We start from the raw sequence: 72,089 nt of genomic DNA, 5'->3' as shown, positions 1-72,089 counted from the left end.
TTCTCCAGATGCTTAACCAACTGCCTATGTTACCTAATCTTGTCCTGGTTACACTTGATGTAAAAGCGCTTTATACATCCATTAATCATCAGCAAGCAATCAGCAGTATAGACTTTATCTTTCGTGCTCATTCAGCTTCGTTTTTCGAACATATCGAAATGATCAAAGATTTACTATCTGTTGCCCTTACCAATAATGTATTTCTTTTCAATAACACTTACTACAGACAGTTGATCGGAGTTGCAATGGGGGCAAGTTATGCCCCAGCGTTAGCTAACATTTTCATGCATAACTATGAACAACAACTCGTTTTCTCTAACCAGCTTTTCACGCCACATATTCACATGTGGAAAAGTTATATCGATGATGTGCTTTTGGTTTGGAATGGTTCTATTGAGCTTTTAAATGAATTTGTTGCTTATCTCAATTCCAACAATTGGGGCATTCAATTTACACACACGTATAGCCCCATATGTGTTAATTTCTTAGACCTTACTATCAGTATCTCAGATAATCAGTTTGTAACTAAAACTTTTAGAAAATCTACATCCGTGAATGCAGTTCTGCATGCTACTAGCTGTCATAGGAAAACTGTAGTTTCCAATATACCCAAAGGCGAATTCATTCGGGCAAGACGGAATTGTCTGCTTACGAAAGACTTCAACCAGGAATGTTCATTGATACGCCAAAGGTTTATAGCTAGAGGCTATGACGTACGCTCAGTAGTAAAAGCAGAACATGATGTACGGACCATGAAGAGATGCGATCTACTCACTCCGAAAATAAGGAACGAGACTGTTCATTCTCAGAAACTCAAATTTATTACTAGATTTAATTCGGATAGTTCGCTGCTTTACAATATAATCAAACGGCATTGGCACATCCTACAACTTGATCGTGATATTACTCCTTGGGTGGACAACTCACCAAGTTTTATCTATACTAAGGCAAACAACCTCAAGAACATACTTTCTCCTTCATTCATGTCAATCCCACCCAAGCAACATACTTGGTTACACCAGCCCCCACGCCCTGGTTTTTACAAGTGTGGGGGCTGCTCCACGTGTTCACATGCACTGGAGACTACCTCCATCGACTTCGGACACTTAGGTACACATAAGATTTTGTCTTTTATTAATTGTAATTCGAAATTCTGCATTTACTGTATTAAATGTGTCTGCGGCCTATTCTATATTGGCAGTACAATACGCCCGCTGAAAATTCGTATCAGGGAACATCTGTACTCAATTACTCAATCTGACTCCAAATATCCCCTAGCTTTGCATTGGCAAAGATCCCATCAAATGGATAACAAGACAATGATCAAATTTGCTGGGATGATGAAGGTGTCACTTCCACAACGTGGAGGCAACCAGATACTCAAACTTAGACAATTGGAAGCCCGATTGATTTGTCAATACCGTACTGTAGAGTTTGGCCTGAACACAGACCATGAACTATCTGTCTTTTTGTGATTACATGTTGTTTAAAAGTTATGGTACACGTGTGTTTTTTAAGGTCTTCGCACATGTCATGCCAATAGGTACCGATTATTTGTATGGATGTCAATGGTAATCAGCCGCTATCTACATGTCATTACTCAACTATCATGCTATCTACCCGGGTGCAGCGCCCCCCCCCCTTTTTTTTTTTTTTTTTTTTTTTTTAATGAATACACTTGCTAGCATGGGCGCAACCGTTTTAACACAATCCTTGCATATCCAGTCAGGTCGAGGCGCACTTCCTTTATTTAGCATCTTTTTCAGCACATGCAACACTCTTTATTATAGATGCAGGCACAGGTGTTTTAAAATACACTACTGCCATCCGTGGACAGCTCAAGTGACTTCATACTCCAATTAATTAACTAATGTCTTCCGGATCTATGTCCTTCTGTCTCGCAATTTTTTTTTAAAATTTTTTTATTTATTTATTTATTTTTTATTTATTTTTTTGTAATTCCAATTCTATTTGTGCATTTACCATGCGCAATTTATTTCCGGCATACGCACACCTCAAACATATCCTTGTCTATATGGAGTAGCCTTAATGATTTCCTTTACATGATATCTACACTAGTCCATCATGGCGCTCTTGTTTTCCCATTAACTCTGTGGTGACTCGCCTGTGCACGGGCGTTTTCACTGTTGCTTCCCTCACATCTCCGAGTTATACTCGGCACACAGAGGGTTTCCGTTTGGCTCCAGTTCCCCACATAGCAGTGAAAGTACTGGTGAGTCAACGTTGACAATTTGTACACGGACCCTTCCAGCAAGAATTCTTGCTGTTTCAGATGTCCACAGAGATAAACCACTCAATTAGCTAATTGACCTCTTGTTGCTTTGTTTTCTTTGGCTCTTGCCGCACCTGCATTCTTCGTTTCCTGCCCGTGCTGCAGCAAGATAATAATTTACTGAAAATTCATTCGTGCAACTGCAAAATAATGGTATGTCATTTCTTTATTTTCAAATGACTGCTAGGTGGAAATCTAGTCAGTCAGATTCCTACATAAATAGCCATCCCGTCTTTTGCTTTATAGGGAGCCCACGCCTAACTTTGTCAGATTACTCAACTTCTACCTTTGGTAAGTGGGATAAAACTATATATATAATATTAAAACAATTTTCTATGACGCAACATATTTGCAACCCCTCTTTTTATCGTATTCGATTCATTAAGTTGCCACTTGATAAAACATTTTTTAATTTTGCATTTTTCTCTAGTATTCAAAATACACACTAGCCAAGATTAAGGTACAATTTTAACAGTCAGTGGCCTTATACATGTATTTCTGGCTGATTACCATGAGCATCTTCTCTCACTGAATAATTTTGTTGTTCTTTTGTCTTTTTTCTCTCTCCTCCCTCTTTTCATTGTTTTATAATGTGTTATGTTTTTTCCACCGAATTACGCACTTTTTGTGTTTTTAATTTCCTTTCTTTGAATTGGGTTGATTTGATATGTGCATTCGTTGCAACTGTCTGTTACTTTAAACCATATACTCAATGTGTTGGTTTGGCAAACCCTAACTGCCTCCTTGCCCTGGGTCTGGGGACTGGTTTGTTTTGCTATTGAATTATGCTTAACAAATGTTTTCGTTGTACATCAATGTTTTATAATTTTGCACAAGCAGCCTCAGTAGAAGAGCGGGAAGCTCGAAACACGTGTCAGGCTGCACCAATTCTGATTAAAACCACTCATTTAATTTGCAATTGCTTATTATTCTATGTGTGTGCGCAGTTTGAGAGCAAACCCTTTCTTTCTCTAATTCCAATTTCCAGTGGGAATTTGGCAGGCTCCTACTCAAGCTCTCAGCCGCAGCCCTATCACAGCCACATAAGTTACCGTTCTATGCGCTGTATCCTGCTGGCCTTTTCTGCCACTTTTTCTTCGAGACTGTCAGAAGGCAGAGATGTATAGCCATGAAGGGCGCAGGCAAAGGGCATGGGAGCAGAAATGTGAATCCAAGATCTTCATGGTGTCCCAAATATCAGGGTGTTTTAGGCTGCTTTTGAACCTAAAGAGAGTAAAATAATGTTTTTTAAATGTGTCTTTCTGGCTGGAAAAGACACAGAAGATTATCCTTTTAATCACAAAATGTGAGTGGTTGGCTTCATTCAATTTCAGCGATGTCTATCTTCATGTACCAATACATCCTACTTGCCAGAGGTTCTTCCAGTTTTCAGTGGAAGGCGTTCATTTCTAATTTGTGGTTCTACCATTCAGGCTCCTCTCAGCTTGCAGGGCTTTTATGAAGTCTTTGGCTTCATTGATGGGTTTGTTGATGAGAGGTGTCAAAGAGTCTATGCTTACTTGGACAGTCTTCTCATTCAGGCAGCTTCTTCTCCAGAGAGGCAGCAGGCTCTCCTGAACGTCTAGGGTTCCTGTCAGAGTTTGACTTTCAAATCAATGGGAAGAAATCTCAAATGAATCCGGTACAGGATATTCGGTTCTTGGGGCACTATTTCATGCTATGGCATCACAGTGTGGACAGGACTTCATATTTGACCCCTGTTACGGCATCTGCATTGCTTTTGCCAGCCAATGTCCCAGGAATTTGAGATACTAATCCCAGTGTCCGACAAGATAGTGCAGACCTTGTAATGGTGGCTGGATAAACAAAATATGCTCAGGGGGGTTTATATCGACCCTCTTTTGAAGTCCTTGGAAACCTGGCTGTGCAAATATGATGGTCATCACAGGGGTCCAGTTGTTCTTCCAATTGAAGGGAGCTGGAGGCGATTTGATGGTCTCTGCTGGGGTTTACCACCAGATTGTGGCACATCCTATTGTAGGAGTGGGCTTCTGATCCCCTTAGCCCAAGGAATGCCCACTACTTAAAGAGAAAATGTCTGTTTGTCCATAAAACAAGTTTCTTGCATAAATGGGTGGGAGGGGCTAGATGACATCAAATAGTCAAAATATCCAGAGTCTCCTCAAACCCCACAAATAGCACACATTTGATACACTTTGCAACAATTAAAACACTTGCACATGTTGCGTTACAAAATAAACCCCCACAAATGATTGGTCAAACCTATACCATGTAATCATATCCACTTCAGTTCCGACACTTCTCAATGGATAAATGTATTAAAGCTCCATCCTATTTAAGCTTGTGACTCGCACAAACTTCCCACAATGAGGGGACACGAGGCACACATAATAATCTATTCACAATATACCCCATATCTCCCAACCATCCCAAAATGCTTCCTATATATTTATGTTCATGCATGTGTGTGTTATAGACAACTGTGTCCCCTCATTACAATCAAAAACGAAGAGGTGATGGCTGGAAGGTTTAGAATGAATCTTAACCACTGGCGTTGCTCTGGGCAACACTCCAGACCATCGTTCTTCGCCTCACAAGCCATTACAGAAGGGGAAAGACCATATGCAAATCAGGCTTGGTCCCACCCCAAAAGGGGCAGTCCAGCCTGAACTGCTAGGTCACATCCCTTCTGCACGAGACCACAAGCATCCCCAAACATGTTTCGGCCTTGTTGGGCCTCATCAGTGAGGAGTAGCTTGGGTCTGTAGGCCCAGCAGGCAAGGGACACACGTCTGGGCATACCCGTCCCACTCGGGGTAACAAAGCAAAAACAAAGGGGTGATGGCTGGAAGGTTTAGAATGAATCTTAACCACTGGCATTGCTCTGGGCAACCCTCCAGACCATCGTTCTTCGCCTGCCAAGCCATTACAGAAGGGGAAAGACCATATGCAAATCAGGCTTGGTCCCACCCCAAAAGGGGCAGTCCAGCCCGAGCTGCTAGGTCACATCCCTTCTGCACGAGACCACAAGCATCCCCAAACATGATTCGGCCTTGTTGGGACTCAACAGTGAGGAGTAGCTTGGGTCGCTAGGCCCAGCAGGCACGGGACCCACGTCTGGGCATTCCCGTCCCACTCGGGGTGACAAAGCAAAAACAAAGAGGTGATGGCTGGAAGGTTTAAAATGAATCTTAACCACTGGCGTTGCTCTGGGCAACCCTCCAGACCATCGTTCTTCGCCTGCCAAGCCATTACAGAAGGGGAAAGACCATATGCAAAACAGGCTTGGTCCCACCCCAAAAGGGGCAGTCCAGCCCAAACTGCGAGGTCACATCCCTTCTGCACGAGACCGCAAGCATCCCCAAACATGTTTCAGCCTTGTTGGGCCTCATCAGTGAGGAGTAGCTTGGGTCTCTAGGCCCAGCAGGCACAGGGCTCACGTCTGGGCATACCCGTCCTACTCGGGGTGACAAAGCAAAAACATAGAGGTGATGGCTGGAAGGTTTAGAATGAATCTTAACCACTGGCGTTGCTCTGGGCAACCCTCCAGACCATCGTTCTTCGCCTGCCAAGCCATTACAGAAGGGGAAAGACCATATGCAAATCAGGCTTGGTCCCACCCCAAAAGGGGCAGTCCAGCCCGAACTGCTAGGTCACATCCCTTCTGCACGAGACCACAAGCATCCCCAAACATGTTTCGGCCTTGTTGGGCCTCATCAGTGAGGAGTAGCTTGGGTCTCTAGGCCCAGCAGGCACGGGACCCACGTCTGGGCATACCCATCCCACTCGGGGTGACAAAGCAAAAACAAAGAGGTGATGGCTGGAAGGTTTAGAATGAATCTTAACCACTGGCGTTGCTCTGGGCAACCCTCCAGTCCATCGTTCTTCGCCTGCCAAGCCATTAAAGAAGGGGAAGACCATATGCAAATCAGGCTTGGTCCCACCCCAAAAGGGGCAGTCCAGCCCGAACTGCTAGGTCACATCCCTTCTGCACGAGACCACAAGCATCCCCAAACATGTTTCGGCCTTGTTGGGCCTTGTGGTCTCGTGCAGAAGGGATAGGACCTAGCAGTTCGGGCTGGACTGCCCTTTTGGGGTGGGACCAAGCCTGATTTGCATATGGTCTTTCCCCTTCTGTAATGGCTTGGCAGGTGAAGAACGATGGTCTGGAGGGTTGCCCAGAGAAACGCCAGTGGTTAAGATTCATTCTAAACCTTCCAGCCATCACCTCTTTTGTTTTCCCCTCATTACAATCTCCATTTGCAACCTTACAACTTGCGTCTGCATGTTTAACTCCTTGCTTCTCATTAAGGTTGAGTAGCTCTCCACACATTTACATAGAATGTAAACGAAATTTGTCATTATATTGCTACACACGCACAGATCTTAGATATCTTAGCATTTATCAACTTACACAAATAGCAATACAATGAAAATGTATCCTATTCACATTAAGTACTCTATATTTCTGCCGATTTTGAACATTGCCTTAACATTGCTGTCAACCCAGTTCCCAATAGGGTGAGCGCATTCAAACTTCTCTCTACCCATATGACCTCCATCAACTACCCCAACATTCCCCCTTTAGTTAATACATCAACTAACAAACCACTTTCAACCTCACCCCTCTCACCATCTCGGTAGAATGAAACCTCACAGCCATTTCTCATACTGGTCCCGCCATAACCATACTCCTCCGCTAGATAATCCCACTACACCCTTCTACCAGTTCCACAATCTACCCATTGTTCTACACCTACACCCCAACCTGGTGGAGGACACAAGACCACCCCACAACTTATTTCAGAATCAGTTTGAGTACCCATGTGAGATGAAATTGCAGGGGCCATATCCTTAGACAGGGTCACAATCATCATGGTAGTGGTTCTAGGCATTTGGCAAATGTGGTAACATAAACATAGGAAAAAACAAGCAATCTTTAGCAGCTTCTATCCTTCCAGTCGATTGTGAAGAACAGAATGATGCCTGTTGCATCCAAAGAGTGCAGCTCAATCGTGAAGGACTTGTCATTGTGAACAATAAACAGGAGCAAGGGGTGACGAGTTGCAAAGCAGGAGGGTTGATGAACCTGGGTTTCCCAAAACGGAGGATACTCCGAGCACCTGTCAAATTCAGCATGGAGCAGCCACCAACCCATACCCTGCTCTGCGGGCCACCCACAGGTGCCCAACAACATACACTAGGGGCACAGGGTTGTACCCCGACCCATGGGTGCCATAAGGGTATCCCACAGGTCCGTTCACCAAACCAAAAGAGAGAGAGCTGCACCGCCAGGAGTCTCACATGAACCCCTGCACAGAAAACACGACAGAACACACGATAAAAAGCAGTAAAGGACAAGGATACGGAGGCCCTGTCCCTCCGATACATTTCCAGCATCACAGTCGCCCCCCCCCAGACTGAGGTGGAGGGTGCCTAATCTCCCACGGGATAGACACCCTCATCCAGACGGTCAACATACCTTCTGGAAAGGCCATCTGCATTATCGTGACTCTTCCCTGGTCTGTGCTCTATGGTGAAGTCTAGCCCTCGCAGGCTAATGGACCACCTGAGCAGTTTTGGGTTTTCACCCTTCATCTGCATAAACCACTTCAGGGGCTTATGATCTGTTTGGACCTTGAAGGTAGACCCTGTAAGGTAGGGCCTAAAACGCCTAAGGCTCCAAACTATACTAAAACATTCCTTTTCAACAGTAGCCCACCTAAGTTCTCTACCCTTGAGTTGTCTACTGATAAATATGATAGGATGTTCTCTCCCTTTATCATCTAACTGGGACAAGACAGCTCCAATTCCGGTGTCGCAGGCATCCGTCTGGACGATAAAGGGTCAGCTGTAGTCAGGCGCACACAACACGGGTGCCCGACACAGACTTTCTTTCAAGCCATGAAAGGCCCTCTGACAGTCTTCAGTCCAATTAACCTTCCTCGGCTGTTTGGGTAAAGTCAGAGCTGTCAGTGGTGCAGATATGGTTCCATAGTCCGCCATGAAATTGCGATAATACCCGGTGAGGCCCAAAAAGGCTCTCACCTGGGTTTGAGTAGTGGGAGTCTCCCAGTCGTGTACATCCTGTACCTTACTGGGGAGAGGTTCCATTTTACCCCCTCCTACCTCATGACCAAGATACGTGACTTTCCCCTGAGCTATCTGGCACTTGGTGGCCTTGATAGTGAGGTTAGCCCTCTTTAAGGCCTGCAACACTGTACCCAGATGTGTCAAGTGCTCTTCCCAAGTGGAACTGTAGATGGCAATGTCGTCTAAATAAGCCACGCAAAAGGCTTCCAGCCCACTGAGAGCATGATTGACAATCTCAGGAAGGTGGCAGGGGCATTCTTCAACCCAAAGGGCATGACCCTAAACTGGTAGAGTCCCTCTGGTGTTGAGAACGCCATCTTTTCCTTGCCAATAGCCTGAGGTGAGGTCAAAGGTGCTCCCAAATTTGGCAGCAGCTATAGTGTCCACGAGCTCATCAGCACTGGGCAATGGGTGCGCGTCAGTTTTGGTGACGGCATTGACTCCTCGGTAGTCCACACAGAACCTCCAATCCTTGGTACCTGCCTGGGAACTTGCCTTGGGGACAAGGACCACAGGACTGGACCAGGGACTGGTTGAGGGTTCAATAACACCCAGATCCAACATCTTGGCAACTTCAGCCTGGATGTGGTTCTTAACCGTATCTGACATTCGGTAGCTCCTGCTCTTGACAGGCACGCTGTCACCAGTTTCAATCTCGTGCTTACACCACAGTGTAATGCCTGGCGTCAGCAAAAACAGAGAGGCATACTGCTGGAGCAAAGTTCTGCAGGCCCTCTGCTGCTCGGTTGTCAAATCTGGAGAGAGCTGCACTCCCTCCACTGATCCATCCTGAGGGTTGCTATGCAGCAAATCAGGAAGGGGCTCACTCTCATCCTCTTCTGCTCTGAAGCTAGCAAGAGACATGAGACTTCTGCTCGCCTGTGGAAAGGCTTGAGCCTATTAACATGGAATACCTGAGGGGCCACCCCCAGGATTCCCATGTCAACCAGATAATTGACCTCACCCATCTTGGAGATTATCCTTAAGGGTTCAGTCCATTTATCTGCCAATGCTCTAGGCTTGGGAGGCTCCATCACGAGGACCTCCTGTCCCGGAGTCCAATCCACTTGCAACGCTTTAAGGTCATGCCAGTATTTGTTCAATTCCTGGCTGGCCTTGAGATTCGCCGTTGCTTGACCCATCATCTATGTCATCCTCCGTCTGAGGCCTAACACATAGTCCCCAACTTGCTTGGCGGGACCGGGAGGGGTGGCTTCCAAACCTTCTCTGATCAAGGCAAGGGGACCCCTCACGGGATGTCCAAAGAGTAACTCAAAGGGGCTGAAACCAACACCTTATTGAGGTACCTCTCTGTAAGAAAACAGCAGGCACGGCAGGAGGAGATCCCATTTCCTCCTTAGGGGCTCTTCCAAATCACCTAGCATGCCCTTGAGAGTTTTATTAAATCTCTCAACCAGACTGTTGATCTGGGGGTGGTAAGAGGTGGAGAACTTGTAGGTTACCCCACACTCTTTCCACATGGTTTTCATGTAACTAGACATGAAGTTGGATCCTCGGTCAGAGACAACCTCCTTGGGGAATCCAACATGGGTGAAAATGCCCAGGAGGGCCCGGGCAACCACCTTGGCAGTAACAGTCCAAAGGGGTATAGCCTCAGGGTACCTGGGCGCATGATCGACCAAAACCAGGATGAACTGATCTCCACCTGACGTGGGAGAGTCAAAGGTACCGATGATGTTGATGCCCACCCTCTCAAATGATGTGCCAAACACTGGCAATGGCTGCAGTGGGGTGATGACACTGCCTCCAGTTTTGCCAGACAACTGACAAGTTGGGCAGGTCCTGCAGTGGAACTCCACTTCTACTCCCATCCGAGGCCAGTAGAAATGGGCAGAGAGCCTCTGCTTAGTCTTCTTGGTACCAAGATGACCAGCCAAGGGCACCTCATGTGCCAACTGCAGTAGGAAGGGCCTGTAAACCTGGGGTACCACCAACCTCTCTCCAATGAGAAAGGGGATGTCAAAACATGAGAATGACTGTAGCATTTTACATTTGAAATGTGACTGGGAGTCATGGGCGTCATACTACCTGGAGGGAGAGGCTTGTTCCGTTGTCTGCCACAGAAGTGTTTTGCAGGACCACAGCATGGCTTGTTTTGCCCAAAAACATCATCATATGCAGAGAAGATCAATTAATATTGTGAATGGGTGGTACCTGAGGGAAAGGTCAATGAAGGTTTATGTTTTAAGACTCATACTTACGGCGGCAAAACACTGGTCATGTGTCAGTTGTCTATCAGCCAGAAAAAATGAAACTTGGGCAGTGGGGTGATGGACATAGAACATCTCTGTTCTATGAGTGGGGGAGCTGCATGCCCTGTTGTTAATTGAAGACGATCCTGTACAGATGCCTACTATAGGCTGGGAGGGTTGCTCAGTAGCAAAACGTTTCTTTTGGAAGAAGGGCAACAAATAGCAGCAACACATGTTTGAATCCCGGTCTCGCTCAGAAACGGGTCCCTTTATAAAATAACAATTATTAGTACCCAGCGAGGGCGCAATCAAAATGAAACAACCATTCTTATTGGCCCTCGCCGAGGCATTACCCGGCTGGGAATCCACGGCCATTGTACCCGGCAGGGTGCGCTGCAGCCCCTCGGCCAATGAGGAGGCTCGAAGCAGGGCCATCCCCGCTCCGAGCCTCCCCACGGCTGAGAGGCTGCCTTCGGCCCCCGTTGGGGACTCAGGTAAGGCTTCTTTTTTGTTTGTTTTCCCTTTCCTTCATCTCCCCTTCACTACCCACGCCACCTACCGTCTGCCTCCTTTGTCTCAGGTGGGGGACGATGGCAGTCTCCAGCCGTTTTTTGGCTCGGAGTGTGCCCATCCCCACTCCATGCCTCCACGCAGCTGGAGGCTTCCATCGCCCCCCAGCGGGGAAGTTTTTTTTTTTCCTCCCTTCCTCCTTCCCAGCCCCAATTACCTTCTTCTCCTTTTTTTTAAGGTTTGGACGCACTGGGAACACTTCTGTTTCCAGCACGTCCGCTCCCGATGGCCGCCATGGAAAGGGAAAACAGACTCCATTTTCCCTTTTCCGGCGGCCATTTTCTTGGTTGTTTTTCGGGCCTGTAACTATGGGCTCCGGGGCATTACCTGAGTCAGTAATGCCCCCGCCGCTCGGGTCATATTGCTTAATAATTACTAGATCCAATTGCAATATTTGTGTTTTTGGACATTGCACTATAAAAGCACCAGAACGAAAATATTGGTTTCATAAAAATTTCAACTGAAATCAGTTGACATCTTTATACACCAAAAGTCCTTTCAAAGATGCAACTGGAATCAACTGGATTTTGTTGTACTACATGTCAGGTGCAATAATGCTGATGTCATGTACTGGATCTAGCAGAACTCATTTGTAACTGTACAAGTGCAATGTCCACAAGGCCTTAGAGAAAAAGACACAAACAAAAAAAAAATAATTGGTCTCTGTAAATATGGCAATCACCCACGCAATAGGGGGAAGACATGGCCGGAACAGCCTGCCAGCCTAAGTTGCGAGAGTCTCTGTGCGGGCTGTGGGCCATTACTGGCCATGTCCCCCCTTGACAAGTGGGTAATAGCCATTTGCACCCCAGGGTTCATCCAGGGTGCAAATGGTTTCATTACATTTTTTTGGGAGATGGGCTCCATGTGTAGCCATTCATCCGAAACACAAAAGATGTCCAACGCCATAGGAAAAGGGAGTTAGTCCCTTTTCTTTTTCTATGACAGCCACGGGCGGGAGGAGTGCTAGGACTGGTCCAGCAGGTAAGTGGTGAGGCAGGAAGGGGGGTGGTTAACAGATAAGTTTTGTTTTGGGGTTGTGTAGAGGGTGGGGAGGCAACAGGGAGAGGCTCTCTGTTGCCTCCCCAAAATCAAGATGGTGCCACGCGGGGAAGGGCCTCAGGTGACTGGAAACAGCAGGCGGTACACAATGTATTCTCGCCCTCTCTTCCAACCACCTGATTGGCTGAGTGCCCTTCCCCAGGGGCAAATTAGGTTTCTCACTCCTACAACTGTCTGCCCTCTGCACTTGTACTCACCAAAATCCACTACTCTTTCATCCTCTCCATACTTGCTCCTTTTTTCTTCAGCCCAGACCTCGGGACATCCGTAGAGAGACAAGTGATCAGATAACGTATGACAAGCTCTCAACTTTCATTCTCTTCATTTCATGATGCTCGTCATTTTGCATGCCATGACACGTCGCTATAACGCAATATATATCAGAGCACGGACACGACTATAGCGGCCCTTGGTCCAGAACACCACCCAGCAATATCTTCTTGACAGCAATATCACATTGATGATGTGCTCATGGCTGAAATGCATAAAATAAAACAACTTCTCCACAATAAAAAAAAAAATAATAATAATTAAATAAATATATAAATGCATACATACATAAACACATGTTTTTTAAGTGGAATATTTGGAATGTGAATCCAGAAGAAGCAATGCATTCGACATATATGAATACTGCCAAAAGAAATCATGCAAACATAATGCTACACTAAAAGTGTAATCCACACATAAACTAATGTGCCAGAAAATCTTATGAAATCGGATGTGTTAAGAAATGTCACACAGTCACACCATGCGAGTATTCTAATAAGCTACACTATGACAAACATTTCCCGACAGAGGACACCCACGCCACGTGAGTACACAGTGAATGGATCTGTTGTATACAGTAATCAACATGAGCAGTAGCTTCCAATTAAAGAAACTCCACTATACAAAGATCATTGATAATAACTGAGCTAAAAATGAAGAAAGCAAAATACCCCGTATTTTCTTTTTTTTAATGCAAAGAAAATCATTGTGGGCCATGAGTAGTATCATTTAAAGCTGTTGTGGTGGATGGAACGGGGTGTGACGGGTACCAGGGTTTATGGGTGCGCGCTCACCTACCTCGTTTTCAAACCTTCAGGGATGGAAATAATTAATTGCAACACACACGGTGCAAAATGAAGGAATTAAACAATTGTACTTGCCTGGTTCAAATACATTTACGTTCACTGTTTACATGTATTTATTTTATGTATTTATTGTGCATTTGTAAGGTGCTTATACATCAAGTAAACTGTGTTTCAAAGCACCCGCAGGGCAACAGGGAGGGAACATGGGAATGAGAGGCAAATATAACAATGAAAAAAAAGGCGGTCCTACTAGGCCTTGAGAGCATTCAGAATGTGCAAGTGCAGAGGCGAAGAGATGAAGCAGAAGGGAGAGGAGGGATGTTAGTAACACAGGGGAGTACAAAGTAAAAGTAGTTAACCATTTTTATTTTATTTACATTTTGTCCAGCACTGACCATAATGAGACGGTCTTACAGTACCTTACAAAGTTCAAAAGAGAGGTGATCACAGAGAAATTACAATATTTTCAGGACAGCATAAGAAGGTCAGGATAGTGTGAGGTTGGCAAGGGATGTAGTATGGCTGGATTTAGTCTGGGAAAAGAGGTATGGTTTGAGGCTTTTTTCGGATAGTGATGATGGAAGGTGTGATACAGTTGTGGAGTGGTAATGCATTACATGCTCTTTGTGCCCACTGGGTGTATGCTTATTGCTGTATGCCAGTATATTTGCAGGGGGAAATTGATGTTTTGGTGATCACAGCTATGCGTGAGGGATAGGTGGGTCAATGTTTAAGCATAGGGACTTCATAGGTATGGGGAGGGATATGTATGTGTTGTCTGTGGTGAGATTTTTCATCCAAGGTTAAGACTGGGTTGTGCGTGGGGAGGTAAATGAGGTCTTCCCCTATGGGTGGGTTGAGTTTGAGGAAGTGTTTAGCCATCCATTTGGTGATTGTGGAGAGACAGCTTCTGGGGGTGTGCAGTTGAGAGTGGGAGGATTTGGACCTATCTTTATGTGTCATTTGTGTATTGGTGAAAATGCAAATTGTGTTTGATAAGGGTCTTACCGAGGGATTCAACATACAGGTTAAAGAGAAGGGGAGATAGGGAAGATCCTTGTGAACCCTTGTAGAATCCCATCCTTGAATGGGGTTGGAAAGTATGGCAAGATGGTGATGAGATTTGAGTTTTTAGGGAGGGTGATGTTGAGGTATGTTTTCTGAGGGTGGACATGTGTCCTTTTTTGAGTGCAAAGGGGCTAATAAATACCCTGTGAGAGAAATGAGTTGATGATGTTGACCCAGTGTGGAGTTAGGATGGTGATGCTATTTGATGTAGCTTTACATGGGCATGCATCATCCAGGAATTATGCTGGTTAAGTCTTGGCTGAGAGGGTGAGGAGGCTATCCTGCTTTATGGGGTTGAATGTGTCCCGTGTGATAAACGTTTTGGGAGTAAAAGGTGAAAGTGTGATTGCAGAGGAGAGGGCTCTATTGATATGTATTTTAAAGTGGAAGTAGCCCATGAGGGAGATGCAAACAGACTTGGAAGGACGGATGGTATGGCTGGATGGTGGTTTGGAGAGTGTTTTGAATTTTTTTGAAAAGTTTCTATGTGCGATTGGTGGTAGACTGGATTTCTGGGAGGAAGTGGGTGGCATTGGCATTGTGTCTTGTATTTGGAGCAGCAATGCTTGAGTCGTGCCATGGTGGATGAGCATGGTGTATTTTGACAGGCTCTTTCAAGGCATCTGGAATTGTTGGAGATGGGGTCATTGGTGAACCATGGTTTCTGATGGTGGTTGTGATGATTTTGTGTTTTGAATGAGGGGAAGATTTGTGCGAGATGAGCTGTGCTAGTGCTGTGCCGGTTTTGTATTTCATGTGTTAGGCTGTTGATTTTTTGGAATTGTGCAAATGGCACAGATGGCAATTGAGATAAATATTAACTCCTTCCCTTAGTTCTGTCTTTCCTTAACCGGGACGAACAGATGGCAAAGATTAAAACAGAGCGAAATATTTACTCCTGCCCTTAGATCCCTCTGCCCTTTGCTCTGGATGCTCGAGCAATTGGACACAGACATGAAAATGCATCAATTCCCAAAGTAACCGAGGCATAAGTCAACAAGAAAGACATATAAAAGGGGAATAGCAAAGCAGTTCTAGAAGGAGAGTTTTAGAGTGGGTTTCCAAACTGCAAGGCAGTGTCTTATAAGGGGGAGGCTTAAAATCTAATCTTACCTGAAACAAGAACAAAGAGAAAAGGAAGTCACTCTCGGCCCAGATGTGGGTTTAAAAAGGGCTTCTGGCACAGGTTTTTTGGGGCTTCATCATATAATATCATAGACATGGTCAATGCAAGCCTTCAATGTTTTAAGATTTCGAGTACCTACTCAGGCCCCTTGCACAGACAACACTACAATCATTATTCAGATTATGCTAACCCTCAAAGCTGCTAAGTGGCTCAATGCACCATGCATATCTAGAAGGGTGAACTAAATTTTCACCCGCAAAGCGAAAAGTGTGGAATCTGCTTTGGATTCCGCTTCTGCATGTTCTGCAAAATTAGCATTCTTGTTCCACCGCCACTGAAATGTTGTCAATTTTTGTGTGGTTTCACACAGAGAATGGTGTTTTGAACCATGCATGTTTTGTGCTTCAGCGCATTCAAAATTTCAAGCTGGTTTGTTCAATTCCTGGAAGGTTTGTGGCACGAGAAACTTCATGCTGCTCTACTTGATTCATACTAGGTTTGCGCAGTGGCACCATACACTTTGTGCAGCTTTTTCTTTGATTTGTGCTTGGTTTGCGCAGCAGCACGAGAAACTGTGTGCCACTCTTTTCTATTCATGCTAGGTTCGCACAGAAGTAGGAGAAACATTGCACAGCTTGTTTTGGTTCAGAAGATGGCACAAGAAAATTATTGCTGCTCTTTTTGATATGCAGGGGGGGGGGCAAAACAATGCATTTGTTGGTTGTCTCCATGACCATCAGTCTGGCTTCAGAGCTGCCAGTAGCACGGAAACTGCTATCCTGAACATCCGTGAAGACCTTCTCTCTAACGTCAATTCCAAAACCGCCTGTGTCCTCATCTTAGTTGATCTCTCTTCTGCCTTTGACACAGTCAACCATGTCATGCTACTACACTGTCTACGTGATAACCTGGGTATCACTGATCAGGCCCTGTATTGGCTGACCTCTTTCCTCTCCAATCGACCCTCCCAGGTCCAACTTGGGTCCTTGCTCTCCTCTATCGGTATATGTGTGGTGTTCCCCAGGGCTCCAACCTCTCTCCCAGGCTGTTCAATCAATACCTTCCACTTCTTGCCCACTGCATTGACGCTCTCTGACCCAACTTTCAGTGCTATGCGGATGACACTCAACTCATTTTTAGACTCCATTCCCCCACTTCTTCTCCTTCTCTCATCTCTGACTGTCTGTCTGCTATCCAGGAGTGGTGTGCCGCCAATGATCTCTGCCTTAATGCCAGTAAGACTGAGTTTCATCTCATTGGCACACCTTCTCCCTCCTTTCCTGTCACTATTTGGCCGGCCTCCCTTAGCCCTCTTAGTGATCCCACCTGTGAGGCTAAGAACCTCGAGGTCATCTTCGACTCCACACTCTCCTTTTCTCCTCATATCTCTGACGTCTCTGAGAAGTCAAACTACCAACTGCACCTACTCAGAGGTATTCTTCCTTTGCTCTCCTTCCCACAGAAGATGACTGTCTCTAGAGCTATGGTTCTCTCTAGGCTGGACTACTGCAACAGCATCTTTCTAAATCTGCCTGCTTCTACTCTCCGCCCTCTGCAACTCATCCAGAACAGGACTGCAAGACTTGTCCTTGGCCTCAAGCCCAGGGATCGAATCTCTCCAACACTGAAATCTCTGCATTGGCACCCAGTGCCTGCAAGGATTAAGTTCATTACCCTGTGCATTGTCCACTAGGCCTTCTGGGTACTGGGGCCTCAATACCTCCAACTTTCTCTTTGCAAATACCTTCCCACTCAAGCTTTCGCCCCTCCACCTCCAACTCCCTCAGGGTCAGTCGCTTCTCCAAGCAACAAGTTGGTGGTAGATCTCTTTCTTCAGCTGGTACCTCCCTCTGGAACAGACTCCCTGCCTCTCTGAAATTTGAGGAGAACCATCTCCACTTCCGGAAGCACCTCAAGACCTTCCTCTTTGCTTCTGCCTTCTCTGTTCCTCACACCTGCTGATTTCCTGTCTGATACTGCACTGGTCACTTGGCTACCTTCTGATTTCAGGCCAGGGTCACTGCCCAGCCAGTTTCACACCCGCACTGTCTCCCGGCAACCCTTGCATTTGGGTCTGTATCTTTAAGCATGCAGTCTCCCTGCCTGCACTTTTGGAAATCTGCTGTCTGCACTTACCCTTGCACCTGCCACCTGCTGGCCGCACTTCTCGTTACTGTTTTGATCCCATGTACAGCACTGCCCGTCTCCCTTTCCCCCTTTCACTTTTTCCCTACCCCCTCCCTGCACTTGCGCAATGTCATTGTTACTTGGCCTGGAAAGATCATTGTCTCTGTCCTCCTTCTGTTCCCCCTTCCTTGCCTTGTCGCACCTTGAAACACTTCTTTATAGGCGCTTTACAAATGTCATATCATATCATATCATAAAAAGTCAACAAATATTCAGATTAGACAGTCCTGATTTAGGACATAAAATTGTGGGGAAATGCATGTTGAGAAAAAAATAGTGTCTAAAAGCAGCTATCACAATGTATGGATTGTGAGTGGAACTAAGGACACATTCTGTCTGGGGAAATGGTATCATGCACAGAATGAGCACAGTTTTAGATTTAATAAATTAAAAGGTTTGGTTTAAACTGGGTGGAGCAGCACAGTAATTTGGGAATAAAAGGCAAGCATATTGTTGTGCACAAATAATGCAATATACAGTGGAACTACAAGTGAAAAAAGGATGTTACCATTCCTTCATTCAGAAGACAGTTAACAGTAGCTTTGAAATATAGAAAGGGACATATAATTACGGAAAATGACCCATTTGTGTGTATCAATGAAACCATGAGACAGCAGGAGATAGAATGTGAATACACAACATTTGTAGAATTTTGGGATAGTGCCGTCCGGATACTAGTGGATAACAACAGATGTCAGAAGATTCATCTGGAGGAAGGTACACCATTAGAGATGGCAAAATCATATTACACTGTAGGCTTGAACAACAGAGTTATTGTACATTTTCCAGAAAGTTATGTCACTTTACGAGATTAATTGCTGGTTATTTAGTCTACAAACCAAAAGAGGTTTTCCAAATTCAGTAAATGTATCCTTTTGAAACAAAATATGTGATTTGTCATCACCAGGTTTATTACATTCTCTTCCAGGTGGATGACAATGAAACAGAAGAAAAACAGCAAATTCAGGTGCATGCTGAAATGCTATGATACCTGAGAGTGGCGTCTGTCCAAAAAGATATTGCCACACAATTAGAGGAAAGCACAGAGATTCCTCCTCTGGAAAACTTTCCAGAATGTTCTCAAATGGAAGTTGAACAAATCCAAACTGTGGATGCATGAACAAATGAGTTGGAGAGAGACCAATTGAGGAAAGGTTTTTTAGAATTCAAGCATGTATTTGTCAGAGATGCATATGATTGTGAGCATACTGAACTGCATGTCGCTACATTGCTAGAAGGTTATAGTAGGGAACTTGTCTTTGTGCAACAATATAGGCTAACAATATAGGCTTTTTTGGAGTTGTTGGTTGGAATAATCAAAGACTTAGAGCCCAGAGGGATCATTAGACCTATTAACAGTCCCTTAAACATGCCTACATTAGGTGTGTTGAAGCCCAATGGTCAGTGTGCAGACTTGAGAGAACTTAACAAGAGGGTACGTGTATCAAGGTGGCCACTTCCATTCATTGACCAAGGCCTTGCACAGATCCGAGGGTCAAAGGTTTTTAACACTTTAGATTTGACAACAGTGTATTGGTGCGTGTCTTTAGCAAAGGACATACAAAATGTATTTGCTTTCATTACCTTCCAACCAAACCATTGCAATGGAAAGAGATCCCTTTGGCTATATCAACAGTGGGAACGAGTTTGTAATCTTTCTGAATAAGGCACTTCAGGATGCAGTCGAGAGAGGAACTATCGTTTATGTGGATGATATCCTGGTTAAGAATGAGGACATAAAAAGCCATTTCAGTGAAATAATACATGTAATCACCCAACTACAAAAGGCTGGGGCAAAGGTATCATTGCAGAACGCACAGTGGTGTAGAACAATGGTAAAATTCTTGTTTCAGAAAATTAGATGAAAATTAATTGAAGGAAGATAAGGGCACATTGCAAAACCCCTGGAGAAGATAAGGAAGGGAATGATGCGACTGATCAGTTGAACAGAATGAGGGCAAGTGTTCAATGGGAAACAGTTCTCCCATTGAACACGTGCACAGTGAGATACAGGTAGATATATTGACGTGTTCCAAATCTCAAGCGACAGAAAATCGACCTGTAGTTCAATGGAGTTTTTTACACTACAGATAATTATTTGATTAAGGCACAAAAAGAAGACCCAATGGTAGGTATGTTTTACAATCATGGCAAATGCTGAAAATAATCCCACTACAGAGGAGCTCTGCAAGTGAAGAGAGGAGTTGAGGGTGATGAAGAAGAGCAAAAAACATTTTCAGCTACAAGACAGACTGTTGGTCTGAAAATAAGTTTTAGGTCATATTCATTGAGCAGTCCCTAATTTGTTTTTTGAGCTAATCTTACATCATGCCCAGGAAGCAGTAACAGTGGTGCACTGTGGTTCTCAGAAAACATTTGAAATATTGAAGGCTTTGCTGATTGCCCGCATATGTTCCACTATGTGGACATATACATAATGGGGCGTGTGGTGTGTGCACAGTTTCAGCATACTTCCCCAACACATAGAGCACCATTGATAAATAGAAGATTGACCCATCATGCTTTCATGGTCAGATATACAAATAGATTTCATTGGCCCAGTCCAAAGATCATCGCAAGGAAACAAGTGCATGCTGACAGCTGTTTAATGTCAAAATGGTTGGAATGTATACATACGCTGATTGCAGTGGACAGACCGCAGCTACCTTGTTGGTGAATCAAATATTTTCCAGGTTTGGGTTGCACCAGCGAATAGAGTCAAACTGCAGAAGCCTTTTTACCAGTGGGGTGATGACCAATATTTGATACATTTTATAGGCAAAGAGGAAGTTACATATTTTGTACCACCTATCCTCCAGTGGTGGAGCGGAGAGATGCAATAGATCAATAACCTTTGATTGTGGCTGAAGCAAGGTCTAGTTGAGATTTAAGACTTCCTTTAGTCCTCATGGCCATTAGAGAAAATTCATCAAAATCTTATTTATTGTACAGAACCAATGAGCGAGTCTTGGTAAATGCATCCAAAATTCACAAATATGTGGAAGAGCTGAGAAAGAATTTGCAACATGCATTTGTATTCACATAGTAAAATCGAGAAAAAGCAGCGGAGGGTGACAAGTCATACTAAGACAGGAAGTTATCTATTAGGGAGTATGAGATAGGTGACCAGGTAAAAGAAATAATTCTAAGTTCATGGCGTCCTGGCATGCCCCATTCAAAATTGTGCAAATGTTGTCTGTGGTGTATAGAATACGTATGAAGGAAGGTGATCTGTCTGTGGAACTGTTTGTCCATGTAAATCAAATCAATCAAGCCAATCAATCAAGTAAATCAAATCAAATCAAGCCATTGCACCCAAAACATGAAATAAAACAAATAAAACATCTGGGAGAAACCAACAAGGATAGAAAAGTGCAATTGTGGGAGCATCAGAGACAAGGATGCACCAGGATAGCTAGGTGATTAAATCAGTTGCAATGGTCCAGAGGAAAAAGCATTAATTTTAAGAGGTAATAAGGTGTCTTAAGTGTACCTGGATGAATGAATGAATGGTTGAGGTATTAATAAAAACAAAGGGAAAAACCTTGGATACATTTATTGTTTCTTTGTATTTATCAGGTCTGTATCTCTTCTCTGTTATAGAATGTGGTTTTCTTGTTTCCCTCAAAACGTTTTGCTGGGACCCGATGCCCAAAGAGTAGGCCCCCAGATGAGGGAAGACGAAGTCCCTCGGGCAAAAGAAGACCAGTGGTCGCAGAGGAGAAGACCAGATGTCAAGACAGCAGTTCACGCTTCTGGAAGGAATAATAGGGCCAATAATTTCTTGAATTATTTTTTAATGTTTTACCTATGAAATGCCTAGTTACATGGGCAGAGGCCACACTGGCATAGGGACAGGTTTTGATTGAGGCAGGGCCAGCATCAGGCATTGTGATGGAGTATGCTCCTGGATTCATATTAGGGCATACACATATTTATATTAGTATATACCCGGATTTGATTTTAGAAAGAAGTTTTAATTTTTATAGAGATTAAATCCACTCAAGTGAAACAGTGTATTCAAATACATAGGGAATGAGTTAAAAAAAAAGCAGTAAAAGAGGTATTGGCGCAGATGGACAAGACTTCCATGAACCATCAAGTACTAAGAAGAAAAGGGACCATAGAATGACAGGATTCCTGGTATCGGTGATTGTGGTCACAATGATTGTGGCTACTGCGTGGACAACTGTTTCAACAGCAAATCTGGTGTCAGTAAACACATTGGTTGACAAGACCTGAGAGTTGGGCTAATATTGAAAAATAATACAACAAAGACTTGGCAAGGTCAGAGTGGAACAGAAGGAACTGGTTCATTGTGTGAATCAAACTATTGTACCCCTGAATGCCTCAGTCCACGGTATTAGAGCATAGTATACATGTAATGGTCAAGCAGAATGGAATATTGCAAGATATGATGAATTTTGTGAACCCGATGGAAATTTAATTAACCAAATGTGTGTGGGAGGTTCAAGACAGGGTATCTCTGTTGATAAAGGGTCACATTGTTTTCATCCGGCAAATTATGGCATGGATAACCCAAACATGTAAAACTAGTAGGAAACTGGTTACCCCTCGTTATGCAATGAACACCTGTGTGTGAGCTCAGGAGTATATCTCAGTGGCAACGTGCTTGCCTTGTAAAGCAAGACAACACAGAGCAACACAGGTTCAATCCCCAGGTCAGCGCTTAGAATCCTCTGGGTATTGAGCACATTATACATAACCAATCATATCATATGATATCATACACAACCAAATATCTTGGAGTGACACAATTTTTTGTTTGGTCATTTGGTCAACATAAACATAAAGTGACACATCTATATGAAAACATATACTATTTTAATCCACATTGATCTTAGAAGAATAATTATAACCAAACACACACTCATGAGACAAAACTAGAACAAATTATACACCCTACAATATACTCATCAATGTGACTGGGGGTTAGTAGTAGATGACTTATACATCAATAATCTGACATCACATTAATATTGTCAGTACTCCGGTATTCAGGTTTGTTGGTATAATAATTGATATTCAGAGATGTATCTGATATAAGTAAAGTGGTCCCTCCACTTCTAATAAGTTTTTAATATTTAAAGATGAAAAAGAAAAAACAAGACTTATGATACAGTCTTGTAATTGTCGTCGACATGTGTTTCAGCGTTAGGCAGGCAGCACTTTTTCCCTCACGCTCGCGTCACTTGTCAGTAGGGCCTCATCAGAACGTGGGCTCAGTTTGAGAAACAAGAACCCCGAATTTGAGTTATGAGACACTAAAAGACACAAACCAAAACCAAATGGACTGTCACGTTTGTCCATGCCCCATTATCATGTAAGCATATAGACTGAAAGGTGAAAGAAGTGTGCTGACCTGAATTGTTAGTCCAGAACGTGTTAGGATCTACTGATTGCAAATGCTGAAGCACCTTCACCATGTAAACATACTAATAGGGCAGGATGAGTGTTACTATCTGTGTTTTACCCTTATTGATATATTGCTACCATATTCAGCAATTTGACACAAACCAAACCAGGGGAAAGTCAGTTTGTCCATGCCCCACTAACATGTAAGCATATAAACTGAAAAATGGAAAATATGCTGACCTGAGTTAAAGGTCCTGCACATGCTTGGATGCATGTATTCCCAACATATTACTATTTATTGCTTTAGAGCAATGCTGGAAAGTCTTCACTCTATAAGAGCAACAAGACAGTATGAGTATTACTATCTTCATGTTTTATCTTGTTACCATGATTATCTGATTTAACAGTGGTATTCAAACAGTCAAACGAACTAAAACCACTAACCTGCACCAGTGATGTCTTTATATATTTCTCTTTGTTGGGGTAGCAGACAGTGCTTCAGAATTATTTCATTGTATCATGGCCTGCAGAGAGCCAGAAGGGGGGAACACCAAAAGAATAAGTGCACCATACTGCATCACCTGGACGGAAACAGGCATGGGTCTCATTTTCGCCTGCTACCTTGATGTTTACATTGGGTCAAAACCGAACCAGGGATGTCTTTACTGACATACCATTTTGGTGCATATTGAACATAATTATACAACATTAAAGTCCAATCCCATGATAGAACTGGAACAGACGGTGAAATCATTCCTTGACAGATGGGAACAAAGAGGCATCATATCCGAAGAAACTACAAAATTTCTGTGGATCAGTCATGCCATAACACCTACTATTTATTTCTTACCCAAAGTTCACATAAATCTGAAAAAACCACCTGGGAGACCCATAGTCTGTCTCATAGGGTCAGCTTTTGAAAATGTGTCCAAATATTCAGATGAAGTACTATTTCTGTTTGTTTCTGCTCTTCCGTCATACATCAAAGATACTACAGATTTTTTGTGCAAAATTGAAGATATCCCTTGGGAAGCGGAATATCTAATGGCTACGATGGATGTTGTTTCTTTATACACATCCATTGGACATGAGGATGGAAAAAGAGCATGCCAACATTATTTGAACACTAAATCATTGAATTGTTTGGAACATACTCAAATGGTGATGCAAATGGTCAATCTAACAACAATGTCTTCCTCTAACTAACAATGTCTTCCTCTTCAACGATGAATATTTTAAACAGGTTGAAGGAACCACAATGGGCACAACATTTGCGCCCTCGTATGCCAACCTCATGATGGGAGCATGGGAGGAACTAGAGGTCTGGGTAGAGACAAACTATGAATTTACACAAAATGTTGTCTTGTGGCTCAGATATATCGATGAAAAATTGAATCAAAATTCCAAAAATCTAAGATTCACCGAAACTCACAGCACAACTTTAATCACCTTAATAGATGTAAATGTAAGAAAAGTGAACAACAAAATCATGTGCGAATTACACAGAAAAAAGGTGGGCTCAAATACACCACTGCATGCACACAGCAGACACCCGAAGAGTCTGATTTGGAGTGTCCCCTACGGTGAATTTGTAAGACTCAGAGGGAACAACACCACCTTAGAAGCATATGATAAAGAGAGCAAGATCACAGCCGTTGGCTTTCAACGGATGTATCCTAAACGAGTCATTGAAAGGGCTTTTCTGAAAGCTAGACAGCTAGAAAGATAGACCCTATTGACAAGCTGTCATAACAAAAAAGGGGAACCCGAGGAAGAAGGAAACAACACTACGGTTATCCTCACGTTCGACAGAGAAGCCAAAACAATTCGACACATTTTACAAAAACATTGGAACATACTTTTAGCAGACCCAGACCTCGCTAAAAGTCTCAAAGTCACCCACAGATAAGTTTTAGAAAGACATCCTGGTCCAGAGTTTCATGCTCAAAGAAGAATCTAAGGCACAAATAAACTGGTTGACTACGAAAAAGAAGGGGTTCCACAAGTGCACTAGGTGTAATATTTGCAAATATACAACAAAATTGTGAAGCATTTACACATCCGGTGTCAGGCCAAAAAGTTGGGATCCCACAATGGATCACATGTGGAACAGATCATGTGGTATATGCCCTTACCTGTCCTTGCCAGAAATGGTATGTTGGCAGCATGAAGTGCAAACTAAAAATTTGTATCCAACAGCACGTGCATGCAATTCTTCACAACGATGCAAACTACCCTGTGGCTAAACACTTCTTTGATTGTCACAAAAGTAACATCGATAATTTTAGTTTCTTTGGACTACACAAAATAGAAATGGGCCAGAGGGAAGGAAACAAGGAGAAAATGTTAAGACAAAAAGAAACCCGTTGTATCCTGGACCTTGAAAGTAAATAACCCAATGGACACAAAAATCGACAAAGAGTTGTATACTTTTCTGAGGTGCTAACAAATTCCCATGTTCCCTGTCATAGATACATATAAGCAACTTAGAGGGTTAATAGGCGGATAGCTATAAGAGTCCCTTACCTAATCTGAAAGAGAAGTCTCTCCTTAGTATCCTGAAAGCTCTCTAATAATCGGACTAAACGGTTGCACAGAAAAGTTGTGATTATAGTGAATCGTAACAGTACAAATACCAACAATGTTTTAAATTAAGGTTTTAAATTGTTTAATGTGTTTTTTAGGTGATTGTTTCTCTTTGCACTTATGTCTATGCTAAATATTGAATGAATTGATGATGGAAGAAGAGGTGTAGCAGGTGTCACAAAAGGTGGCTGTAATTCCCATGCTAAACTATTTAGTGATTATGCTGATCAGCATTAAGTGAATGCAAGTACAAAATTGATTTGTTGGGGTACTTCCAAGATAAGTGCGGCATAAAGAATAACTGTGACTTGCACTATGCACTTTACTTGTATTTGAAAAACTGATGAGCTGGCATAAAAGTTGACATTGTGGAATGATGGCAATACGCTGCTGGAGCATGAAACACTTTAAAATGCAATCTATGAAACTATTGGTGATGTTTGAATGTGATGTAGGTAATTATGCTTTTTTGCACTATGCACTTTATGTTCTGCAAGAGATGCTGGGTATGCACTAGGCACTTGTGATGCATTTAGGTATGTGATTCAATCACAACATTGAATAGAAGCTGGAATGACCAAATGTCAAATGTTTCGTGGCACTTTGCACCTTATCGCTTTAAGAACATGCTGCTAATGCACTAAGCATTTCACTTTTACAAATAGATTGCCTGAACACATGGCACTTCTATTTAGAATTTCCATGTATAATGTTTCTTAAACCACTGCAATACTAAAAGTACTTTTGAAACCGTCCTCCAGCTAGATATATAGAATATGCCATATCATCAGCCAAAACAGAAAGATAAATGTTAACATTACAAAGCACCTAAACTCGATATGCACTGTGCAACTATGCAATTTTTGCAAACACATCATTGTGCACACAATAGAACGTAACTCACAGTCAGTTTTCTGTTAATCACCAAATATACTAGGCTAACAAGGCCGAAATGTAATTTTGGGTTTTCAGCATTCTAGGAGAACTAGTCCTTTGATTGTGTTTACACCCACATTTCTCTGGCTGCCTCTCTTTCATGTTTTTTTTAAATGTTTGTTTGACAATGAGGCAAACCGTTGTGAACAAGTGGCCGTGGAACGCATGACTGTCTCAGCAAACTGATTGCTACACTTGGGAGGACCCCTGTATTTTGGTCGCTTTTTAATTTTAAAGGATTTCCATGTTTTTGGATTTTACGATTTTCCCTGAAAGAAAAATAAAGGAAGGTAATTTTTGGCAAACAAGGTGTGGACCTGGCAGTATTTGTTTCAACTGGGATTAATTTTGCCTTCTAACCTCTGCGGAAAGTGCAGCTCGAATCTTCTGCATGCAATGGCAGCATTTTGAACATATATTTACTCCCATTGTTATGTTACACCCACTGTAAGGGCAGCACGAGATCTAACTAACCACTCCGGACTGGCTTGTGGCACTGGCTAACAATAGCTACTTCTTAACACAAGTTCACTGGCGGCGTTGCTCTCCTTTTGTTACTAGGTGGGAAGGAAATGCTGATGTGCCGTCGTCTATCTCATAGCCTCGTTCTGAGAATGAGGCTTGGGAGCCACAATCTATGGAACCACGCTGCGATTTCATGCGCCACACTAAAGTCAATCAATTAAACGTGGCACCCATCTCTATTGCAAAAACGAGGATTGGCTATCTTAGTGCCAGAAACCATGCCTTACTTTCATGCTAATCCTAGACAATAATTGTATCATGAAAGGATTGCACCAAATTCATTCGTAGTACAAGAAGTATTAATGAGAACAGTGGATAAAATGTATTACTCTGTCCACCCTGCACATTCACACCAGAAAGTACAGAAGACCTGATATTTCTCCTTCTAAATTGCAACAATAAAATCCTCAAAAAATAAGGAGGGTCATTTTGGTCACAGCATATTTCACCTTCTTGCTGCACAGAAATGTATTAGCAGGAGAATCCCTTTCTTTATATGAAAAAGGTTGTATAAAAGGACATGTATGCACCCCAGATGAAGCATTGAAAACGCTTGGGGACATATCCCAAGCTGATCCTGAAATACGTGTAGAAATAGTGCTTACACTCCTGCTTGTCCCAAAAACCTGCTTTAATCTCAGAACTAGAGCACTTCTTACTAATGCATAAAGAGGCCTCATTCAATACTGTTGTTCAAACCATTGAAGTGGGAGAATGGAAGACCAGGCTCCCGCCCTTCCCCTCTCGCGCTTGGCCTAGAGGATCACGGCCCAGACACCCGCCACGAGAGGAGTTTGCCTATCTACCGGACGACCAAATACCCTGGTACAGGAACATACGGATGTGTCCATCTACCTGCCCAGCAGCCCGCCCTGTCCACGCCGACACCTGCGGCACGGATCAACTCGACTAAACCTACACGTCGTTAGAGATGCCATGATGACCTAGCCAACGGTCAGCACACCTGTGCAAATATACACACCGGACACTCCCGCACCAATCTACACGAAGAATATACTCAGTGCTATGACGTAGGTGACAGACATACTCACGGACGTACATCTTTATTATTTTCCACATAGGCTCTCAAAATGCGGGAACGCAAGACGCATCATGAACTTATATAAAAAGGCTTGCTCACGCTTCTTCTAAGAGCCATGTACCATAATGAAGAATATAACGGGGACACGATACTGAGGATAAAGCAATATGATACCGTAACCTAAAGCGCCCTGCATCAAACGGTTACACCTATGCACCAGGCCCAAGTAGGCCGCAGGCAAAAGCTTCCATGAACATTGAATGAGCAAGAACTGGGTTGCTGACCCTGCAAAATGAGCCCGGCGAAGGCACACCGCCAAGGGCACGATGTTGCAATCTCGCACGCTGCAAGCCAACGCCAAGGTCACACCTGCAAGATAAACCAGGCACACAGTAGGAAAAACAATATTAATTGTGTTGAATTTTGCCTCAAACACGGTCCCACCTCACGTGACAAAGCCAAACCTGACAAGATGCCAAGCCCAGGAGGAAGGAGACGCCTGAATCCCACGTTTCAAGACACAGGCAGATACAATTAAAAGACTCATTGGACATCTGCAGCAGTGGGAGTATTCGACCTCCCAACATATGAATAAATCCTCACATTGTTTACACCTACCCATATTAAAACATTGTTGCAAATGACAGGTGCACCACGAGCTGGGAACAGCGATAGTCCCAGACTGGGAGGCTCGCGAGCGGACCAATTAGAACATGGGGTTCTTATCACTGACGCCATTCACATTGACCAATCCTCAGAGGTCTTCATGTAACAATTTTCATGTATCAAATTGAAGGGACAGCCCAGGTATACCACCTGACTAACCCTCAGCCACAAACACCGTTCTCTATATGTGCGCTATACTAACCCTACCACTCGAGTAACCAATCCAGAGTGGAGATAGGTTTTTTGCTAAACTTTCCAAGTGATGCATGTAGCGCGTCATACTAAGGTAAAAAGGGCCTGCGAGCCCCACGATTGTGTGTGTGTCAGGACGGACGCGTACGCTCCTTGACCCATCCCTGCCGTTTTGTCTAATAAACAGCAGAGTCACCTTGATTCTTGCGTGTGTCTCATACTCTATCTCTTTTGGGATATACGGGAGGAGTTGGGGCCTCCCTGCCCGGAGGTCTGCGGACGGCTCGGCCGACCCCGGCAGAATTTCCCCCCGACAAGTTGGAGGTACTGCTGAGATCTGTTTAAGATCTGCTTTTTTATTTTTTTTTTTACTTTTTCCAGGTAATCGCGTTGCGAGGAGGCCCGGCGGCGCGGCCCCCTCTGCCGTTGCCCCCTTCTGAGGACTACAGGACCATCAGGGAGCTGCGAGAAGACCGGACAGCGAAATCCGGATATTGGCCCTCGGGAGCCGGTTGAGAAGTATCCCGCCCGCGGTTGGCGAGTGTCCAGATGTGGTCCAGACGAGGGGAGGTGGCGAGCCGCTTGGAGGGGTGCACGCAGTCGAGCGGCCCGCATCAAGAGAACTTGGTGAGCATGCCACGCACAACAAGCAATGTGAAATTGTGAGGGAGGGGGAGGAATTAAATACGGGAGGTGGGAGGTGTTGCACAGGTGCGCGGCGAAGGTTTGGCAATTTAATGTTGGCAATGGAATGAATGGTAGCCGAACGAGTGCGAGAGCAGTCGGCTACGTTGCGCGAGAGAGGGGGGTGGAGCACGAAAACATCACGTGCGGCCGCTCATAGACACTGATTGGCCTAGGTCGCGACTACGTGTAAGGCTGTGTGTGTGTGTGGTTTCCTACGATTTGGCATTTATTGATCAATGAGTAGATGAGGATCCCTATTGTTCGAGCAAGAAACTCGATAGGTAGATGACATTTCCCTGTAGGCGGTAGCTAGTTAGTTGCCCAATATGGAAGATAATTGGCTGGTTAAGCCCTCCTGTCGAGGGGCGTATCACACGCGAGGCGACGCAGTGTGCGCAGTCCGATTATATTATTGATTACCTTGTTCCAGGAGTGACAGGAAGACAGCTGTGAGGTTAACGGGGGTAGATTGCAAGTGTATTTTGAACTTACCAGTAGCTCGAAGAGATCGGTGACGTCACCAGTAGGGCTTTCATAGGATATCCCGAGCACAAGGCATCTTTCTTTCTGAGAGTGGTGGGGAAGAGAACTGTGGTAAGGGAGTGGAAACGGAGATAAACGGTAATGAGTTGATCGGGGAAAGGTGAAATGGGGGACGTGGCTGCGCACGGAGAACGCCGGCCACGGCAAGAGGAGCCAGTGAAAATAGGACGACTGTATAAGAACGTCATAAGGGGTACGCAGCCGCAGGGGGATACGTGCGCCTCAGCCGCAGGGGGCCGTAAGGGTGTCGTGTAAAGGAAGAAAGACAGAAGAAAATATACAAATATAAATACTATATTTTTATAATTTTCCTTAGCGGACTATCGCAAGTCCCCAAACTTATTGGGCCAGGTAACGATATAAGGCTGTATATTGTAAACTGCTAGTGAGATAACCGCTACCAGATAGGGGAAGGGTAACAAGTGGAGCGCTACTATGTCATACGGGACAGGATCGGGAGGGTGGGGGAACACCCTCACTACCCCACTACAACACATATGTACCACACTGTCACCCGATAGGGAGAAACTGATTAAGTATAGCATAGAATGGACCCAGGGGACGGACAACAAAATGATAACACCGTGGCCGCCTAATGGTAGCTTCGATCCATATGCCCAACATTCACTATTGAACCATCTGCATAATACATACAGAGGGAAGAAGTTGGCAAACCACGTGGAGGTGTTTAACTTATGGAGGATGTTCCAAGGGTCCCGACCAGGACCAAATGGAATGTTCATTGTGGGGGAAATACCGGAAGAAAAAGAGATTAAGGAGGAAGGAGAGGATGGGAAAAAGGGGAGTGAAGACCCAAAGAACATGGGGAACGGACAAGAGGGAGGAGAAAAGAATAATACATCAAATGAAATAAAAAAGGAACCGAGCAACGATATACCCCTAGCAAAGGGAGTGAAAACAGAGGGAGGGGGGTTGTACCCTTTAAGGGAGTTAGGAGAAATAGGAAGAGGTCAGTTAAGGGCGGCTGAGGGGTACTCGAACCCAGCATACAGCCCTCCACCATATGTGGCTCATAGGAAGATGCCAGTAGGGGAGGGGAGGACTCGAGAAGAACAAACTGTGGAAATAGGAAATGATGAGTGGGTAGCTGCACAGATACTATTAAAATTACGAGGTTCATTAACAGGAGAAGAGAAGGAGGTAGTAAGGAAAACAGACGAGGATAATACCAGGGAGAGTGAAATGAGGGGGGAAGAGCTGTTACGACAAAAGGAAGAGATTTTGGAGGAACGACTAGCAGAGTTAAGGGATGAGCAGAATGAATTGATCAAACAGCTCGAGAGGGAGGAAAGAGAGAGAGCGAGGAAAAGGAAAGAAGGTAAGAATGAATTGGAAAAAATAAGGGAACAAACTGAGGAGCAAAGGAGAGAAGCTGAAAGGGTAAAAGCAGCAGCAGAACGGGTATCAAGAGCAGTGCTGCGAGAAAAGAAAAGGGAAGAAGAAGAGAAAGAAAGAGAAATGGCAATGTGGAAGAGGAGATTACTATCAGAAACGACTAAGAAATACGAAGAAGGGAGGGTGATAGAGAGTATATTAGAAAGGGAAAGGGTGAAATGGGAAAGGAAGAAAGAGGATGAAAGAAAACTGGAACAGATGAGTAGTGAAGTAATGGAGGAATTAAAAAGGAAAAGGGAGGAAAATGGTAGGGAGATGGAGGAGAGAAATGAAGGAGAAAGAGAAGATAGGAGAAGGGAGAGTGAAGTATGGGGGGATGTATATAGAGACACAGAAGTAGCAACAACATCAGCGCAAAGGGGAGCGGTTGATAAAGGAGAAAAAGGAGAACTGGACCTAATAGACTTACAAACAGTAACAATCAAGGGGAAAAAGACCGAGTGGGGGGTGCCGTTTATGACTGACTTTTGTAGTGAGGAAGAAGAAGGAGTGGAGAAGGAAGGAAGAAACAGTGAAAGGGAAACCCTAGATAAACTATACATCACCCGGACCAACACAGACTCACCATGGATCCGTAGGAGAAAGGATGAGCTGGAGAGAAGTGAGGAGGGAGAGCAAGGAATAGCGGAAAGACAGACACATGAGGCCGCACCGTCCCCATCACGTCCTCTCCCATCGCACTCTACATGCTCAACCACCTCACGCTCGTTACGCACAATAAAACTTGCGCCCTTCACAGACGAACTGACACCCTATGCATGTCGGCTTAGGGACCTCCCTAGACACAGGCAGGAAAGACGAATACACATGCCCACATTAAATACAGGAAATGATGGAAGAAGGGGAAAAGATGGAGAAGAAAGAGTTACGAGCAGGGGAAATACGGATGAAATTGACGATGTAGAAGAAAGGGAAGAAGAGGAAGGGTGTGAGGACTCGACTTTATGGAACACAAAGGGTAAAATGAGACATAACTTAATGCCACTTCTGGAGAGGGGAGGGGTTAGACCACAGTATGTCCCTTGGAAGCATACAGACAAAGAAAATATAAAATGCAGGCTCCCATCATTAAGTGGAGGTGCGGGTAAGTGGATATATGAAATGGAAAAACACACCGCAGGACAGAAACTGGCAGTAGGAGATGTAAAGGGCCTTCTAATATCGATATTAGGGGATGCAGCGGATGAGATTTGGAAGAGAGCGGGATTCCCTGGGGTAACAATAACAAACACATTGCATGATGGGGCACCATTCGCAAACTGCAGACATGCACTATGGCAGGCACTGAGGGTACAGTACCCAGACACATCAGACATAGGAGCAATTACCTCCCGCAAGATGCGTGAGAACGAAGATCCTGTTGATTATATCCAGGAAATCCAAGAGAAGTGGCGCATGGAAACTAGAGAACAATGGGACAAAACACCAGCAATATTTTATCATATACTAGTACAAGGGCTCCCAGAAGGAGTTCAGAAACAACTAAAGAAAGTAGTGGGAATGGAAGCAAAAGCATAGCCAGAAATACAACTGACTATAGTGCATCATTGCAGGACATGGCAAGGAAAAATGAAACAAAAGGAAGAGGACAGGAAAACGGAAGAGGCTAAACTAGTACAGAAAAAGCTTACTAAATACACAATGGAAGGGGCACTAATAACTACGCCTACAACAATGACCCAAAGCCCCACACAAGTAGTGGCTGCACAAGATTCCTCCCAAATACCACCTTCACAGACTATAACACAACAGGTGCCGCCACTCCAACCATACACGACCAACATGGGAGGAGGATACCCAATGCCAGGAGCTGGGTATTATAATTATAACAGGGGGAGAGGAGGAATTATGAGAGGGAGAGGATACGGATATAACATCCAACAGCAGGTGGGAGGACTTAGAAATTCCTACCCCACAGGGCAACCAGTATACCAGGACAACACAGCGAGCTTTCCATGGCAGAGTAGGGAACCACCGGTGTGTTGGAGTTGTGGATTATTAGGGCACATGTCACGCACATGTTGAGTTAGACCAGGAACACCATCATGGAGTCAACAGGGACAACCGAGGCCCTCACAGGAACAGCAGGGCATACAGCAACAGCAGACGTTGCAACAGGGAAATGAACAGCAACAACTAATAACACAACAACAGCCACAGACACATTCACTGCCACAACAACAGGTAGCGATAACACAACAACCCCAAGTACAACAAACACAACTGGGTAGGGTGACGGTCCTGGGACACAACCCTTACACAGGAAATGGCCAATCGTTGTACCCTCAATAGGACAGCCCACAGATGGCCTTGGTGTGTCCCATCCTGTCAGTAACACCTAATAGTTCGGAGGAACCACGCATAGAGGTAACGATAGGTGACAAAAAATTATCATTCCTTGTTGACACCGGGGCGACCCGGTCTTGCATAAGGGAAGGTAAATTTAAGATGTCAGGTGAAGCCATGAACACCCAAGGATTCTCTGGGGCTAGAGGGTTGGTTCCTTATACTGATAACATTCCCTTATCTATAGGAGATTATGACCTGTCAGTTCCACTTCTATATTATAGTGCCTCACCAGTAAATATACTGGGGAGGGACATAATGAACAGGTTGAATATGACAATCTCCTTTACTGAGGATGGCATAATTTGCTCTACTCCAGGGATTAACATGCTCACAGCAAGACAGATTATGCAAGCATACTGCGGACAGACAGCGATTAGGGCAGAGCCAGTAGATGGCGAACTCTTCCAGTACGGGACAGACATGGCATTTGCATGGATGCCAGGGATAGAAGGAAAAATCTGGAGGAGGCCAGCAGCCTATCTGTTCAGACCAGAAACACCTGTTAATGAACCAGAAGGAAAGGTGGTTCCAGTGGACATTGAGAGCATTATAGCAACAGCTGATTACATTGCTGTACATGCCCAAGACAGAGAAGGAAGAGCATGGAGGGCAGTGATAGCACTAGCAGAAGGATGTAGGCTCACCCAGGTGTCAGATGAGGAGCTGTTCTCAGAAGAAAAGGAGGAAGGTGAAATGGTGTTTATGATTAGTGTGGAAATATGGCTAAGAGTGGCATACAAACAAGTAGCACAGAAAATTGCAATGGCACTTGAGGCACCCGCATGCACGCCAGTCCCCTTCTTTAAGGAGGATATGACAAAGGTACCCACATCATTGTGGACTACTAGCCCCTATGACGTGGGGTGCATAAAAAGTATAGGGGGAGTAAGAATAAAATTGAAAAAAGGTGCAATACTCCCCAGAGTGAAACAGTACCCACTATCAAAAGAGGCAGATGAGGGCATATATGAAACCATAACGGCCCTTATAAATAATGGCATATTGGTCCCCTCAGAATCACCATGTAACACGGCTGTATACCCAGTGCGCAAGGCTAAAGGGGGGTCTTGGTGCTTCATATAGGATCTCAGGCCCTTGAACAACATAGTAGAAGCAGAATATCCCATAGCAGCAAACCCGGCCACAATATTGTGTGGCATTCCAGCAGAAGCATCACGATTTACAGTGATCGACCTTAAAAATGCTTTTTTCTCAATACCATTGCACCCAGACTCACAAGATCTGACAAGCTTCACTTACAGAAACACAAAGTGGAAACACACCAGATTGCCACAAGGGTATTGCGAATCACCCTTAATTTTCAACAGAGTAATACAGATGGATTTGGGTAACATTGAAGTGGAAAGCACAGTGTTGCAGTATGTGGATGACATAATAATTTGCAGTACAAACGAAAGAACATGCAGAGAGGACTCATTAAAGATGTTGACAATATTGGCTGAGAAAGGTTACAAGGTAGACATGGAAAAGCTACAGTACTGTCAAGAACAGGTACTTTACATTGGTCAGCTCATATCCCAACATGGAAGAAAGATTGCACCACAAAGAGCACAGGCCATTTCAAATACTCCAGTACCACAAACAGTGAGGGAACTGCAGCAGTTCCTGGGGCTGTGCAACTACTGTAGAGCATGGGTATTTGATTACAGTTCATACATAGGACCCCTGCTTGAGGCGTTAAAGGAAGCTAATAAAGGGGAGAAAAAGCTGGGGTGGACGATGGAAATGAAAGAGGCTTTTGATGAATTGAAAGATGCGATATCAACTGCTCCGGTACTGGCATCCCCAGACTATGAGCGACAATTTTTTATATTTTCACATTGCGACTCAGCAGTAATGAAAGCAGTGTTGGCTCAAAAAACAAGCATGGGCTACAAACCAGTAGCATTTTACAGTGGCCACTTACATCCTGTCATGTTAGGTCATTTCCCTTGCGAACAAGGTCTCGCCGCAGCTGCTTTTGCGGTAGAAAAAGCATCAGCAATAACCATGGGGTGCCCAACTACACTGTTTGTGGAACATGCACTATTTGCAATATTGAATAAACCTAAGTCAACCCTAACCATCAGGTTATGAGATCATCCTATCCAGAGCTGAACTATCAATTGTTAGATGTAGCACGGTCAACCCTGCAAGGTTCCTAGCAGAAGTACTTGAGGAAGGAGATTATGCCCACGATTGTACGCAAATAACTGAAATGTACTCATGTACTAGAAAGGTTGAAGAAAACGCACTAGAGGGAGGTGAGCTCCTGTTCATTGATGGGTCATCAACTATCGACCAAAGGGATGGTATAAGGAGGACTGGGGCAGCAGTGGTAAAAATGATGGAGGTACCGGTGTGTGTGGCAATGAAATGTGTACAATTACTACAGCATTATTCTGCTCAAGCAGCAGAATTGATTGCACTGATCTTGGCGTTGAGGGAAAGCTTTGACAAACGAGTGACCATATACTCCGACAGCGCATATTTTACATCCACTGTCCACTCAGGGCTGTCGAAATGGAGAAGAAGAGGGTTTAGGAGAGCTGATGGCATTCCAGTGCAACTTGCCCTCATATTGGCTGAACTAATTGAAGCAATAAATGACCCCCAAGAATTAGCTTTGGTCAAATGCACCGCACACACCAATGGTGAAGACCACATCTCAAAAGGGAATGCAGCAGCAGACGCACATGCGAAGTATGTTGCATTCTTTGGTGAGATATGGAACCCCCCAGAGTCACAGAGAGGGAGAGGGAGGGGAATGGCTAAGGTGATGTTGATAAGAGAAGGGTACACCCACCTCCCAGCCACACAGATTATGGAGTTACAAGCGGCTGCACCAATGGCCGAAAAAGAAATATGGGTAAAAAGAGGATGCACAATGTCACCAACCTACGCATTATGGCGCCAGGGTGACACTGTAGAGGTTGTAATACCATTGGCACTTTTGAACACCGCCCTGAGCCAACTACATTACCCAGCCCACACAGGCAAGGAAGTAATTGCAGCACGAATTAGGGAAGACTGGTTCTGCCCCGAGTTAAATTCTCATGTGTCAAATTTTATCAGCAATTGTCTCACATGTCAACAGTTTACGGCCGGCCACACTCTGAAGGTGATAAGAGGTACTATACCCCGGCCAGAGGGACCGTTCCGGCATCTCCATATTGACTATGTTGATATGATCAATGTATGTCAAGGAAATAGGTATATGATTGTAGTAGTATGCCCATTTTCAAGATGGATTGAAGCAGGGCCTTGTTCACACCCAGATGCATTTAGAGCAGCTAAATTCCTAGTGAGGGAGGTCTTCCCCAGGTGGGGAGTGTGTGAGGTATTAAGGTCAGACAATGGCCCACATTTCGCAAACGAAATGTTCCAGCACATTACATCCTTGCTGAACATCAAACATAAATTTGCATGTGCATACCACCCACAGGCCAACGGTATATGTGAACGCCTGAATGGCCTACTAAAGGAGGCAATTGCAAAGATACAGCAAACAACAAAGAAGAGTTGGTTGTATTGCCTTCCATTAGCCCTATTTGAGCTAAGGAATAGACCAGTGTCCGACCACCACCTCACCCCTCACAAGGTGGTTACGGGATGTCAAATGCGCCTTCCCCTAACGCCAACATCAAGAGCATTTACCGACCACGAGAGTACTGCGAGTGTTCTTGGTGATGAAATGTACCAATATGTGTCTTCTTTGATTACTAGTGTAGTGTTTGTGTCTCAACAGCTCGAGCGCACGCGGGGCGGGTCTAACAGCAATCAACAAGAAGACGTGGATGAAGAATTGGAAAAGGAAAGACGTGCCTGGAACCACCTACACGACGTAAAGATCTACAAACTCCAGACCCGCCCCAGCGCCACCGACAGGGCCACTGGAAGAACAACGACAGCGTCACCAACGGAGGAAGAGACTTCTACCACAACTAACGGCCTAAGTGTCCCTATACCCTGCCACCCCCCAGATTCCCCAGAGACAACTATTAGAAAAAAAAGGGGTGATCCCCATACCGCCCACCCCATGGTTACACGATCAAAGGGTAAAGAGACTTCTGCCAGCTGAACCCCAAACCCTCTGCCCATTGACCCCCTGCCCACTGTAGTAACAATTGAACTGAAGGACGCTGTTTCTGCACATATACACATGTAAACACCTGAATGTTCTCTTTCTTTTCTCTCGCACATGCAGGTAAAGCGTATTATTGTACTGTTAAGAAAGTAGATAACTAACTAATTCACTGCCCAGGAGTAGATGGTACCCTCAGACGATAATTACCTGGTAGAATTGTCACACCAATTTGTATATGAAATAAAACGGCCAACGTACCTGAAAGGAAGGAGGGTACATGTCTACTACACAGCATTCCTCTTGGCCATAGAAAATTCAATGCCCCACCTCCAACCTTACTTGCCTACCCTAAGAGATAGATCGCTTAGATTGGCGTGGGAACAGCTCTTCGCCTGGGCACTGAATGACTACTTGATAGGGAGAGCTTAATAACAACAACTAACCTTAATAACGAGCATATTAAGAATTTTCAGGCGGGCAACTGTAACGTCGCAAGAATAAGCTGCCAGACTGCAGCAAGGTAAGAGCAAAATGCCGGTGAAATTAGCATTTGTAATAAAATTGATAGGGATTTTAATGATCACCGGGTTCTTGGCTGCCTCTGTATGGCAGTACAGCTATGCTATTGATATTATTGCTGTACCCAAACCTAATATACCCCCACCCCCAGCTGCAACAGGTGTTATGTCAGGTGGTACTAGTAAAACCCCACACCAGGAAAATAGAGTTAAACGCAGCACATACTCAGATAATAAAGGCATTGACAACTATGTACAAGATTCAGCACACGTCTCTAACAACATGTGGTACCAACACATGACCAAAATAGGCAAGCAGACAACAGAAGACAGCTGCTACGTTTGCTCATTGATCCCATACGCCATGAGCGCTTCTCGAACATTTGTTGCTACGGAGATAGATGGAAAAATAGCACGATGTATAATATACCTGGCACTGTTCCAGACGAAAGGAAGATTTCAAGGGACAGTGGTGCATCTGGTGTGGAAAACACGAGATACATATCCATATGAAAACAACTTCCTCAAGACTTATTTGAGTTACCACAAGAGCAGTTTACATGCTGAAGGATTTAAATACATAACAACTGGTCCTGAAAAAGGAGAAACAAAGAAGGTAACACTGCAGTACCTACCATGTGATTGGTACGCCACTGAAGTCCCTGGTATAAACGGATGTTGGGAAAGACCACTGATGATAATAACAGGGAAGGTGTACATGGACAACAAATGGGACATAGGAGTGGTTGGCAGCAACATGGTAACAAGAGAAAATATTTCAACTATTGATGGACAGAACCATAGATGTTGGATGACTTGGATCAAGTACGTACCCATGCTCACGTGGATGGAGAAGGATGAAGACCCAATAACAATACTGCCTTTAACTGCGCCTAAGGTATGCTACCAACATAAAGGAGAGGTGGATGTAGGATACAATACCAACTGTGAAAGCGTGATGGAGTTACCTGAGGGGGGAGCAGGAACAGCAGTAGTAATGGACCATTACTGGGCCTGTGGAGACAAGGCGTATCACACACTGCCCCCTTTGTGGAATGGTGTATGCACTATAGTACACGTTAATGTACCATCACTAGTGGTACCCCAGAAGCATGTGAATATGCAAATTTCCCCAAGATGGATGAAGGAAACAAAAGGAAGAAGAGATCTGCACAGCCTCGGAAAGGGCCAGAGAACAGACGCAACGGCAACAACACTGTCCTCAACAGTAGGAAAAGACAAGGAGAACCTCTGACAGGAAATTACCTGTGGGGAAGGTCGGAAACAGCACTGACCTCAATACCGCCGGAACACAGACTATTCAGCAGAGCAGCTATGTTCTTCTCCTCAATAATACATCCTGGACTGCAGGCTTACGCAAACGCAAAATGGCTCCAGATAACTAGGTGGGAACTAATGATGACAATCAACTCTACAGTAAATGGATTCAACGCAATAAAAGAGGAATTGCGAGCAGTAAGAATGGTTGCACTACAGAACAGATATGTACTGGACCTCCTCACAGCAATGGAAGGAGGCGTTTGCGCAAAGATAGGACAATCATGCTGCACATTCATTCCTGCTAACGATGCTGACAATGGTACACTCACGGAAGCTGTATCACAATTGGCCCAGATGCACTCAAAAATGATGGATGAAAGTAAAGGTGTGAAAAAGGATGAGAGCTGGTTTTCAATATTATGGTTATGGATGCCATTGTGGCTGTCAGATGGACTGAAGATTATAGTTGGATGCACTATTCTGGCTGGAGCTACACTGATCATAATAAGATTTTGGAAAGCCCGGAAGGCACACACCACAGACGAGATGATCAAAATGGTTGGTATACACCTCTTGATGCCAACAGATGACGGCCAACACACAGGCACAATCATAAAAGAGAGAGATAAGTTGCGCAACCAGATCATCACCAACCACCTGGACCCACCATCTGTGAAGCTTGAGAACCCAAGAAACCCCAGGAGCTACATTGGGAAATGGGTATACTGTACTCCTCGAGGAACCTGTGAATATATGTATTGGTCATTTGAAGACCATGTTCACCACTAAGGACATTTGGGAGGAATAACTAAGATATGGAGAGTAAGAGGAGATAAAGAAAAGGATATGTTTGTGGTCGACAAGTCGACCAGAGGGGGGACTGAAGTGGGAGAATGGAAGACCAGGCTCCCGCCCTTCCCCTCTCGCGCTTGGCCTAGAGGATCACGGCCCAGACACCCGCCACGAGAGGAGTTTTCCTATCTACAGGACGACCAACTACCCTGGTACAGGAACATACGGATGTGTCCATCTACCTGCCCAGCAGCCCGCCCTGTCCATGCCGACACCTGCGGCACGGATCAACTCGACTAAACCTACACGTCGTTAGAGAAGCCATGACGACCTAGCCAACGGTCAGCACACCTGTGCAAATATACACACCGGACACTCCCGCACCAATCTACACGAAGAATATACTCAGTGCTATGACGTAGGCGACAGACATACTCACGGACGTACATCTTTATTATTTTCCACATAGGCTCTCAAAATGCAGAAACGCAAGACGCATCATGAACTTATATAAAAATGCTTGCTCACCCTTCTTCTAAGAGCCATGTACCATAATGAAGAATATAACGGGGACACGATACTGAGGATTAAGCAACATGATACCGTTACCTAAAGTACCCTGCATCAAACGGTTCCACCTATGCACCAGGCCCAAGTAGGCCGCAGGCAAAAGCTTCCATGAACATTGAATGAGCAAGAACTGGGTTGCTGACCCTGCAAAATGAGCCCGGCGAAGGCACACCGCCAAGGGCACGATGTTGCACCTGCAAGATAAACCAGGCACACAGTAGGAAAAACAATATTAATTGTGTTGAATTTTGCCTCAAACACGGTCCCACCTCACGTGACAAAGCCAAACCTGACAAGATGCCAAGCCCAGGAGGAAGGACACGCCTGAATCCCACGTTTCAAGACACAGGCAGATACAATTAAAAGACTCATTGGACATCTGCAGCAGTGGGAGTATTCGACCTCCCAACATATGAATAAATCCTCACATTGTTTACACCTACCCATATTAAAACATTGTTGCAAATGACAGGTGCACCGCGAGCTGGGAACAGCGATAGTCCCAGACTGGGAGGCTCACGAGCGGACCAATTAGAACATGGGGTTCTTATCACTGACGCCATTCACATTGACCAATCCTCAGAGGTCTTCATGTAACAATTTTCATGTATCAAATTGAAGGGACAGCCCAGGTATACCACCTGACTAACCCTCAGCCACTAACACCGTTCTCTATATGTGCGTTATACTAACCCTACCACTCGAGTAACCAATCCAGAGTGGAGATAGGTTTTTTGCTAAACTTTCCAAGTGACGCAAGTAGCGCGTCATACTAAGGTAAAAAGGGCCTGCGAGCCCCACGATTGTGTGTGTGTGTCAGGACGGACGCGTACGCTCCTTGACCCATCCCTGCCGTTTTGTCTAATGAACAGCAGAGTCACCTTGCTTCTTGCGTGTGTCTCATACTCTATCTCTTTTGGGATATACGGGAGGAGTTGGGGCCTCCCTGCCCGGAGGTCTGTGGACGGCCCGGCCGACCCCGGCAGAATTTCCCCCCGACACCATTGTTCACACAATCCAGCTTAAAAATCTATTTTTCTTCAAGTTTTCTCAACATCAAGTCTCAATCGCCCCTCTAGATGCTTGGTCTTGCTTGGTCGTACCTATATAGATCAAGCTACAAGGGCATTTGATTCCATATATTAATAATTGTGATCTGCAGTTGGTAAAAGAATTAAAGCGCCAGTGCAACCTATACAGATCTATTTCTTTTATATTGTGTGTTAAATTACACACAGAGCAGTTACTGCACTTACAGTGGCCTACTACAGGGAGCAGGGCCCATAGAGTGCATTGTTTATCTTTAGAGTGCCTGGATAGTCGTACGTATGTATCAACATATCTCGTAGGTTTCTTTGTTTTTTTAACCCAAGCCATGGTTTGGTAGGCATGAACTCAGGAGTCTGTAACATCTGCCCGTTTTTCGGGATCGATCTTCTACGAATATAGCTAACAGGGCAATCTATGTGCTGTGATACATGAGTGGGGTGTGATTAGAAAAGTGTTATTCACCAATTGAAAGTTAATGGTGGATTCTGATTAGTAGGCAGCGCTTAAATATTCGTGGTAATATGCATGAGTGGAGTGTACAGTTATTGGCAAGAGTAAATGGCGTTAATGAGTTGCTCACCCTAACAGCATTTTCAACTAAATTCCCTGTGAATCTTTGATGCATATTTTATAAAATAAATCGCACAATTAAACATCGCTGAACCTAATATTACACATTGATAGCGTAGGGGCCTAAATGTACAGACAACATAAAGACATAAATTGTTTTGTGTCAAAATGCGCACACATGCCAGTTCATATTCCTAGATGCACAAAGTTGCTGAACATCTGAACATTCTTCAACATGAACATAAACAAGGCAGGGCTACTTAAACATGTCTAGGCGTGTTAAAGGTCATGAGGCCACCCTGAGCACGATGAATGAATATTATACAAAAATATTAAAAAGCTGAAGAGAATTTCTACACATTCTCTACAAATCCCTCATTGCATTTCTACAGTGTTATTACTGCAATGTGACCACCACAGGTAAGGACATGCTTGCTGAAGTTAATGCTCTGCCTAGAAATACTGCCAGAGATATTACAATCATATTGTTCCTCTTCTGACATGGCATTACTGTTGGGGGAAAATACCACTGGTTTTTAAAAAAAAGGCAATTGGTGGAATACATTTTGTCATGCTATCGAAGTAATACACAAGTGCAGCTGGCATGAAAATTGCCAGAGAAAATATGTTTTTGTGTTAAACCTTAAGATTTTCATATATTTAATTTTCAGCGGCTGGCATATGACCTTGAGTACAAAAAACACTCTTCCATCCTTGCAGGTGGGTTCAGTGTTCACAGACGTCAGCTTCTCCTGGTCCTGCAAGCACCAACAGAAGAGCACAACATCTATTCTATCCTTTTTCTCTCACTAACCTACCCCACCCACTTACTTACAGAGCCATGTGAGCGCCGTATAAATCCATTATTCATCTTCCCCCAATGTGTTTCTTTTGGATCCAATAGGTGTCTACAGTCTTTGTCCTTTGGCCTTGACCACTATACATGTCTTTTGGGACCACTGTATATTTTAAAACACTACCAGGCTACTAGCCATGGCCTTTGGCCATGTCCACTGTACATGTTTAGCCGGTATCTTTCTATTGGACCCACTAGGTGGCACAGCCTTTGGGCGTAACAAATATGCATTTTTCTGGGCCCACTAGCCGGGGCCTTTTGCCCTAGCCAGTGATCATGGCCTTCGGCTGTGACCACTGAATATTTTAAAACACTACAGAGCCAGTAGCTATGGCCTTCATCCGTGTCCTCTTTACATGTACACCCGATATATATATATTTTTGGACCCACTAGGTTGTCACAAAGTACACGTGGGGTGGCATTGAGCTACCCATGGGGTTTCCCCCGGTAATCCCTCTATAATGCTTGAACATCCCAAACTCTTCCCTGTCCTCACAGGCAGTCACCAAGGTTCCCACTCTTCTTTCCATGGTGGCCTCCTCTCCTGGCTACTGGCTGTTCTGTTTGTGTGATGGATTTTGTTCTCCGAGGTGGAAGGCTGATATAGATAAAGTTTTTATGGAAGAGGGGGACACCCCCATATTTATGTCAAATATTTTAAAAACTGCTGGATGCAATTCCCCGAACCCAGGCAGGGAAATTGAGTCAGTACTTTGTGCCCAAATTGTTTCTTATTTGGTCCAAATCTTCCCAGTGTTTTTCATGTCACTCCTGGTCAAAAACTGCACTTTTTCTTTATGGGAAAATTAATTCCGACTCAGCTGGAAATAACGTTTTTATGTTATCTTAATAACTGACAGATATAAATGTTCTAAGGAGCAAGGGGCATGCCCTTCTCTGGGGAATATTTGAAAAACTACTAGATTGATTTACAACAAATCAGTCAAGAAATTCAAGTCCACACTTTGTGCCAAGGCTGTTTCGTATTGGGTCCAAATCTACCCAGCTGCTTTTACGCGCTGCACTTTTTCTCGATGAATTGAATTGCCGAAATTAATTGGCTGAAAAATGTGAAACTGTGAGGTTTTGGTTTCTTAATAACTTGTTAATTTTATAATGGTTTGTTCCCAAAATGTGGATTTATAAGGGTTAGGCCTGGACAAACATTTGGTTTTGAAAATGTCATCCAAATCCATCCAGCAAGTCAAATGTTATAAGCAATAGAATCCTTGGAGAAAATGGGTGCTTCTTGATTTCTGAAATGCCTCTAAGCCTCTCTGCTGCAAAGCACCATGGGAGATAATGCTTTTTTGGGAGACAACAGGGGCATCCTCTTCACTGTCAAATATATATAAAAAAGTACTGGACAGAATAACCCAAACCACAAAAGTACTGTGATTCAACTCTTCATGGCCAAGATGTTTCAAACCTGTTCCAAATCTGTCCAGCGTTTTTGGCTGTGCCGTCGAACACAAATTGACAGATTTTGTCTATGGGAAAATTAATGGAGCACAGCATTGTCTGCAACTTCTAGACAAATCAGTTGCACGAGTCAAAAGTTATTAGCAATTCATTTTTTGGATTTCCTATGGAACTCTGACCTTAACAATAGGTCAGCGACCGCCACCCTATTATACATATATATATATTACACAGTTATGGTTAAATTGCTGTTTCCATAGGAAGAACACTTTTTGGATGGCCTATAACTCCGCTCCCCCTGGACAAATCCTCACCAAACTTTGCAATAGAAGTATATGGGCCACTCTGAATTCTTTACCAAAGTTTGGTGATGTTTGGTCTGGGGGGGGAGTTATAGGGGGTCCCAAAATGTCTTTTTATCCCATGGACTGAATGAGGAAAAACTTTGTGCACGCCTACAGGCCAAACCGCTGGATGGATTTTCACCAAATGTGTGGCATGGGCTTGGTCCCAAAAGCATGCTTTTGTAAATTTGGTGACAATCCGTCCAGTAGTTTTCTTTAAAACAACAAAAGACTAGGTCTAAAAAAATGAGTGATATCTATGTCCGCTCCGCGGTCACACTTCCCTGTTCGCTCCACGGACAAGATAACGATTGTCTAAGGGGCTGGTGTCATGACTGCGGACATGCGACATCTCTGCCGATTGGCTGGAATGAGGCGTGATGTGCGTCAGATTGTTTGGATGCGCCCGACATCTTGGATCCGCCGACGGCGCGGCGGCGACCAGAGGCGAAATGCTGTTTCGGAAACTGTTTTGGTGTGTCAAAGTGCGTGGGGAGGTTCAGAGAGTAAGAGATGGGTGAAATGCTGTATTTGTTTAGCCAGCAGGTGTTAATGATGTATTCCATATGCCCGCCTTGTCCGGGATGTTTGTAAATACTGAAAATGAGGGGTATCATAAGGATAGTACTTCAGTCCGTGCTGTGCGCAGGCACCTTGAAACTGTTCTAAGGACACACGTGGTGGTAGCGAACATTACAATTGAGTACATGCCGTAGTTACATTTTTTGTTTCTATGGGTGTGCTATTAATTTATACGGCGCCATGGGTGTAATATACTGCTGTGGTTGTGGCCAGGGCCTAGAGTCTTGGGTGCATGGCCGTAGGCCATACTCCCAAGACGCTAGGCCCTGGCCACAGCCACCGCAGCATATCACAGCAATAGATAGACCCGTAGTATCAAAGATCAATCAGGTGGTTGTGGGGAGGGCCTGTAGTTACATTACAAGCCACAATGGGTGTGATATGCTGTGGTGGTTTTGGCCAAAGGCCATGCACCCAAGAACAAAGTTATAAGCACTGGAGTTATAAGCCACTATGGTTTCTATATACTGCACACCCATACATTCAAATATCTATGGCCTTACACCGGGGACACTAGCCTCTGGGCACAACCACTGCAGCATATCACAGCTATAGATACACCCGTAGTATCACACATCAATCAGGTGGTTGTGGGGAGGGCCTAGAGTCTTGGATGCATGGCTGCAGGCCGTAGGCCATACACCCAAGAGTGTAGACCCTGCCCACAATCACTGCAGCATATCACATTCATACATCACACTCATACAATTGATTATGTATCTGGTAGGTGTGGGCAGGGCCTAGAGTCCTGGGTGCAAATTGCGTACATACTACAGTTAACATGTTTCATTCTATGGGTGTGCTAATGATTTATAAACCACCATGGGTGTAATATGCTGCGGTGGTTGTGGCCAGGGCCTAGGGACTTGGGTGCATGGCTGTAGTTATAAGCACTGAAGTTATAAGGCAACACAGTTTTTATATACTGCACGCTTATCGCTTCAAATATCTACGGCCATATATCCAAGACTCCAGGCCCCGGCCAGACCAATCCCAGCATATCACAGCAATAGCTACACCTGTAGTATCGCACATCGAACTGGTGGTTGTGGGGAGGGCCTAGAGTCTTGGTTGCATGTCCGCAGGCCACAGGCCTTAGGCCACACACCCAGGACTCTAGGCCATGCCCACAACACCGTAGCATATGAAATTCACACATCACACTCATACAATCAAATATCTATCTGGTAGATGTGGGCAGGGCCTATAGTCCTGGCTGGAAATTGAGTGTATGCTGCAGTTAAAATGTATCATTATATGGGTGTGCTATTGATTTATACATCACCATGCGTGTGATATGCTGCAGTGGTTGTGGCTTGGATCTAGAGTCTTGGGTGCTTGGCCGTAGGCCGTAGCCTGTAGGCCATACTCCCAAGACCCTAGGCCCTGTCCACAACCACCGCAGCATATCACAGCAATGGATACACCCGTAGTATCGCATATCGATCAGGTGGTTGTGGGGAGGGCCTAGAGTCTTGGGTCTATGGCCAAAGGCCATGCACCCAACACTTAATTTATATGTAGTGAAGTATTAAGCCACAATGGGTGTGATATGCTGCAGTGGTTGTGGGCAGGACCTAGAGTCTTGGATGCATGGCCTAAGGCCATGCACCCATGACTGAAGTTATAAGCACTGAGGTTATAAGTTAGCATGGGTGTGCTTTGGTGCTTTGGTTGTGTGCACGACCTAGAGTCTTAGGTGCATGGCTGCAGACCATGCACCCAAGAGCAATGTTATAAGCAGTGAAGTTATAAGCCACCATGGTTTTGATATGCTGCAATGGTTGTGGGTAGGACCTACAGTCTTGGTTGCTTGGCCGCAGGGTGTAGGTGGTAGGTTATACATCCAACACTCTAGGCCCTACCTACAGCCACTGCCCCATATTACTGCCATAGATAAGACGTATAGATTTGAATATGTATGGCATGTGTGAAATTATACTTACTGTTTACTTTGTTCAGATTCAATATATTTCTTACATGACTTTAGTACTTGGCGGAAATATCCTTTTTTAATTTCTGTGTTAAAAGAAAAGAGCATGTTAATGTTTGTATTTTCTAAAGACTTATTACATTGTACAATAGACATGTTAGTTTACCCTCATATTTAGTTTACAAACCAGTGTACTGTGCATTTTGCTCAGTTTCTGTGTTTGTTTTTCAAATCCTTGGGTCTGGGGGAAAAAAATCCTTGTCGGATTAAAACAAAAACTTTCTTTGTTATCCAACAAACTATTTATTTGTTTCCTTTGAATGTTTACTTGTTGTTTCTGATTAATGTTATGTATGCAGCCTTGTTGCAGATTTTTTAAATAGTTAGATACCTGTTGGCATATTCTAATTTGGTATTTTTTGTTGCCGATCTGTGGTATTCATTTATCTGTGTGGTTGTTATACACTCTTGGGTAGTTAGATACCTGTTGATGTATTCTAACTATGTATAGTCTTTTACTTGAACTTTTTGTTAATGTTGATGTACAGATTAGTTATTCAATTTTGGATTTAAGAAAATTAAATACACATTTGTAAGATTAGCTGGCAATCTCTGCTTTACAGTAATGGTACTATCATTACATTTGAACCATCCACATTTCTTTGTATAGTGACCTGCATTGTTTGTGGCTCCTGTGTGGTAGATTATACCTATTGTTGTAAAGGTTTTCTTACCAAGTGACACTTGACCCTGTGTGAATCCAGTCAGCTCGTAGTTGTTTTTGGTACCATCTGCATTGTACCGTAGAAGCATAACTATTATGTAGTTACTATGTGTTTGTATCAGTAAGGTGGAGCGATTATCTGAATTGCACATAGTACATAATCTGCCATGGTTTGCATTCTGTAGAAGTTGCTGAAATGTAATGGATTCACAATTAGGTATGGATACATGCACAAATCACTCATTTGGGATGTGTTCCTGTGTCATATTGTTGCAGAGAGTGATTTATGTTTCCACATGTATGAAATCTGAAAGATTTCATGTTTAAGTATGTTTTTTTCCAGTACTTGTAGTAAGAAATTCTTGTGCATCTTCTTGGTGAATCTCACCATTCCAGCACAGTAGTCTAATTCTTGTCTTATTCCGTGAACACTATACGTGTTGTCAGGATTGTGTGTTGCATTTCTATGAAGGACTATCATTTGCAAACACAATTGGTCTGTACTGTGTAAGTAAATATTGTTAACAATTGGTGGCAATTGAAATAGAATATTCATTGCTACATTTGCATAGCAACCTACACCAGTTTCATTTGAAAATTTGAATGGACCAGCGAGTTCTGTCTCTGAGTGATTTTTTCGGAGTTTCGATCCTTCTTTGAAGAAGTACCTGATTTACTTTCCCTAATAGGTTCTTCTTTGCTTGTGGTAATTGATGAAGTTTCAGCTTCTTTTGTTTTCTTTGAAGGATTTGCCATCACATTATGTTGCATTACTGTTTGAATTAGTTTTCTTTTACCATGTTTTCCTTTTTCTGAACAGGATATGATTTCAGATGAGGGGTGTACAGTAAACACAGTCTATTGTTTTCTAAAATGCAAGGAATATCAGCGTTCAGTTTACTTGTATCACAGTTGATTAGAAATAGACCGTCAAGTGTACGTAAGTGTGATAGTGCTACAGAGCTCATGCCTTCTTTAAAGACTGTGCTTCTTATATCTATCAATGCTTTGTCTAGGTTAACACTTTGGGATTTATGAATGGTGACTGCATATGCAAGAGTTAGAGAAAATTGTTCTCTACATACATACATGTCTTTGAAGAGAAGGAAAAGAGCAGTTGAGCACCCTATCCTTCTCACTTCTGAAAGTTTGTCAATGTGAATATTGACAAACTGAATGTTGTTGTCACGTGGGTATGTTTGAAAGCCAACAACTGTACCCAGTGCCCCATTAACTAGCCCTTGCTCCACGTCAAGGTTACATTTAAGCATTACTCTACAATTTAAGGATAATTTTTATATTTATTCCAACCCACCTCTGTTGGAGATTGAATTTTCTAAGGTATTTAATCTTGTTGTGGCTTGCTCACACATGGGTAGTGCCATACAATGTACATCTAGTTTGTCTGTGGAGCAAATTTACATTATTGGTTGCATTTCTTTTTTTAACATTGTTTCATTGAATTTGAAACAGCTTGCAAGAGGTGGCATTAAGGCCATACAATTGACATTTTCAATATTGCTTGTGCTTCTTGAGATAGTACACCAACACTAATACTTTTTAAAATGTTGCCGTAAGTGAGAACTGCAGATTGATGCATGCTTTCTGTTAATTCTCTGTATTGGAAATGTTACCAAAGGTTCACATTTCCTATGCGGCCAACAGTTTTACGGCAGAGTTTGTGTCCTAAGGTTTTAAAAATAGGTTCACCTTTCACTGGTGTCAATTGTAGAAGATCTCTGAAAACGATAATGTGTTTCCCTGCAAAGAGTTCTTCGTAGTTTGTTTTAAGTACTTCTTGCAATCTGAAGTGAATCAAAGGTTGGAGACCACCATTAGGTTGGAGACCATGCTCACTTCATCTATTAGTAGCATTTTCATTTGTTTTAATACTCTTTAGTTCCATTTCAGCTTCTGCAGAAAGTTTGTAATAGTCTAATTTGTTTTGCTGTTCTACTGGAAGGAGTAGTAATCGGTGCCTATGTTGTAGGCAGCTAAACCTGGGGGGGCAGTTACAACAGCTGACAGTTTGTTGTTTGTCAATTGTTGAAGGAACTTGCTGATGATTTTGATTAAGAATGTTTTTCCTGACCCAGCTTCACCACTGACGTACACCAGTATAGATTTGTAATTTTGGCAGGTACATTCTTTATTTTCATGTTGTACACCATGTGCAATTTCTTTTGTTACTTCTTCAAAAATGGTGCGCTGATCTTTGTTAAGTTTTGCTTGTAGTACAAATAAGTCTTTTACATTTTCTTCATAGTGACACATGGTGTTTTCCACTTCTGTCATAGCAAATTCTGCCTCGTTTACTATTAGTGGCTGTCCCAGTGGTTGTTGACTTCCTGTTACAGAAGGTTGACTACTGTCGGAAGTGTCCTTATCTAGTTGGGTCTGAAGTTCTTCTTCGTGTTGCTCTCTCTGTTGAGGAGTTTTTAATGACAATTTGGCATGATTAATTAAGCTTCATTTGTTAAGTTTCACTAAGCTGCCTTCACAATCTGTCACTCTATATCTATCTTTGCTTTCATCGGGTTTTATATTATTTTTGTATGCAAAGTTTTGAGCTATGTGGTATAGACACATGGATTCCAAAGTGGTACTCCTGTTCGGATAGTATGTGTCCAGTACATTGTTTTTTAAAATATCTTGGCTGTTGGGATTATTTCTGGCAATTGTTTCTATGTCTTACTATGTTTTCAGATTTTCCAGACAAAGCAGTACCGGTTAAAAGATCTGCTGCTTCATAGGTGCCACATTTTCCATGAGAGAGCATTTTTATGCCTAGGGTGTACAATTTCTGAGAGTGTTTTGTCTGATGATAGGTCATTCCAGAGGTTTTGAAGCTCTGTTTTTTCTGCTTTTGTTAAGTAGGCTGTACCATATTGTGCAACTGCAGGGGAATTGTCTGCAATGTACTACTGCACATCTATGTTTGCATTCCATAAGAGGGCAATGGTTGCATTGTAATCATTGATATATTTTGATTATTCTGTTATTTTTATGTAATACGTGTTCTTAGGTGATTTACCTTTAACACTACATCAAACTGAAGACATGAAGTTGTTCACGTCACCTGTTTCTGTAACTGGTCTAGGGAAACCAAAGCGGCATTTGGTGTAGTATTTACCTTTGCTTTTGTATTTGCACCGACAATATCCGCCACATTTTTGTCTTTGAAATTGTAAAATCTGCCCATGAAGGTCACTATGTGTCTGTTGTGAAGGTATTTCACAAGTGACATATTTTTGGATAAACTGCAAAACAGTGGCATCACTGTCCTGACCAAATTAGGTGCACCTTTGATCCATAAAAGCATGTGAATATATGGTGCTCCTCTGGCGTGGTATTCTTTTCTCCAAAAGAAGTGTTGCACTTTTCCGAGGGGAGGAACAGTTTCATTACAAATAAAGTGTAGCATAGCAATGAAACGATGATGGAAATATCTTGACACATTAACAGGATCTAGAGAGCAAATGTATCCAGGTGTTAGTATATCTATGTTGGTTTTGTTGTTGTTTGCTATGTGTAGGAACTCATGTAAATCTTCCCATGCATACGCTGCACAACTTAATGTAACAAACCAAGTGGGTGGTCCAAGGTTTCTGATCATACAACGTACATCTCCGTGCCGTCGGAACCAGTATTCTTTCGTACCATGCATGTTTGCAAACAGATTTGTTATACTTGGTTGTAAAACCTCATCTTTTTCTTGTACTTTTTGTATTAATTGCCTAGCTGACATATTTTGAAAGTGGGTTCAGATTTTAATATGTGTGCAACTCGGTAAAATAGGGTTGCTTGTTCACTTTCAACGAGTAGGTGCAATATGTATTCCACATTTTGTCTAAATATGGGATCCTGAGAATACATCCGTAATGAGCGGTATTCTGATGCCGTAATCTGAGTGGGTCTATCATCATATCTTCCGCCTTTGCCAGTAGGAAATAGTAGTGGAAAAGCATGTGCTTCTATACTTTTTTCCCATATGCTCATTGGTGACCCTTTGGTTTGTCGCATTTGGTAAGTTTCTAGTGCATCATCTATGCACTCATTAGAGTGCAATGGATGAATTGTGTAATGATCGAAAAGAGTGGATACAGCAGCAGGATCCAGAAGTTCAAATTGACCAGTTTCTGATGACTCTTGAATTATTTCAGTTGTTTCCATTAAGCTTTATTCAATATTTATTTCTTTGTAGTATTCGTTATTGTCTTTCAGATATTGCAAGGATTGTCTAACTTTATGTAAATCCACCAGTTGTGCCAATTTTGTTTGTCTTTTTTTGGTACACCATGCTCTATTGGATGTTGCACTCCTAGAGTATGCACAATTTCTGTCAGATCGAATCGAAAATAAACTACTTTGCCACGAATGCCTTTCTCTAATTCAGAGGGAGGTAATTTTGCTGTTTTGGTTGAACGGTTATTATTGCTTGAAATGGGCGAACTGTTTGAATTATGATGCTCTCATACAAATTGAATTGTTACAGGGGTTTTGGTAGTGGGAATAATTCCAAATTATTTGTGATAGCACATGAAGGAATTTGGTTGTTGTCCAGTTTTGTAGTGCAGTAACTGCAACATATTAGGGGTTCACCTATTTGGTATTTGTTTTCTGCTAAAAGGTAGAGAGCTAATTCAAACCATTTGGAATATTCATTTTCTTCTGTTTTGTATGTTACGTCTATAGTTTTTGTGTTCCTTTTGTAAAACGTTCTGCGGCAACACACACACACATGGTTTGGTACTTCAGCCGAAGTACTTTTAAATTTTAGTATTTCTTTTTTGTATGTGTGTAATAGAAGGTTGCTATATGCAGAATGATTACTAGTCTGTTCTAAAACTATTGCATTTTGTAAGTGGCTTTCACTTCCAAAATATTTTCTCTGGATACGGTTGATTTCTTCTTGTAGGTGTTTGGTTGTACCATGTAGAAAAGTGTTATTTAAATTGGCCAATTCTAAAGCTGGACTTTTAGAATAGTACCGTTTGTACACTAGATTTCTTACACTTGAATGATGTATTGATATTATTTTGATATTATGGAAGGTGCTTTTGAAAATAGGTTTTGAAATGCAGGCTAATGAATGTCCTTGTAGTCCTGTGTATTTGCGCACTGGACAGATATCCATATTTTGCAGCACTTTCATTTTGATTTTGCCTTTACATTTCACATACGGATTGAGGAACTGAGGTAAAGATTTGAAACATTTGTTAGGAATGTTACACATTGACGTGCACGGCCATTTGTATACTGGACGGTCTGGTTCAGTTGAATGGAGGGGTAATTCTGAGTTTTCAGGGGATACTTTTGTTAGCAATCTTTCTTGTTCCATGATGGTATTATTGATTTTTACATACCCTTGTCCACTGCTATGGATGGCAATTGTGTTTGTTTGATTTTGAGATCTATGAGAGTTTGTAGGATTAATTTTCTACGGTAGGTTTTAAGGGTTGAGGATGATTTCGCTCCTCTTCTTATTAGATTCTGAAGGACTCTGTGGTGAAACATTTTTGCTCAAATACTTTTTTTACTATGGTTTCTTGTTACTATATCAGGATTCATAGGAGCATTGTTAGCAGTGCTGGTAGCTGATTTTTTGTAAAGCGTTTTCTGTTGTGTGCCACATTTTGATAGAGGAGCCAAAGTTTCAGTAGTTGAAGCTTCCTTTGTTTCGCTAAATGACTGTACGAGCTGTTTTGTTCCAATGTTCTCTACAAACTCTGCTAGAGATGGATGCTTACTTTGGACACTTTTATTTTCATTTGATCTATTTCTGTGTTCCTTTCTAAGGACTTGCTTTTTGGTAGGCATTCTTTGGGGTCTGTTGAAAAAAAATAAGGCATGGTTTGGTCTGTTGTATAATGGATGTGTGCTGTGTGCATGCGTGCATGAGTTTTCTGGGGAAGCTGTTTGTGTTGGTGTGTGAACGGGCATTGGGCAGGTCCAATGAGTTGGGAAGGCTATTTTTTTGTGAACTAGTGGTGAGAAGAAGCATTTTTTAGTAAACATAACAGTATAAAATTAAAACAGCGATTTGTTTTTAAATACTAACATTCTAAGGCTTCAGTATGTTATTTGTGTTCCAAAAACACAGGGATTTATGTGCCATTCTGCCTGTTATTCTTTGTTTAATAAATGGGGATTTGTGGGTAGAATGGTTCAGAAATTAATGTTTTTTTTGGTGCGCAAATTACATAAATAACCCACACAGTCTCCATGAGGAACAGTAAGAATATAAAGGTAGTACTGTACTTACTTTTTTTTGCGGGATGACCAGGTTTCTTCGGATATGTTGTTTGCAGTGTAGATGCTGTTGATTTTCAGGAGAGTAGTCTTCAATGCAATTGTAAAAGGAAGAAGTTAGTAACTTTGTGTGTTAAAAGCAGTGATGGTAATGTACACGTTCATTTTGCATCTTTCCTCTGAGTATTCTCTTTTGATATCTCAACACAGTGTATGTGTGCATTTTATTTCACTATGTGCAGGCTTTATATGTTATTTGCAGTATGTTAGTTGAACCTGCTTTGCAAATGAGTACAATTTTCATTTCATGAAATCCCCCTGTTTTTTTTTAAGCTGAGTTGTCTATAGCAGAGAGGTTTGTAAGTGATCGGTCATTATAGGAGATGGGAAAAATTTGACTACTTTCATATTATAAGTACAAACGTGAAAAATCGGGAGAACCTCAGAGGGAGATGTCACCACAGCAATCGGAAACGTTTATTTTTCTCATACGATCGCATCGGAAGTAGCATTAATTTAGGCAGTAGACAGTAAAAAATTGTCACATTTTCTAATGGAAAATCGAGTTTCACTTCTAAATCGGGGGGGTTGTTACATATGTATAGGTAATGCGAGAGACAGTAAGAAGTAGTGCGGCTTCTAAATGAGAAATTGAAGTCTTGCACTTAAAGGGGGAGCATTGGTTTGTATTGGCTATGTAGATTTAGTGGCATTAATTTGTTTAAATGAAATCTTAAGGGTTGCACATGTTCTCTGAATAAAATATGCATACCTGTACTTTGTACTCATGCATGTGTGTATGCATGGAGCTGTAAGTAGAAATCCGCGACACTTGCACAGTCATTTGTGAAGCAGGTGCTTTGCAATGATATGTGACTTGCATTCAGAGTGATCAACAGTACATTTGAAGTACTGAACTCTGATGACGGAGTGAGATGTAGAGATCTTGAATGTGATTGGTGGATGGTTGTGTGACTGCTTAGCTGTGTCCAATGAGGGAATGGATTCACGAGTGATGTGGAAAGGGTAGAAGGACTGGCAAAGAGTTACGTGCCGCACGTAGACAGTGCTTGTCCGCAGGTAGGGCGTGGCACATACAGGGTTCTAGAGCAAATCCAGCATGGAAAGGGGACTGTAGGCATCAGCCAATCAGATGTTCACATTGTTCATTTGTGTGGAAAGATGGTGTGTGTAGTGAAGATGGCAGAGGTGGAGACAGTCAGGGTGTTGGTGCTCAGAGATATTTTTGTCCATGGTTTACAGCTCTATTCCGAAAGTAGGCATGTGGCACACAATTTCGATGTTGGAGGACTGGAGGTGGTGTGGAGCCCTGCGACTGATTGCAATTCTCCAAGTTTGCAGAGATATGCGTAGGATGACCAATCCCCATGTGGTAGATTTGCACTACGGTGCTTGCCATTTGGGCTACGTGACATCACCTACCTGTTGGAAGATTTGAAACAGTTGGTGCAAGCAGTCATTAATATCTTTCCAACTGTGAAAGTAATTTGTTCTGGCTTACAACCTATAGGAAAATGGGACAACAGTTCTGTTTTCTGTCCTGATCAAAGCATTGGGAGGTGTACCATCAATTGCGGCATGCATGCGTTCATGTTACGCGCTGATATGTTTTTCTGCAGTCACAAGAACATTAATTCTAGTAATGTGGCTTATTTTGAAGCAGATGGTGTTTCGTTATCTTTTTTGGGAAATGCCATGTTCTTTTGGAATGTAAGGCTTGCTTTGGAGATGGTTTTGTAATGATTGTAGGAGTAAAGTAAGAAGAATTTTTTTAAAAAAAAACACAAAATAACAGGTGTCCATCAGGCATCTGCCCAAAAAACAAAACAAAAAACATCTCTTTTCAGATCCCACCTTAACAGGGAAAAGGGGAATAGTATTTAAATGTACAGTCGGCACGCTCAGATCCTCTACGTGTCCGCGGACATGGCGGTAGTCTGCAGGCAGCACGTGTTATCAATGGGGTTTCTGGGGTGGAGACGCATGCAAATGAGAATGTGCGAAGCTAGGGATTGGTCAGTAAAGTTCAGAGGGTGTGTTCCAAATGGAGACATTTAGTCAGAACGTATTTTTCCTGACAGGAGACCAGACAGCTATGGCTCTGTGTGCTCGAAAACAGATTATCTGGATTTTCGGAGACTCATGGATACATTGGTTGAAGGTGCATGCAGAAAGTTGTGATATATCTACAGATCTTGGATTTTGTCATGTGGAAGTGCATTGGCATGGAGTGCGTGGAATGAAGTGGCTGGACTTGGTACCTCTCTGTGCAGGGGTGTTGCCAGGTCTGAAAAAGACCTGGGGCTACGCTGATGTCATAACTGTCGGGACTGGGGGCTAGCTAGCCTTTTGGATATAGACCCCTTAGCCCCTCTATAAATGCCTCTGTCTCTGTGCGACTTTACAGACAGAGCGTCATCCTGATATAATTATCATTCATTGTGGAGGAAACAGTTTAGGGCATGTCTCTGGAATTTCTTTGCAATTTGCAATGAAGGAAGGACTTGTGAAGGTCATGGACATGTTTCCAAATTGCCAAGTAGTTTTTTTTCCCGTATTGCACAAAGACAAATGTGGCTGCGTTCTTCTGCATTTGGTCCACAAATGGAGAAGGCGAGGCGCAATGTCAATAAGGCTGTTTGTGCCTTTCTCAGAAATGTTGGCATGTCCTCATTCCACAATGAAAACATTTTGTTTCGTAGCACTTTCATTTTTCATTGCAACCTTTTTTGCATTCATAGTCACCTATTTGGCAATCTGTTTTTTCAAATCCACTGTTTTTGAAACACACTAATCACCACCAAAAGGCTCTTTTCAGAGCCACCATTTACTCCCAGTGAAAAGTGCATTGGCTGTGCTCCGCTTGCACCCTCCATTTTTGAGCGTCCTACGACTGTCCGCTGACTTTTTGAAAAATGCGCGGGGGCCTACACCAGCCACTTGATAGTTCCATTGTTAAACTGAGAAAGGCGGCTCTGAAAAGAGCATTTTTTGTAATTTTTGTTGTTTCCCATTTTCAGACGACATACTAGGAGAGGAGGGTGAAGGAGGGTAAGGAATGAACACCAACCACAGGGATAAGAAAGAGCAGGTGGAGAGAGAAAGGTGTAGGGTGGACTTTAGTTAGGTAGGGAGCAGTTCTTCTGGTGCTCTGTGACCGTAGTCTCAAAAGCACTTCGAAGAGTCTCCCCCTGCAGAGTACTGCATTGCAGTACATATACAATATTGTGACCCTCGCAAGGTAAGGGTCAACAGCATCGCGAATGGCCTGTGAGGCAGCTGGAGGAATGCACTCTCCCACAGGAGTGTCTCTCGTGGTGAGAGGATCGGACGCAGAGGATGCTGCAGAGGAACTCAACCTACTACGTTCTTCACATGGTACCACCTTGCAAATGTCCGCACTGTGTAACGAAGTTAGGTGTCACTTCATGGTTGCCGTACCAAAGCTGTACGCACCATATCTCCCGTGACCGCGACTCAGCACCAACTTGCACTGGTTACACCTGACCTGGTTCGCACATGCTTTTGGTATGTTTCCACAAATGGTAAACAACCGCCATACTCACGACTCCTGGCGAGTGCTTGTAGTGTAGTGTAAAGTTACGCCACCTCATTCTCTTCTTCCTCGCTCTCTACATCCTCACACCTATTTCCCTCTGCAGGCCCTTGGGGAGGTGGTGGCGGTGGAGGGTTTGGGGGTGGTGCTGAGGCTAATGAAGCAACAGCAGCCCAACTCAATCGGCTATAGCCAGAAGTACAATGAAGATGAGCTTGGGGGTGTGGCCTTTTATTGGGGTGGAGGGGTGCCCCTCGTGACCTTATTGATCACTCAAAAGCATTGCAAAAATTCTAAACAATACGTTGAAAGGTAGGGCCATTGTATGGGACATGTGAAATGGTGATTTTATACTGTAAAATAATTTCCCACGTCTATATAAGTTCTTTTGAAATGTTGCAGAAGCACACAAACTGCGCAAATTAGGCCACATGTTCAGTGTGGGTGCAGTCACATGATTACACCGTGAACACATCCGCGAAGGAAATGGGTGCCCGCTGGACACCAAATGCAGAGAAACGGACGTGCGCATGCGCACGGGTGTCTATGGACAGTGTTCGGGTCCTGAAACTAATTAAAAGTGCGACACAAGTGAGACGGGCAGCTAGGAATGGCGCAATGTTCGCAGTACTTATGGGTGTGATTCGCATGTGCGAAGATGTTCTGCTGACTGTACGGCCAGGTACAGTGTTCTTAGGACACTTCCATTTTGTTTGACTATGGACATGCCGGCCAACGCGCCAGTTCTACGGACAGTTCCGTCTTGGCTGCGGACTGTACGGACAGGTATAGTGTCCTTAGGACACTCCCATTTTGTTCATTTACAGACATCCTGGACTCCTGGTGTGTTCTAAAACCATGTTTTATTTGGTTGTGACGAGTAAGGAGAGGTATAATGTCCTTCGGACGCCCCTATTTTGTTCATTACGGACAACTTGGACACCTGGTGCGTTCTAACATTAGTTCCATCTTGGTTGCAAATGGTAAGGGTAGGGGTATAGCCCTTAGAACATCCATATTATATTGATTACGGCCAGCCCGAACAGGCGCACTGTCCGCGGACATTTTAACTCTTTTTTAAAAAAGCATTTTTGATCCAAATCATTCCACTACAACTAACATAAAATAAAATTTCAATACACACACATACATCAATCAAGAGAAATACTGGGGGAAGCAGATACGTAAACGAACATAGAGGAATTAGGGTTTAATACAGGCTGGTTGTGAGGGGATGATGAGATGGATGTTTCGTCAAAACGTTCATGTTCTTCTTGAGGGTTTTGGGATGGTTCATTAGGAAATTTAAAGGGGGAGAGATAAAGGTGGGGCAGTGATATCTTATTTTTCCTCTCACATATTCCTCCACAAATTCCCTTAACCTGTTAACATTCTCATTTAGTATGTCCATTTTCTCTTCTATCCATTTCAGGTTGTCTTGCTCTGTGTCCTTTGGTGGACTTTCTTCTTTTTTTACCTGGTTTGTTAAAAATAAATATATATATGTTAAATGCCCATAAAATACTGAGTATTCATTTGCTTATGCAGAGAAGGTGTACCATTATTATCGCTATTTTCCGACATCCCCCCACCCCCTGCTCATGCCCTGTGTCTTCCTCCCGTTCTCCCCCACCCCCCGTCATGCTCCATGTCTTCCTCCCGTTCTCCACCACCCCCTGCTCATGCCCCGTGCCTTCCTCTTGTTCCCCCTACCCCCCGCTCATGCCCCATGTCTCCCTCCCATTACCCCCACCCCGCTCATTCCCCGTGTCTCCCTCCCGTTCCCCCCACCCCCCGCTCATGAAACATGTCTACCTGACGTTACCCCCACCCCCCCGCTCATGCACTGTGTCTCCCTCCTTTTCCCCCCACCCCCGCTCATGCTCCGTTTCTTCCTTCTTCCCCCCGCTCATGCCCCGTGTCTCCCCTGTTCCCCCCACCCCTCGCTCATGCCCCATGTCTCCCTCCTTTTCCCCCCACCCCCTGCTCATGCCCCGTGTCTCCCTCCTTTTCCCCCACCCCCGATCATGCCCCGTGTTACCCCTGTTCCCCCCACCCCCCGCTCATGTCCCATGTCTACCTCCAATTGCCCCCACTCCCTGCTTATGCCCCGTGTCTCCGTCCCATTCCCCCCCACCCCCGCTCATGCCCCGTGTCTCTCTCCTTTTCCCCCCACCCCCTGCTCATGCCCCGTGTCTCCGTCCCGTTCCCCCTCACCCCCCGCTCATTCCCCGTGTCTCCCTCCTTTTCCCCCCACCCCCGCTCATGCCCTGTGTCTCCCCTGTTCCCCCCCACCCCCCGCTCATGCCCCATGTCTCCCCTGTTCCCCCCACCCCCCGCTCATGCCCTGTGTCTCCCCTGTTCCACCCACCCCTGCTCATGCCCCATGTCTCCCTCCTTTTCCCCCCACCCCCTGCTCATGCCCCGTGTCTCCCTCCTTTCCCCCCAAACCCCCCGCTCATGCCCTGTGTCTCCCTCCTTTCCCCCACCCCCTGCTCATGCCCTGATGCCCTGTGTCTCCCCTGTTCCCCCCACCCCCCGCTCCGCTCATGCCCCGTGTCTTCCTCCTTTCCCCCCACCCCCCGCTCATGCCCTGGATCTCCCCTGTTCCCCCCACCCCCCGCTCATGCCCTGTGTCTCCCTCCTTTCCCCCCCACCCCCAGCTCATGCCCAGTGTCTCCCCTGTTCCCCCGTACCCCCCTGCCCCCCGCTCATGCACCGTGTCTCCCTCCCGTTCCCCCGCAACCCCCGCTCATGCCCCGTGTCTCCCTCCAGTACACCCCCAACCCCTGCTCATGCCCTGTGTCTCCCTCCTGCACCCCCCACCCCCGCCCATGCCCAGTGTCTCCCTCCCATTCTCCCCACCCCCCACTCATGCCCCATGTCTACCTCCTGTTCCCTCCACCCCCATCCTTGCCCCGTGTCTCCCTCCTGTTCCCCCCACCCCCCGTTCATGCCCCGTGTCTCCCTCCCATTCCCCCCACCCCCGCTCTTGGACCGTGTCTCCCCTGTCCCCCCCCACCCCCTGCTCATGCCCCGTGTCTCCCCTGTTCCGCCCACCCCCTGATCATGCCCCCTGTCTCCCCTGTTCCCCCCCACCCCCTGCTCATGCCCCCATGTCTTCCCTGTTCCCCCCACCCCCTGCTCATGTCCCATGTCTCCCCTGTTCCCCCCCACCTGCCCTTGCATGCCCCGTGTCTACCTCCCATTCCACCTCACCCTCCGCTCATGCCCCGTGTCTACCTGACGCTCCCCCCACTCCCTGCTAATGGCCCCTGTCTCCCTCCCGTTCCCCCCACCTCCCGCTCATGCCCTGTGTCTCGTGTCTACCTCCCGTTCCCCCCACCCCTGCTCATGCCCCGTGTCTCCCCTCTTCCCCCCACCCCCCGCTCATGCCCTGTGTCTCCCCCACCTCCCGCTCATGCCCCGTGTCTCCCCTGTTCCCCCTACACCCTGCTCATGCCCCATGTCTCCCTCCTTTTCCCCCCACCCACTGCTCATGCCCCATGTCTCCCTCCTTTCCCCCCACACCCTGCTCATGCCCTGTGTCTCCCTCCTTTTCCCCCACCCCCTGCTTATGCCCCATGTCTCCCCTGTTCCCCCATCCCCCGCTCATGCCCCATGTCTAGCTCCCGTTGCCCCCCACCCCCTGCTCATGCCCCGTGTCTCTGTCCCGTTCCCCCCACCCCCGCTCATGCCCCATGTCTCCCCTGTTCCCCACACCCTCCGCTCATGCCCCGTGTCTCCCTCCTATTCCCCCCAACCTCCGCTCATGCCCCGTGTCTACCTGATGTTCCCCCCCACCCCTGCTAATGTCCCGTGTCTCCCCTGTTCCCCCCCAGCCCCCGCTCATGCCCCGTGTCTCCCTCCTGTACCCCCCACCCCCCGTTCATGCCCCATGTCTCCCTTCCATTCCCCGCACCCCCTGCTCATGCCCCGTGTCTCCCCTGTTCCCCCCACCCCCGCTCATGCCCCGTGTCTCCCCTGTTACTCCCCACCCCCCCGCTCATGCCCAGTGTCTCCCACCCATTCCCCCCACCGCCTGCTCATGCCCTGTGTTTCCCCTGTTACCCCGCACCCCCTGCTCATTCCCAGTGTCTCCCTCCCATTCCCCCCACCGCCCGCTAATGGCCCGTGTCGCCCCCCGCTCATGGCCCTTGTCTCCCCTGTTCCCCCACCCCCGCTCATGCCCCGTGTCTACCTGACATTTCCCCGACCCCCTGCGCATGCCCCGTGTCTCCCTCCTTTTCCCCCCACCCCCGCTCATGCCCCATGTCTCCCCTGTTCTCCCCCACCCCCCGCTCATACCCTGTGTCTCCCTCCCGTTCCCCCACCCCCCGCTCATGCCCCATGTCTCCCATGTTACCCCCACCCCAGCTCATGCCCCGTGTCTCCCTCCTTTTCTCTGCACCCCCCCGCTCATGCGCAGTGTCTCCCTCCCATTCCCCCCCACAGCCTGCTCATGCCCTGTGTCTCCCCTGTTACCCCCCACCCCCTGCTCATTCCCAGTGTCTCCCTCCCATTCCCCCCACCCCCCGCTAATGGCCCGTGTCTCCCCTGTTGCCCCCCGCTCATGCCCTGTGTCTCCCCTGTTCCCCCCACCCCCCGCTCATGCCCCGTGTCTACCTGACATTCCCCCCACCCCCTGCGCATGCCCCGTGTCTCCCTCCTTTTCCCCCCACCCCAGCTCATGCCCCGTGTCTCCCTCCTTTTCTCCCCACCCCCCCGCTCATGCGCAGTGTCTCCCTCCCATTCCCCCCACAGCCTGCTCATGCCCTGTGTCTCCCCTGTTCCCCCCACCCCCGCTCATGCCCCGTGTCTCCCTCCTTTTCTCCCCACCCCCCTGCTCATGCGCAGAGTCTCCCTCCCGTTCCCCCCACCGCCTGCTCATGCCCTGTGTCTCCCCTGTTACCCCCTACCCCCTGCTCATTCCCAGTGTCTCCCTCCCATTCCCCCCACCCCCGCTAATGGCCCGTGTCTCCCCTGTTGCCTCCCACTCATGCCCTGTGACTACCCTGTTCCCCCCACCCCCGCTCATGCCCCGTGTCTACCTGACATTCCCCCCACCCCCTGCGCATGCCCCGTGTCTCCCTCCTTTTCCCCCACCCCAGCTCATGCCCCGTGTCTCCCTCCTTTTCTCCCCACCCCCCCGCTCATGCCCTGTGTCTCCCTCCCGTTCCCCCCACCCCCCGCACATGCCCCATGTCTCCCCTGTACCCACCACCCCCCGCTAATGCCCTGTGTCTCCCCTGTTCCCCACACCCCCGCTCATGCCCCGTGTCTCCCTCCTTTTCTCCCCACCCCCCCTCATGCCCCGTGTCTCCCTCCTTCCCCCTCAATCCCCCGCTCATGGCCCGTTTCTCCCTCCATTTCCCCTCACCCTCCTCTCATGCCCCATGTCTCACCTGTTAACCCCACCCCCACGCTCATGCTCAGTGTCTCCCCTGTTCCCTACACCCCCGCTCATGCCCCGTGTCTCCCTCCTTTTCTCCCCACCCCCCTCATGCCCCGTGTCTCCCTCCTTTCCCCAATCCCCCGCTCATGCCCCGTGTCTCCCTCCATTTCCCCTCACCCCCCTCATGCCCCATGTCTACCTGACGTTCCCCCACCCCCCGCTCTAGGCCCATGTCTCCCCTATTCCCCCCACCCCCTGCTCATGCCCCGTGTCTCCCCTGTTCCCCCCACCCCCTGATCATGCCCCCTGTCTCCCCTTTTCCCCCCACACCCTGCTCATGCCCCAAGTCTCCCCTGTTCCCCCCACACCCCAGTCATGCCCCGTGTCTCCCCTGTTCCCCCCACCCCCCTCGCATGCCCTGTGTCTACCTCCCATTCCACCCCACCCTCTGCTCATGCCCCGTGTCTACCTGACGTTCCCCCCACCCCCTGCTAATGGCCCGTGTCTCCCTCCCGTTCCCCCCACCTCCCGCTCATGCCCTGTGTCCCTTGTCTACCCCCCGTTCCCTCCACCCCCCGCTCATGCCCCGTGTCTCCCCTGTTCGCCCCACCTCCGTGCTCATGCCCTGTGTCTCCCCTGTTCCCCCCACCCCCCACTCCTGCCCCGTGTCTTCCCCCACCTCCCGCTCATGCCCCGTGTCTCCCCTGTTCCCCCTACCCCCAGCTCATGCCCCATGTCTCCCTCCTTTTCCCCCACCCCCCGCTCATGCCCCATGTCTCCCTCCTTTCCCCCCACCCCCTGCTCATGCCCCGTGTCTCCCTCCTTTTCCCACACCCCCCGCTTATGCCCCGTGTCTCCCCTGTTCCCCCATCCCCCGTTCATGCCCCATGTCTACCTCCTGTTGCCCCCACCCCCTGCTCATGCCCCGTGTCTCTGTCCCGTTCCCCCCCACCCCCTGCTCATGCCCCATTTCTCCCCTGTTCCCCACACCCCCCGCTCATGCCCCGTGTCTCCCTCCCATTCCCCCCACCCCCCGCTCATGCCCCGTGTCTACCTGATGTTCCCCCCACCCCTGTTAATGTCCTGTGTCTCCCCTGTTCCCCCCCAGCCCCCGCTCATGCCCCGTGTCTCCCTCCTGTACCCCCCCTGTTCATGCCCCATGTCTCCCTCCCATTCCCCCCACCCCCTGCTCATGCCCCGTGTCTCCCCTGTTCCCCCCACCCCCCGCTCATGCACCGTGTCTCCCCTGTTTCCCCCACCCCTTGCACATGCCCCTTGTCTCCCCTGTTCCCCCCACCCCTTGCTCAAGCCCCTTGTCACCCCTGTTCCCCCCCGCCCCCCGCTCATGCCCCGGGTCTCCCTTATTCCCCCCACCCCCTGATCATGCCCCGTGTCTCCCCTGTTCCCCCCAACTCCCGCTCATGCCCCCTGTCTCCCCTGTTCTCCCCAGCCCCCGCTCATGCCCCGTGTCTCCCCTGTTCCCCCCATGCCCCGCGCATGCCCCGTGTCTACCTCCCATTCCACCCCACCCTCTGCTCATGCCCCATGTTTACCTGACGTTCCCCCACCCCCTGCTAATGGCCCGTGTCTCCCTCCCGTTCCCCCCACCTCCCGCTCATGCCCTGTGTCCCGTGTCTACCTCCCATTCCCCCACCCCCTGCTCATGCCCCATGTCTCCCCTGTTCCCCGCCACCCCGCGCTCATGCCCTGCATCTCCCCTGTTCCCCCCCACCCCCTGCTCATGCCCCGTGTCTCCCTCCTTTCCCCCCCACCTCCCGCTCATGCCCCGTATCTCCCCTGTTCCCCCTACCCCCCTCTCATGCCCCATGTCTCCCTCCTTTTCCCCCAACCCCTGCTCATGCTCCTTTTCTTCCTTCTCCCCCCTGCTCATGCCCCGTGTCTCTCCCCTGTTCCCCCCACCGTCTGCTCATGCCCCATGTCTCCCTCCTTTTCCCCCCCACCCCCTGCTCATGCCCCGTGTCTCCCTCCTTTCCCCCCCACCTCCCGCTCATGCCCCGTATCTCCCCTGTTCCCCCTACCCCCCTCTCATGCCCCATGTCTCCCTCCTTTTCCCCCAACCCCTGCTCATGCTCCTTTTCTTCCTTCTCCCCCCTGCTCATGCCCCGTGTCTCTCCCCTGTTCCCCCCACCGTCTGCTCATGCCCCATGTCTCCCTCCTTTTCCCCCCCACCCCCTGCTCATGCCCTGTGTCTCTGTCCCGTTCCCCCCACCCCCCGCTCATGCCCCTTGTCTCCCTCCTTTTCCCCCCACCCCCTGCTCATGCCCCGTGTCTCCGTCCCGTTCCCCCCCACCCCCGCTCATGCCCCGTGTCTCCCCTGTTCCCCCCACCCCCCGCTCATGCCCCATGTCTCCCCTGTTCCCCCCACCCCCGCTCATGCCCTGTGTCTCCCCTGTTCCACCCACCCCTGCTCATGCCCCATGTCTCCCTCCTTTTCTCCCACCCCCCGCTCATGCCCCGTGTCTCCCTCCTTTCCCCCCAACCCCCCCGCTCATGCGCTGTGTCTCCCTCCTTTCCCCCACCCCGTGCTCATGCCCTGATGCCCTGTGTCTCCCCTGTTCCCCCCACCCCCCGCTCATGCCCTGTGTCTCCCTCCTTTTCCCCCACCCCCCGCGTCGCTCTCCTTTTCCCCCACCCCCCGCTCATGCCTTGGATCTCCCCTGTTCCCCCACCCCCCGCTCATGCCCCGTGTCTCCCCTTTTCCCCGTACCCCCCTGCCCCCCGCTCATGTGCCGTGTCTCCCTCCCGTTCCCCCCCAACCCCGCTCATGCCCCGTGTCTCCCCTGTTCCCCCCACCCCCCGCTCATGCCCCATGTCTCCCCTGTTCCCCCCACCCCCGCTCATGCCCTGTGTCTCCCCTGTTCCACCCACCCCTGCTCATGCCCCATGTCTCCCTCCTTTTCTCCCACCCCCCGCTCATGCCCCGTGTCTCCCTCCTTTCCCCCCAACCCCCCCGCTCATGCGCTGTGTCTCCCTCCTTTCCCCCACCCCGTGCTCATGCCCTGATGCCCTGTGTCTCCCCTGTTCCCCCCACCCCCCGCTCATGCCCTGTGTCTCCCTCCTTTTCCCCCACCCCCCGCGTCGCTCTCCTTTTCCCCCACTCCCCGCTCATGCCTTGGATCTCCCCTGTTCCCCCACCCCCCGCTCATGCCCCGTGTCTCCCCTTTTCCCCGTAGCCCCCTGCCCCCCGCTCATGCGCCGTGTCTCCCTCCCGTTCCCCCCCAACCCCGCTCATGCCCCGTGTCTCCCTCCAGTACACCCCCACCCCCCGCTCATGCCCTGTGTCTCCCTCCTGCACCCCCCACCCCCGACCATGTCCAGTGTCTCCCTCCCATTCTCCCCACCCCCGCTCATGCCCCATGTTTACCTCCTGTTCCCTCCACCCCCATCCTTGCCCCGTGTCTCCCTCTTGTACCCCCCACCCCCCGTTCATGCCCCATGTCTCCCTCCTGTTCCCCCCACCCCCCGTTCATGCCCCGTGTCTCCCTCCCGTTCCCCCCACCTCCGCTCTTGGCCCGTGTCTCCCCTGTTCCCCCCACCCCCTGCTCATGCCCCGTGTCTCCCCTGTTCCCCCCACCCCCTGATCATGCCCCCTGTCTCTCCTGTTCCCCCCACCCCCCGCTCATCCCCCGTGTCTCCCCTATTCCCCCCACCCCCTGATCATGCCCCGTGTCTCCCCTGTTGCCCCCCAACCCCCGCTCATGCCCCCTGTCTCCCATGTTCTCCCCACCCCCCACTCATGCCCCGTGTTTCCCCTGTTCCCCCCACCACCCGCGCATGCCCCGTGTCTACCTCCCATTCCACCCCACCCTCTGCTCATTCCCCATGTCTACCTGACGTTACCCCCACCCCCTGCTAATGGCCCGTGTCTCCCTCCCGTTCCCCCCACATCCCGCTCATGCCCTGTGTCCCGTGTCTACCTCCCATTCCCCCCACCCCCTGCTCATTCCCCGTGTCTCCCCTGTTCCCCCACACCCTCGCGCTCATGCCCTGCATCTCCCCTGTTACCCCCCACCCCCTGCTCATGCCCCGTGTCTCCCTCCTTTCCCCCCACCTCCCGCCCCGTATCTCCCGTGTTCCCCCTACCCCCCGCTCATGCCCCATGTCTCCCTCCTTTTCCCCAACCCCTGCTCATGCTCCTTTTCTTCCTTCTCCCCCCCGCTCATGCCCCATGTTTCTCCCCTGTTCCCCCCACCCTCTGCTCATGCCCCATGTCTCCCTCCTTTCCCCCCACCACCTGCTCATGCCCCGTGTCTCTGTCCCGTTCCCCCAACCCCCCGCTCATGCCCCGTGTCTCCCTCCTTTTCCCCCCACCCCCTGCTCATGCCCCGTGTCTCCGTCCCGTTCCCCCCCACCCCCGCTCATGCCCCATGTCTCCCCTGTTCCCCCCCACCCCCCGCTCATGCCCCATGTCTCCCCTGTTCCCCCACCGCCGCTCATGCCCTGTGTCTCCCCTGTTCCACCCACCCCTGCTCATGCCCCGTGTCTCCCTCCTGTACCCCCCACCCCCTGTTCATGCCCCATGTCTCCCTCCTGTTCCCCCCACCCCCGTTCATGCCCCGTGTCTCCCCAGTTCCCCCCCAGCCTCAGCTCATGCCCCGTGTCTCCCTCCTGTACCACCCACCCCCTGTTCATGCCCCATGTCTCCTTTCCATTCCCCACACCCCGTGCTCATGCCCCGTGTCTTCCCTGTTCTCCCCACCCCCGCTCATGCCCCGCGTCTCCCCTGTTACTCCCCACCCCCCCGCTCATGCCCAGTGTCTCCCTCCCATTCCCCCCCACCGCCTGCTCATGCCCTGTATTTCCCCTGTTACACCCCACCCCCTGCTCATTCCCAGTGTCTCCCTCCCATTACCCCCATCCCCTGCTAATGGCCTGTGTCGCCCCCCGCTCATGGCCCGTGTCTCCCCTGTTCCCCCCACCCCCCGCTCATGCCTCGTGTCTACCTGACATTCCCCCCACCCCCTGCGCATGCCCCGTGTCTCCCTCCTTTTCCCCCCACCCCCGCTTATGCCCTGTGTCTCCCTCCCGTTCCCCCCAGCCCCCGCTCATGCCCCTTGTCTCCCTCCTGTACCCCCCACCCCCTGTTCATGCCCTGTGTCCCCCTCCCGTTCCCCCCACCCCCGCTCATGCCCCATGTCTCCCATGTTCCCCCCACCCCAGCTCATGCCCCGTGTCTCCCTCCTTTTCTCCCCACCCCCGCTCATGCACAGTGTCTCCCTCCCATACCCCCCACAGCCTGTTCATGCCCTGTGTCTCCCCTGTTACCCCCCACCCCCTGCTCATTCCCAGTGTCTCCCTCCCATTCCCCCCTCCCCCGCTAATGGCTTGTGTCTCCCCTGTTGCCCCCCGCTCATGCCCCGTGTCTCCCTCCTTTTCCCCCCACCCCTGCTCATGCCCCATGTCTCCCCTGTTCCTCCCCGCCTCCCGTCGCTCATGCCCTGTGTCTCCCTCCCGTTCCCCCCACCACCGCTCATGCCCCATGTCTCCCCTGTTCCCCCCACCACTCGCTCATGCCCTGTGTCTCCCCTGTTCCACCCACCCCTGCTCATGCCCCGTGTCTCCCTCCTGTACCCCCCACCCCCCGTTCATGCCCCATGTCTCCCTCCTGTTCCCCCCACCCCCCGTTCATGCCCCGTGTCTCCCCGGTTCCCCCCCAGCCCCAGCTCATGCCCCGTGTCTCCCTCCTGTACCCCCACCCCCTGTTCATGCCCCATGTCTCCCTTCCATTCCCCCCACCCCCTGCTCATGCCCCGTGTCTCCCCTGTTCTCCCCACCCCCGGTCATGTCCCATGTCTCCCCTGTTACTCCCGACCCCCCGCTCATGCCCAGTGTCTCCCTCCCATTCCCCCCACCGCCTGCTCATGCCCTGTGTTTCCCCTGTTACACCCCACCCCCTGCTCATTCCCAGTGTCTCCCTCCCATTACCCCCATCCCCCGCTAATGGCCCGTGTCGCCCCCCGCTCATGGCCCGTGTCTCCCCTGTTCCCCCCACCCCCGCTACTGCCGCGTGTCTACCTGACATTCCCCCCACCCCCTGCGCATGCCCCGTGTCTCCCTCCTTTTCCCCCCACCCCCGCTCATTCCCTGTGTCTCCCTCCCGTTTCCCCCAGCCCCCGCTCATGCCCCGTGTCTCCCTCCTGTACCCCCCACCCCCTGTTCATGCCCTGTGTCTCCCTCCCATTCCCCCACCCCCCGCTCATGCCCCATGTCTCCCATGTTCCCCCCACCCCAGCTCATGCCCCGTGTCTCCCTCCTTTTCTCCCCACCCCCCCCGGTCATGAGCAGTGTCTCCCTCCCATAACCCCCCACAGCATGTTCATGCCCTGTGTCTCCCCTGTTACCCCCCACCCCCTGCTCATTCCCAGTGTCTCCCTCCCATTCCCCCCACCCCTGCTAATGGCCCGTGTCTCCCCTGTTGCCCCCCGCTCATGCCCTGTGTCTCCCCTGTTCCCCCCACCCCCGCTCATGCCCCATGTCTACCTGACATTCCCGCCACCCCCTGCGCATGCCCCGTGTCTCCCTCCTTTTCCCCCCACCCCTGCTCATGCCTCATGTCTCCCCTGTTCCTCCCCACCCCCCGCCGCTCATGCCCTGTGTCTCCCTCCCGTTCCCCCCACCCCCCGCTCATGCCCCATGTCTCCCCTGTTCCCCCCACCCCCCGCTCATGCCCTGTGTCTCCCCTGTACCTCCCACCCCCGCTAATGCCCCGTGTCTCCCTCCTTTTCTCCCCACCCCCCCGCTCATGCGCAGTGTCTCCCTCCCGTTCCCCCCACCGACTGCTCATGCCCTGTGTCTCCCCTGTTACACCCCACTCCCTGCTCATTCCCAGTGTCTCCCTCCCATTACCCCCATCCCCCGCTAATGGCCCGTGTCGCCCCCCGCTCATGGCCCATGTCTCCCCTGTTCCCCCCACCCCCCGCTCATGCCGCGTGTCTACCTGACATTCCCCCCACCCCCTGCGCATGCCCCGTGTCTCCCTCCTTTTCCCCCCACCCCCGCTCATGCCCTGTGTCTCCCTCTCGTTTCCCCCAGCCCCCGCTCATGCCCCGTGTCTCCCTCCTGTACCCCCCACCCCCTGTTCATGCCCTGTGTCTCCCTCCCATTCCCCCCACCCCCCGCTCATGCCCCATGTCTCCCATGTTCCCCCACCCCAGCTCATGCCCCGTGTCTCCCTCCTTTTCTCCCCACCCCCCCGCTCATGCGCAGTGTCTCCCTCCCATAACCCCCCACAGCCTGTTCATGCCCTGTGTCTCCCCTGTTACCCCCCACCCCCTGCTCATTCCCAGTGTCTCCCTCCCATTCCCCCCACCCCCGCTAATGGCACGTGTCTCCCCTGTTGCCCCCCGCTCATGCCCTGTGTCTCCCCTGTTCCCCCCACCCCCGCTCATGCCCCATGTCTACCTGACATTCCCGCCACCCCCTGCGCATGCCCCTTGTCTCCCTCATTTTCCCCCCACCCCTGCTCATGCCCCATGTCTCCCCTGTTCCCCCCCACCGCTCATGCCCTGTGTCTCCCTCCCGTTCCCCCCACCCCCCGCTCATGCCCCATGTCTCCCCTGTTCCCCCCACCCCCCGCTCATGCCCTGTGTCTCCCCTCTTCCTCCCACCCCCGCTAATGCCCCGTGTCTCCCTCCTTTTCTCCCACCCCCCCGCTCATGCGCAGTGTCTCCCTCCCGTTCCCCCCACCGACTGCTCATGCCCTGTGTCTCCCCTTTTACCCCCCACCCCCTGCTCATTCCCAGTGTCTCCCTCCCATTCCCCCCACCCCCCGCTAATGGCCTGTGTCTCCCCTGTTGCCCCCGCTCACTCCCTGTGACTACCCTTTTCCCCCCATCCCCCGCTCATGCCCCGTGTCTACCTGACATTCCCCCCACCCCCTGCGCATGCCCCGTGTCTCCCTCCGTTTCCCCCAGCCCCGCTCATGCCCCATGTCTCCCCTGTTCCCCCCCACCCCCCGCTCATGCCCTGTGTCTCCCTCCCGTTCCCCCCACCCCCCGCACATGCCCCATGTGTCCCCTGTTCCCCCCACCCCCGCTCATGCTCTGTGTCTCCCCTGTTCCCCACACCCCCACTCATGCCCTGTGTCTCCCTCCTTTTCTCCCCACCCCCCCTCATGCCCCGTATCT

The sequence above is a fragment of the Ambystoma mexicanum genome, chromosome 3p, assembly GCF_040938575.1.
Source record: "Ambystoma mexicanum isolate Mex_15411 chromosome 3p, UKY_AmexF1_1, whole genome shotgun sequence".
In the NCBI taxonomy this organism is placed as follows: Eukaryota; Metazoa; Chordata; class Amphibia; order Caudata; family Ambystomatidae; genus Ambystoma; species Ambystoma mexicanum.
This window is presented reverse-complemented; position numbering follows the sequence as displayed.